Source organism: Mus musculus, chromosome 15 (assembly GCF_000001635.26).
Source record: "Mus musculus strain C57BL/6J chromosome 15, GRCm38.p6 C57BL/6J".
Classification (NCBI taxonomy): Eukaryota; Metazoa; Chordata; class Mammalia; order Rodentia; family Muridae; genus Mus; species Mus musculus.
The window spans coordinates 88041850-88113938 of NC_000081.6; the positions used below are offsets into that span (position 1 = coordinate 88041850).

At 45.9% G+C, this 72089-nt stretch overlaps 1 long non-coding RNA gene across 1 annotated transcript; it reads left to right on the forward strand.

Annotated features, from left to right (window-relative positions):
- The first annotated feature begins 29283 nt into the window (after positions 1–29283).
- On the forward strand, positions 29284–33062 carry Gm35772. Its single transcript, XR_384326.1, has 3 exons — positions 29284–29320; positions 31890–32030; positions 32865–33062. It is a non-coding gene; the product is annotated as a predicted gene, 35772 (long non-coding RNA).
- The last annotated feature ends 39027 nt before the right edge of the window (positions 33063–72089 follow it).

Genomic DNA, 72089 nt, shown 5'->3' on the forward strand with positions numbered 1-72089 from the left:
TTATCAACTCTAAACTACAAAGCTGAAGAGGTAGAACTCACATGAAGCTGGCACCTAGTGTAAATAGATCTCTGTACTCTGGGCAGAATGTAAATAGATCTAACAGGTCCTTTATGCTCTGGTCAGAATAGCTGTAGGTGACAGACTGGAAGATGTGGCTCTCAGATTTCCACTATCCATGACGATGAATTCCTACAGAAATAACCATAGCAGGCACCTGGGACCAGAGTGATTTGTCCCTAAGGCAAGGACACTGGAGCCACCCGGAAGACTCCTCCAAGGATCCTGTCAGTCAGAAGAGGCAGTGAGAGCGTGGGACCTCGGGTTAGCGGTGATAAGAAAGGACGGAGTATGAGCAGTCTGTAGATTTTAAGGTTCATTGGTCATGAAGCTGAGCTCTAAGCAGAGGAAGGACAGTCACAGCCAGACCCTGCATACCTTTGTAGAGCATCTTTTGATGTGATCACAACAGAGGAATAATCACATACCTATTAACCTGCTGGTATCAGACCAGTCTGGGTGAGTGAGGGTTTAAGGTCACTGTCAGTGGGTCTGCTCAAGGCATGGCTGGGGTCTCAACCTGGACTTCCTGGTGTATAAAATAAGTGGGCAGCTATGAACTCCCAGACTGTGACTGGACCCAGCATGCCTTTGACTGTGGGAGACTGGTGGAGACCCAGGTCCATCTCTGTATGTTGGTAACCTCGACTTGTTAACTTCATTGGATTCAGCAACACCCAGAGAACACAACTGAGCACGACTCCAAGTGTAGTTCTAAGGATACTTACAGAAAAGGTTCTGTCATGAGAGCTCTCTGGCTAAGCACATGAGTTGATCCTTGATAGGACAGGTGGAATGCAAGAGGTAGGGCCTCGCTGGAGGAAGTAGGTCATTGAGGACTTTGTACTTCCCAGGATTCTTCCTGTGAGTGTACGTTCATGTCCTTCTGCTCCCATAAAGATTCTCTTCTAGGGTTCCATGTGCCTCTGTTGAAGTCAGGATAACAAGAACAGACTATGCTCACATGACAAAAAGAGAAGAAACCAATCAGGAACCACTAAGGAGGCAGTAGGTGGCTTAAACGCCTAGGGAAACAAAAGGGCCATAGTGCAAAAATAGAAGGGTACCTACAGATCCAGGCCTCACTCCCTGGGTCTGAAGAGAGCTGAATCACTACTAGAAAGCGATCTTGTTGGCAGTAGATTGGCAGCCCCCACCACAGGACAACCAACAGTTCTGGGAAGCCCTATATAGACAGTGGTTCTGGGTGATAAATCCAGGAACCATATTAAAGGTGAGAATATTCTTAGAGGCTGAACTAGTCTGAAGATCTCAAAACTATGAGATACTACAAATCAGAGAGACTAGGGACAGCCAGCTGCTATGTTGGGGTTGGATACACACCCAAGAAGCCACTGAGAGAAGGGGAAGGCAGACATAGTTCCACAAGGATGTTTAAACAGCAGAGAGCTCAGGTCTGAAGAGTGTAGCTTCCTTTCTGTGGGGAAGAACAAACCTGATCACTTAAAGATCACCATGAAAACCGAGAGTCTGGAGCTCACAGCCCACAGCTCACTTAGCTGCTGAAGTTGTCTCCCTGCTGCTAGAAGGGAGAATTCAGTCTCTTTATTCTTTCAGACTCCCAGTGCATTTGGTGGGCATGCCTTGGTTTAAGCATGTCTCTCCCCTGAATAAATAAACTGGGACCGTTTAGAGCAAGTGCCTACAGGCTACAAAGTTCAGTGCATGGTTAACAAAGACCAACCGGAAGAGTTCTAAAGTGAGCACAGCTTAAGCTGACAATGGACCTTTTCCCATCCTGGTCTCAGTCTAAGCACAGCAGCAGCCTGGCTGGTTTGTATGATGTCGTGCTAGAGTGGTTTGTTTCCCCTACATTGATTGGTACTGGGGAGTGAGGTCCCGAGAGAGGATGTTCACTAACAGAAGCTCAAATAAAAGTGTCAGAGCCACCCATCCTAAGTGCGAATCACAACTGAGAGACACGGAAAAGGTGACAATGTGAGAGAACCCACCCAACGTTCACAGCTCCTCAGTAGCCAAAGCTGAAGATTGAAGAATTGTGGAAAATAATTCAAAAGTTTGAGCCCTCAAAGACAAATCAAAAAAAAAAAAAAAAAAAAAGAACATGAATGGGGGAAAAAAAGGAACTAATTCAGGGCCCCGGCAAGCAATCTGAAGCATGGATGATAAATTCATGGAGGAATTAAACAAAAGCAAAGGAGGGCAGCAATGTTGGAAATAAGATGTAATAGATCAAATTTGAAGACAATCATTGCAAACCATCACCATTAGACTATATCAATTTAGAGCCACACATTTTTCTGCAAATTACAAAATTTTATTTTTCATTACAGATGAATAAAACTCCACTGTGTTTATATATCATATTTAAAAAAAAAAACCCAGCCAGTGATGTATCTGGGGTGGTCTTATATCTCAGCTGTTGTGACTAGTGGTACAAAACATGAATAGGAATGACTTAGATTCCTTCAGGTATACAGGTAGGACTAAGAGAAGAAAAAAAAATATCAGACATGGAAGATGAGGTAAAGGAAATCATTTCAGTAAAGTGGGAAAAGCAGGAGCACAAACTGCAGGAAATCTGGGAAAAGAGCAAGAGGCAAACCTAAGGATCTATGGGGTAAGAGGAGCTGGGGTATAAACTAAAAGCATAGAAAACCTGTTCAATAAAATGGTAACAGACCTGGGCGTGGTGGCACATGCCTTTAATCCCAGCATTTGGGAGGCCGAGGCAGGCAGATTTCTGAGTTCGAGGCCAGACTGGACTACAAAGTGAGTTCCAGGACAGCCAGGGCTACACAGAGAAACCCTGTCTTGAAAAGCCAAAAACCAAAACAAACCAAAACAAACAAACAAAAAAACGGTAACAGAAAATTTCCCATCTAGGGAACAATGCAAACATCAAAGCACAGAAAGAATTTATGATCCCAAATAGACCTGCCTGGCAAAGATGCTGCATGTGGTACATACTAGTCAAAAATCTAAGACCAAGGGAGGAAGAAAATACAAACTAAGTGGAAAAGGTGAAGACAGCAGATTATCCCTAACTAAAAAAGGGAAAGACAGCAGAATATTCTCAGACTACACAATAGAATCCTAAAATCCAGGGAAGCATGCAATCTGTCTTGTAGCAGCTTTCTCTGAATTGCCAGCAGTATCTCCCTGAAGAAGGAGGGAGGCTACTGGGACTCAAAAAGTAAACAACTCACAAGTCTTAGAAAATTTCTGAAACTGAGCAGATTCACAAATCACAATTATAAGAGCAATAAGGGCTGCTAGGCAACAGAGACTACTGACTTGCAGAACTGTCTGCAAGTGAGGCTGAGAGTGCCAGGGACATAGCCATTGTGCATTCCCACCCATGTTAGAGTAGCGTTGGTGATCTGCCTTTGAACCGTCTATGTTCCTGTGACTAACTCTTCACCCACACTCCTATAACTAACTGACGCCAACATACGCATTGGCTCACCCAGAACTTTGGTGGAATCATCACTTTGCTCTGCTGTTGATTTGCTCTTTGTGGGCCTTTGTTCACTTCTCTCAAAGAAAAGTCACACAGGAGAATGAGGTCTCATGTCTGGAAAGTGAGTGTCTGGCAACTGATGTTATCAGATTGCAAAGTTGCTTCTTAAATTGATGGATAAATGAAAGCCTAACAAGGTAAACACAAATTAAAGCAACTCAGGATCACTGAGATGACTAAGACATTTCCCCTAAATCTTAAATGAATCACACAGGAAGAAAGATAATCACAAAAAAAAAACTCTGGAAACAATGGATAAATAAGAACACGGAAAGAATAAAAAATGTTCAACTCTGTAAACCAACAAATAACTAAAATAATAAGGTATTAAGAAAAAAAAGCATTATTCAGACCAACCATGAGTGAGGCCAACAAAATTATAGGAATCAGTGAATACTTCTCAATAATAGCCTTAAACATTAGTAGCTGGAACTCTCCAATCAAAAGACACAGAATATCTGATGTTTCTTGAAGGACAAATAGCTCATTGACAAAAAAAAAAAAAATCGCACACTGACTGAAAGATTGGGTAGACAGCAATATACCAAGGAAGGCTAATCCAGAACCAAGCAGGAGTAGCTATACACCTGTCTGACAAAGCAGGCTTCAAGCCAATGTTTATCAGGAATGCAGAAATCACTGCATGTCAATAAAGGGACATTCCATCCAGAGGAGGCAGTGGTTATGAATATGCAGCAGTACACATACACACTGACAAGTCTAATGTTATAAAACAAGCATTTCCAGGTATGCTCAGACAGGTCCAGATACAAGGATAGTGATCGGTTTTAGTGCAATGTTCTCAACAACAGATCATCCAGACAAAAATTTAATACAGAAACTTCTGAGTGAAATTGTACTCTGGGCAATTGGATTTCAAAGACTTCTATTGAACATTTGATCCAATGGCACACATTTCTTAGAGACCCATACAACTTTATCCAAAATGGATTCCAAATTAAGTTAAGTCTTAATTATAAAAGAATTCAAAATAATTTCTCATATCTTGCCAGATCATAATTGCATAAAGCTCAAGATCAGTAGCAAGAATAGCTGCAGAAACTTTCAGACATGTGGAAATTAAATAATACACCCTTGAATGATCAGTGGGGAAAATAAAAAAAAATGGGGAGGAAATTGAAAATTCTTAGGATCAAATAAAAAATTAAAAAAAAAAGAAAACCTTCCCAGGACCTTTGGAATATGGAAAGTTATCAAGAGGGAAGCTTATAGATATGAGTGCTTATATTAAGATTTCAGAAAAGTCCAAACAAACCCAGCTGCACCTCAGACTCTCACAAAAATAAGAACAAGGCAAACCCAAAATTAGTAGAAATAAATAATAAAAACCACGGGGAAATTATCTAAGTGCAGACTAAACAAACAATACAAAGAATCTATCAAAAGGAGTGCTAACTCTTTGAAAAGATGAACAGATTGACAAATCCTTAGCCAAAGCTACCACCCATGCCCCCAACAAACATAGGAAAGAGCCAAATTAGTAAAATCAGAAATGAAAAGACTGGAGCCAAACAGATATCAATGAAATCCTGGGTATTATTCGGAAATCCTTTGAACCCTTATATCGTAATAAGCTATTGGATGTATTTTTAGATAGACGTGAACTGCTACGTTTAAATGAGAGTTCTGACTCCTCTATCCATCACAAGCAGTGTTATGGAAACAGTGAGAGTTTACAGATAAAGCAAAGCCCAGGACTGGGTAGATTCAACTGGCAAATTCTACCAGATTTCAACAGAGGTAACGGCAACGCTATGCAAACAATTCTACCAAAAAGAAATGGAAAGGGTGTCACCAAGCCAGCTAAAGGCACTACCAGGAAACTTCTGGACCTGATAACCACTCTCCTTGGATCCAGAACACAGAGGCAGCAGACAAAGGTCAGGAGGTTTTCTACAAAATAATAGTGAACATGTTGAGAAAGAAGCCAGAAGAACAAAGCTGAGTCCAACCGTGGAAGTAAAATACCTCTGCTAGGAAAACTTGAAAAGACAGAAGAAATTAAGGAAGACATTAGAAGATGAAAAGATGTCTCGGGCTTACCTATCAGGAGAGTAAGCTTGTGAAACTGGCTATATTACCCAAAGCAAGACAGATTGTCAGTGCGACAGCCACCCAATTCTAATGACATTCTTCACAGAAAAAGACAAATGCAGTGCTAAATGTCATAGAAAACACCAAAGGTCCACAAAGGCCAAGGCAATTCTCATCAGAAACAGTAATGCGGAAGGCATCATAATATCTGTCTTCGAATATACTACACAGGCATTGTAACAGAAGCAGCACGGCGGGAGGTAGGGGCAGGCAGGTCTATGAGTTTGGGGCCAGCCTGCTCTACATAGTGAGTTCCAGGCCAGTCAGAGCTACATGGTGAGCCTCTGCCTCAAAAACAAAATAAAAAACAACAGTATGGTACTAACCAATGGAAAAAATAGATGCTACAGAATGAGATCCACATAGCTGTGGGCATCTGGTATACTTTTAAAATTATTTTAATTTTATGGAAAAATATACAACTGGAAGCAATTTTCATAAAGTTGTTTTAAAATAATTTATAATTAATGCCCCGAGGCATCAGGCAATACTTTTTCTGACACTTAGATACTTACAGACATTAAACTTTCATATCCCAAGTCAAAAAGATGTGCTGTTCTAACAGTTACTAAAACAGTTTATCTCACTTAATATGAAAGCTGATTTATTCCTGAAAATGAGAGTAATAATGTACATTTTAAAGAACATGAATTGATAAAAAATTGTTATATCTACTAGCCAATTGTCTCAATACCTTTAAAAATGTACTTGAACAGGAAACGTAAAATTTAATGAGGTCTACCTATACAATTGTACCTATATTTCTATTATCTTACCAATAAGGTAACTACTACTACTAGTAATAATAATAATTATTATTATTATTATGTAGTTAAAACAGTTTACAATAAAAGAACTTCTGGAGAGATCACCACCTCTGATTTCAAGCTGTAATACAGAGCAATAATAATGGTAATAATAATAAAACTGCATGATATTGGCATAAAAACAGACAAGTTGATTAATTGAATCAAATCAAAGACCCAGAAGTAAATCCATACACCTATGGACTCATGAGTTTTAGCATGAGAACTCAAATTTATACAATTGAAAAAAGAAAGCATCGTCAACAAATGGTGCTAGTCTAACTGAATGTTGGCATGTAGAGGAAGATCCACATCTATAACCCTGTACAAAACTCAAGTCCGAGTGGATCAAAGACCTCAACATATAACCAGATATACTAAAGCCGGGAAATACTAAATACTGGGGCCAGAGAGATGGCTCAGCAGTTAAGAGCACTGACTACTCTTCCAAATGTCCTGGGTTCAAATCCTAGCAACCAAATGGTGACTCACAACCATCTGTAATAAGGCCTAATGCCCTCTTCTGGGGTGTCTGAAGACAGTGACAGTGTACTCACATATAATAAATAATAAATCTCTTTTTAAAAAGAAAAGAGAAGAAAAAAGAAAGCATCTTTAACAAATGGATGTTGGCATGTAGAAGAAGACAAATAGATCCACATCTATAACCCTGTACAAAACTCAAGTCCAAGTGGATCAAAGACCTCAACATATAACCAGATATATTTAAGATGATAGGAAAGAAAGTGGGGAATAGCCTTGAGCGCACTGGCACATTTCTGAAGTGAACCCCAATACCTTGGGCACAAGATCAACAATTAATAAATGGAACCTCGTGTAACTGAAAGCCTTCTGTAAGACAAAGGAAAACAACAAAAAGACAAAACAGTAGTCAACAGAATGAGAAAAGATCTTCACCATCCCCACATCTGACAGAAGCTGATATCCAAAATATATAAAGAAATCAAGGCACGGAACATCAACAAACCAAATAATCCAATTAAAAAAAACAGGTTACAGATCCAAACAGAGAATTGTTGGCAGAGGCATCTCTAATGGCCAAGGAGCACTTAAAGAAATGTTCAACATCCTTAGTCATCAGGGAAATGCAAATCAAAACAACTCTGAGATTTCATCTTATACCTGTCAGAATGGGTAACATCAAAAACTCAAGCAACAGCCCACGCTGGCAAGGATGTGAAGCAAGGGAACACTCCTCCATTGCTGGTGGGAGTGTAAAGTTGTACAACCACTTTTGTAATCTATTTAGCAGTTTCTCAGAAAACTGGCAATCATTCTGCCTCAAGACCCAGCTATTCTATTCTTGGGCATATACCCAAAAGAAGTTCCATCATACCACAAGGTCACTTGCTCAACTATGTTCATATCAGTTTTATTAATCATAGCCAGAAACTGGAAGCAACCTAGATAGCCCTCAACTGAAGTATGGATGGAGAAAATGTGGTACATTTACACAGTGGAGTACTACTCAGCCATTAAAGACAATGACATCATGAAATTTGCAGGTAAATGGATGGAACTAGAAAAGATCACCCTGAGTGAGGAAACCCAGACCCCAAAAGACAAACATGGTATGTAGTCACTTATAAATAGATATTAACAACAATTTACAGACCCAAAGAAGCTAAGTAACAAGGAGGGCTCAAGGGGGGATGTGTGAATCTCATTGAAAAGGGTAAAGAGAATAGATACCTGGGTGGACTGGGGGGAGGGGGGAATGAATAGGGAAGGGGTAGGAATGGGAACCAGAGGGATCAGGTGAAGGAGGAACAATGAGAGAATACTGGGAGCGACAACTGGAACTGGAGTGGGATCATCTCTGGAACCAGCTAGAAGCCCAGGACAATAGAAACTCCCAGGACTCTATGAGGGTGACCCTAGATAAGACTCATAGCGATGGGGGATATGGAACCTGAACCAGCCATCTGCTATAACCAGGCAAGACTTTCAGTGGAGGGACTAGGACACCAACCCAGCCATAAAACCTTTGTCCTGCCTACAAGATGTGCTGGGGTAAAGATGGAGCAGAAATTGAGAGAGTGGCCAACTAGAAACTGGTCCAATGCCAGACCTATGCCATGAAAGGAGCCCACTCCTGACACTGTTAATTATAGTCTGCTGTAGTTACAGACAGGAGCCTAGCATAAGGGTCATCAGAGAGGCTTCACCCAGCAACTGATAGAAACAGATGCAGAAACTCATTGGCAAACATTAGGCAGAGCTTGGGGAAATCCCATGGCAGGCAGGGGGAGGATTGTAGGAGCCGGACCTACAGACTTAACTAACCTGGGCTTAAGGAGACACAGAGACTGAACCACCAACTGGAGAGCATGCATGGGACTGACTTAGGCCCTCTGCATACATATTACAGTTGTGCCGCTGGGGCTTCATGTGGGACTCCTCACAGCAGGAGAAGGGGCTGTCTCTGACTCTTTTGCCTGTCCTTGGGACCTTCTCTCCTAACAGGGCTGCCTCATCCAGCCTTGGTAGGAGAAGAGGCAGCTTCAGATATGCCAAAGCTGGCTGATATCCATCTATGGGAGGCCTCCTTTTTTGTAAAGAGAAAGGAAGGATAGGAGGGTGAGGGCAGGGTTGGTGAGATGTATTGGGAGGAGAGGAGGAGGGGAAACCGCAGTCAGGATGTAAGTAGCTAATTAAAATAATAATAGTAGGAATAATAATAAAGTCTTCTATCGAATTATAAAAGTTCTCCCAACCTCTTAAGTGTCAACTGTAGCAGAACACAGTATGGACTGCTATTGCTGTTATCATACAAAGGTTGATCAGTATTTTGGAGCCCTTTGTACATCCTTTCATATGAACTCTAAGTGTATTTTCTCTATGCATTGATGTTAGTATTTCTCACCAATTCATATATAACACAGAGACGTGCAGTCTGCCTTTGTCTGATTTTTGGCAATGATATCAAAACAGAACACCCCGCAGAAGCAACTTGACACGAAAAGACAACCCAGCATGAACAGGAGAAAGTGGGTCTCCACACAGAAGGGCGAAGACTCTCCCACCCTGAACAACACTCAGGGCAAACGATCAGTGACTCAGGGTAAGGCCTGAAACCTTGACAGAGCTATAGGGAAACATAGGGGAAACATTTCAAGACAGAGGCAAAGGCCAGGCCTGTCTGGAAAGGCCTGTAACAGCATGAGTTCACAAGAAAGGATTGGATCAGATCTAAAGATTCTACAGAGGAAGGTAAACTATTGGCAGAATGGACAGACAGCTCCTAGAGGCAACAAAATGCATGCCGGCTGTACACCAGCAAGATGCTCACATCCAGTATCTCATAGCTCAGAAAAGTTAACAGTCCAAGAAAGCTCAGTCAACAAATGGAGAAATGAACCGAATACAGTGACTAATTAGTATGTGTGTATGCACACATACCACTCATACCACACACACACCACACATGCACACACACACACACACACACACACACACACACACACCCCACAGACACACACACACACACATACACACACCTTTCTTGATTACCTTGAGATTCTACATCAAATTGAATCAAAATGCCAGTAAAAGAATACAGAGCAAGAGAGACTCTTATCTACCACTGACATGAGCATCAATACGGAGCTTCCTTTAAAACTAAGAACAGAACTATTGAAAGAGCCAGCTATACTACTCCATGAAATATTCTCCCGAAGGAATGTAAGTCACCATACCATAGAGACCTGCACACCTGTGTTTAATAAGCACTGTCTGTGGCACCCAAATTATTGAACTACCCCAGGAATTTGTTAACAGAATGATGTTGGACATAGATGTAGCTGAATTTCATCCATACATTAAAAATATCAATCTATCTGTAATACAACCCTTATACCAAAGACTCAAGGAATATTACACAATAATGACTGGAGAAAGTCCAAGAGCCAGATGACCAGGACCTCTGCTGTGAGATAGTGCCATCTATGTAGGACAGGAGAGCTGCACCCATGAAATCTCAACAATGTGGCTGCTTAAATGACAACAGCAGTTGACATGCCAACATGGAGGGGGGGATCTCACAAGGTCCTACCTATAGATGAGAAACTACTGGCACTTACTGGTTGCTGAGAGAAGGAGAATCAGTTTCTTCCGGGATGAGCCCTCAGATAAGATAGGCAATTCCTATTTAGTCAGCAGTCCTAAATATATACATATAAGCTTAAAGAGAGAAGTTAAAGAAACTCAGTAGATTCTGTGCGTGCATATATATGTGTGTAACAGTAATAATTAAAGAAGAGTCATGAATTTGAGATGGAATGAAATGGAGGAGTCGCAGAGTGAAAGAGAGGGGTGGAAAAATACGTCAATGCAGTTCTCGTGATTGAAATTCTCAAAATTAAAAATAGTAATAATAATTTAATTTAAAAAGAATGAAATTATATCATTGTTCAGGCTAGTCTTATGTCAACTTGACACAAGCTAGTTATCTGAAAGAGGGAACTTTAATTGAGAAAATGCCTCCATAAGATCCTAGGGCAATTTTTTAAAATTAGTGATTGATGGGGGATGGTCTAGACCACTGTGGGTGGTACCTTCTCTGGGCTGATTGTCCTGGGTTCTATAAGAGAGCAAGCTGAACAAGCCATGTGGAGCAAGCCAGTAAGCAGCACCCTCCTTGGCCTCTGAATCAACTCCTGCCTCCAGATCCCTGCCCTGTTTGAATTCCTGTCTTGACTTCCTTCAATGATGAACTACAATACATAAAGTAAGCCAAGAAAACCTTTTCCTCCCCAACTTGCTTTTGGTCACGATGTCTCATCACAGCAACATAAAGTCCAACTAAGACAGTCATCCACAGGAAAATGGTTGGAACCAGAGTTCATCAGAAAGTTTAGTAAAATAAGCTGGACTCCGAAGGACAGGCATTATGTGTTCTCTCGTAGACAGGGCTTAGAGTTTCAAACACTCCACAAGACATGAAAGTAGAAAGGGAAGGAACTGTGGGGAGGAAAAGGACCAGTGATGGCAATATGGTTGGGGCAATATGGTTCATATTATCTGTGAATATAACTATCATGAGCCACGACTTTGTCTAGTAAACAATATGTGGTAATTACAACGTGGGACCTCATTCACAACAAACTCCCACCACATGTTCTGTCTTAGGAGATGGAAACAACTAAGTGACCATGAATCTATGGCCCCAAATAACTCATTTCCCCCTTAAGCTACTCCTGTGAGATATTTGATCATATGGAGGTTGTGTCCACTGAGGACCCCAAGCAGCCACACTCCTTGGCTTTTCCCTCTTTGCACTGTGTTCTGTTGCAGTGCTCAGGGATCATGTGATTTTAATTTCATGGTCATGGTGACAGGTGGAGGAAGACAAGTGCCTCCCATTGCTCCTGCTGGTGTGCTGGTCTGGGTAGAACCTCACTGGCCACTTGCTTCACCTTTCCATGGTAGCAGTGCCCCCGTCCCCTGGGGAGGGAGATGCAAAGTTGCAGTGTTTGGTTTATGAGTAGCTGTGTGGTTTGGAGGATAAGGGCTTACAGATGTACTCAGGCTATCTTACTTCTGATGATAATCAGCATTGGAGCATTCTAGGTAGAGAAGCCTGAAGAGCTAGCACCTGGAGCATATGGGGTCAGGACCCACTCATGATTCCATATGCTCAGAAAAGATCAAGTCAGAGTAATGGGTGTTGGGGGCCTAGGGGTTTCCAGATCAAGCCCTTAGTTCCTGCTGTAAAAGGAACCTATAGATCCCTGGAGCCTGTCTTTGGTCTGCCAGCTCTGCCTCACTTCCATCAGTCTTCCAACATCCTCTCCTCGTGCTGATAGATGCCTTGGTGTCTCAACAGAACTCCATCTCATCTCAAGACCTTTGCCTTTTCTGTTGAGGAAGAAGAAAAACTGGAATTCTCACTCCACAGAGTGAAAGGAATATTTTGAACCCCGTATTCCTGATGAGGTGGGATGACCCCAGGAGGTAAATTCAACACAAACCAAGTAAGAGAAAGAACGAAGGGATTAAGTAAAGGGGAAGGAGAAGGGAGAGAGGAGAGAGGACAGATAGAGGAAGGTTGGATACAGAAGATGAAGGGAAGAAAGAGAAAGAAAAAGTAAGAAAGGAAGTAGGGGAAGGGGCAGGGAATGGGTGAAGGATAAGAGAAGATATGGAGAGAGGGAAGAGGAAGGAAGAAGAAGGGAGGAGAGAGGGCTACTTGTGGGGTATTCCTGCCCCTCTGAGCCACAAGACACTCCAAGTACACTGGATTATGAAGCTTCTGACCATAGAATTGAAGGTCTTGGTCAAATGCTAGGCATTGAATATGGAGCTATGACCGGTAGCTGCTTCAGGATCCTTGCTGTAACTGTCCTGAGTCATTCCTCCCAGTCCTGGTGTACATTAATTGCAAATTTCAATATTTGTATGGGAGGGAATGTACAGGGACACACCTCAGTCGCTCCTGACTAAATTACTGAAAGAGGCTGTTCTGCGGTTGCTGCAAATGAATACATTTTCAATGTTTTTTTTTTTTTTTCTCTTGGAGGTAATTTTCATGGCTGGTTTAACTTATAAGGATGATACAAAATATTAATAAAACATTTGATGTCTAAGTTTGGGCAGAAGTTTAATAAATGAGATGGGCATATTTCACTTCTGATCACATGGCTGAAATTGTTTGGACAGGGATTGTTTGGAGGAGGGGAAATCTTCCAGGGAGGTCCCTGCTCTAGTGGTTCTCCCGTCCTTCAATATGTCAGCATCCACTAGGAGGATGAAGCCTCTCAGCCAGGCCCTTCCTATCTGAGTTTCATGTGGGGAGTGGAGGTGTCAGTCATGGAGGTGACCCAGATAAGAGGGGGCATCTGAGTATTGTCCTCACCAGAAGGGGTGACAGTAATTGGGTATAATACTATGCATGCTTGCCAGAGTGCACATAGCACACGCACACACTCACACAAACACACACACATACGCACATGCACACACATATATATACACATACATGTATGCACAGGCACATATGCATGCAGTTCCTTTGATGTTTCATCCATATGGCAATGTGAGGAGCGGGTGTGGCGGCACTCCCAAAGGCGCCAGGGACTGCAGCTAAGTTGTATGATTTGCATCTGACTTCCTCATATAAGTCACAAACATCTTGAGAGCTGCGCAGGTGTACCAGGATACTGGTGAATCCATTTTGATGGAGATATGCCCCTGCTGCCCTGATTAGCTGAAGCTGCGTGCCTGGTGAAGTGGCATGGCCTGCTGTGCGTGGATGGGAACTGAGAGTATAAAAGAGTGAGAGGCCCAGGGTTCGGGGGAGATATAAATAAGGGAGATATAAACAAGGGAGATATAAACAAGGGAGATATAAACAGGGGAGATATAAACAAGAAGAAATAGGACTGAATAAACGTGTGCAGAAGGATCCTGTTGCAGCGTCGTTCTTCCTGGCCAGTTGGGCGCGCGCAAGATGGCAACATGTCACTCAAGCTTTGATACAGTGAGCAAGTTGTGGTGCACTTGGCTAGACTTTCCTCAGCCTGGGGCAGTTCCAGTCTGGTCAAGGTGTTCTTCCTGACTGTAGAGCTATGCAGTACATAGCTGGCTGGAGCTCACACTCTCCCATCACTGATCTGGAGGGCTTATTGATTTTTTAAATAAGGCACCTTACAAAAATTCAGTTACCCATAAAGGTATGGATGCAAGCAGGAAGGTCCATTTTCATGCTGACACTTGGGAATCCCAGCACCTCCTCATCGGCTCTTGGAGCAGGTAGGTACCTGCAGGTGAAGAACAAATTGGGTGTGTCTAGCCCTCCAACTTCGAGGTAAGGAAGTGTTCTCTTTCCTCCACACAAATGATGGTGTTGTATCAGTGTTTAGCCTTCTGTAGCTCTGACACAATGAATTGATTTTTCCAGGGCAGTTTCTTTGGTTTGAAAAGTACCTGGCCATCCTCTAAACATGAATTGCAGTATACTTAGGTGCCACCCTATTTGAATAATCAGGCTTTGGAGTGCAATGTTGGAATGTCACGATTGATAAAGCGTTTTTAATTATTTGAAAAAAAATGACAAGTTGGTGTGTATGTTTTCATTGAAACCTATTCCCGTGTAGGACTACCTGGAAATGGTGTGGGGATCCTGACCTCACACTTTCTGCCTGTGTGAGATCCAGTCACGATGCTCTGAGGCAGCTACTGGGGCTGAGTGTCTGCCCTCATCCTCCCTTTAAAACAACCTGCTGCCTTTAGCAGAAATTCTCTCCTCTCCCTCTCCTGCTGAGGGTTGTGGGGGTACGCGGTATGGCAGGCTGCTCTGCAGGTGGATGAAGTCTGACAAAGTAAGCACCTGCCTGCGCTGAGGACACACCTGCAAGGTGCACCCCTGGTGGAAGGCTGAGTGGGCCATGCCCGGGATGCTGCAAGTCCAGAAAGAGCTTTCCACCCAAAACATTCTCATGACCATGAGACCCTAAAGCAGGGCCAGGGTGGGTTTGCTGGTATATCCCAACTGTAGGGAAATTCTCTTCCTCAGAGGCCTGTTTCCCACCTTCAGATCCTGGGTGACCCAATGTGCCCTGAGGTATTGGCAGAGGTGATAGAGGACAGCCACCAGTAGACTCCTGCTCTCAGGCCCCTCAAGGCTGTGTCCCTTCGAGGCTGCTCTCTCTTCCACTGGCAGATTGAGACTCTGATATTTAGTCCCTAGCATCAGCCTTTGAGTCCCTTACAATCAGTAACCATCATATTCACTGTTCCCACGTGCAAGGCACAAGGCAGGGATATGTGCTCTGATATCCCATAGTCAGTTTGAATACCAGGCTGAAGGCAAGGGGGAAGGAGGAAGGGAAGTTGGTGATGGTACTGATGGGGTAGTTAAGAGAGGCGTGTGAGTGTGCAGAGCAGACACAGCCATCTGAGCCTCCTCACACAGGGCTGGGTCCTCCAGGTTGTGTTGCTGGGTGTTGTGTTTATAAACATCGTGTGTCTGGAGCAGGCTGAGGTGTTTCCCTGTCAAGTAAGTAGCCAATCATGGGCTCCAAATAGGCAACAATTCAGGGCAAATAGTTAGAAAATAACTTCCTAATTACTTCAGTGTGTCACTTAGCTCCCTCCAGTGAAGCTTTGAGTGAGTGAATGGGGCACAGGTGAGTATACAGTAGGTGAATGTATGAATGAATGAATGAATGAATGAATAGATGGATTGATGAATGGATGAATGAATTAACTAATGAATAAATGAATGAATTAATGAACAAACAAGCAAATGGATGGATAGATGAATGAATGAATGAATGAATGAATGAATGAATGAACAAATGAATGGATGGATAAATGAATGAATGAGCGAATTAATGAATGAGCAGATGAATGAATGAATGAATGGATTGATACATTGGTGACTGCTAGGTGTTGTGCTAGGTGTGGTCATGCAGATCCAGGTTAGGAACAAAGAAATGAAGGATCCGAGGGATCATATGTCTTTGTACCCCATTGACTTTCTTGTGCACATCCAGAAAGTTCCCCACTGAGTTATTCCCACAAGGTACTACAGATATAAGAGGCTCATGTTGCCTAATGAGTCAGGGCTAGGGAGTTCTGAATCTTGAAGCACATAGGTTTGAGTGTCAGATGGACAGTATATGAATCCCCTGCTTCTAACATGTGGGGATTTGGAGATGTGTCTAAGGTTTGAAAATCCCAGGGTCTTCCCATACAAGAAGGCATATTTGGACCCAAACACTTGTCGCTGGGATGTGGAGTGAGTCCTGCCATGTCCTGTTGGAGGTGATGGGAATGGCTGCCAATGACATATCTGCATCCTGGAGGGCAGCATGGAAGTGCTCAGTTGCATTCTAGAGAGTTCCTGATGCTGGAGAATCCATACAACACATAGGGTGTGACTACCCAAGGTCACACATAGGGTGTGGCTACCCAGGGTCACACATAGGATGTGGCTACTCAGGGTCACACATAGGGTGTGGTTACCCAAGGTCACACATAGGGTGTGGCTACCCAGGGTCTTCTGCCGAGGTGAGAGAATCAGGAGCCAGAGGCAACCACAGCACACTGCAACCCGACTTCCTAGAAGATCTGAGCAAAGATGTAACGACTCCAGCTCCCCAAGTCCTCCTGTTACCATGGGGAGGCAGTGTCAAAGTGCAGCCTCTCCCCCAGGCAGAGCAGGGCTCTGTTTTTCTCCCTTTGAAAATAACCCCGCTTTGTTCAAAAATTGCCTGACTCGAGAAAGAGACTTAATTTGGCTTTCTTGTTTTGCTTTGTCAATTATTTTTGTATTTAATTCATACAGTTGTTTGGCTTAATGGTTGCAGAAAAGCTATAAACCCGGGGGATTTATACCTAATTAAGTAATATGATAATGAGAAATATTGAGGTCAACCACTATTTTCAGCAATGACTGCGTCCCAGGAGGGATCTGAGGCTGCGTGGGGCCAGAAGCCTGGGGTGGCCTGCTGAGTGGACAGCTCCCGGGGTGGGAGGCATAGAATTGCTTTGGGGATCATGGGAAGGTTAGAGGGAGCTATGCCCTCCTCTAGGGTCCAACTCCTAGAAATATTCTGTTCTTATTTACTGCTGTCTCCCTATTCCCCGGGTGACTGTTGCTGTGGGGGGGGGGGGGCTTTAAGGCAGGGGCACAGGGAAGTTCCCTAAAGCTTACACCCAGGGATCCGCAGCCTGCTTCCTGCTTCCTTCCTACCTCCCCCAAGAGCCTCAGGGAACTGAGCCCAGGCACTCTCCAAAAGCTTGGGGGGCATTCATTTAAATCAGCTGATTGCTGGTGAAAGGTCTCATCAAAGATTAAATAAGCATAATTTAACTGAGGGAATGATAATAGATTTAGTTAAGAAGAGGAAAAAAGGGAAAATTGAATTAGAATGCATATTTGAGGGAAAATTGGAGTTTAATATAATTACACTTAGAGATGAGACAGATCACAATTATGCTTCAGAGGTGGAATTTTTAATTGTATTATTTAAAACCAAGCCCGGGTTGCTGCCTTACATGGGGTCAGGAGAAGGGCTGGGACAGAGGAGATATAGTCAGCCCTCTCCTGCTTCCCTATGGGGAGCCATAGTAGCATCTTCTGTCTCCAGTTCACCCTCTGACCCTCGACAGCTCTCAGTCTGAGCACCTGAGCCCACAGGGAAATGGCTCAGGCCTTTTAGTGGTCGAGAACCGCAGCCTGGGCAGGAGGACGGAACGCTGGCTGACATACATTCTCCGAGATTAGATTACCTTCAGTCCTGATGTGATCACATGGGCAGAAATGAACTCACTGCCGCCCAAACCTCAATTCTCCCAAATCAAGTTTCCCAGATGGTGTGTCCACCTTCCAGACTGGCTGGCCTAGTTCAGGAATTAGCCACATGCTCTCTACAGGGCAGGGACAGGCCAAGGTGTCTGTGGACACAGGCACAGATTTCTGTGGACCCATTAAGGGGGCACCAGAAACGCCAAGGAAGAAGGTGAGAGGGTGTACAATGGAGCTCTTGGGTTGCACAGGCTCATCCTGGCTCTCCCTGCTGTATCACCACTTTGGGAGAAGTGGATAGAGTCTATGTACCCGGGCTGTGGACTTCTCCCACCCTAGATGCTCTTCTCCGTCATTGTTGAGTTGAACTTTTTGTTCCAACCCATGGAGCTGAGTGCCTCAACAGCGGATTTATCTCTCCAAAGAGACCACCAAATATAGCAGCCACCAGAGTGGCCCTGATACACTATTGACTCCTGTCCTTCTAGAGTAGACATCTAGATGCAGGGACACACTGGCGCCCAGGAGAGAGCAGACTTCAGGAGGCAGAGAATAGTGCAATACTGTCCCCCACAAAGCCCCAAGAAGGAGCATCCCTACCACCTTGCTGAGGTCTAGCTCAGATCTGCATTTCAAAGAGCAATGAAGAATGCAGTTTGTTCTAGCCAGCAGGGTAAAGGAGATTATGGCAGCCCAGCTATTACATTAGTTAATAGAGTCTCTGTCTTTGTCTCTGTCTCTGTCTCTGTCTCTGCCTCTACCTCTCTCTGTCCCTGTCTCTGCCTCTACCTCTCTCTATCTCTGTCTCTGTCTCTGTCTCTCCCTGTCTCTGTCTCTGTCTCTACCTCTCTCTGTCTCTGTCTCTGTTTGTGTGTGTGTGTGTCTGTGTGTGTGTGTGTGTGTGTGTGTGTGTGTGTATTGTCATGTATATATGCATACAGGTACAGACCAGGGGGTCTATCTTGGGTGGTGTTCCTCAGAAGTCTTGTTTATGTTTGAGTTTTTAGTTTTTTGAGACAGGGTCTCTAATTGGCTATGTGCTCCCTTATTAAGCTAGCAAGCCCCCCCCCCCCACCACACACACACACCCGTGGGTTCTCCTTGCTTTTCCAGACCTGAGACTACAAGCACGTGTTACGACGATGTCCAGTTTTCTGTGTGGGTAAGAAGATCAAACTCCGGTCCTTATGCTTTAAGACAAGCACTTCGCTACTTGCACTCTCTCCAATCCCCTAATCTTAGCTGTCTCTAAACTGTGTGACCTGTGAGGTCTTCAAAGCCATGGACCAGCTTCCCCAAAGATGACGTACATGCCATCTAGCTGAGACATATGTGAAAGGAGGCTCAACACAGTCATCCTGGGGCTGCGTGTGAGAATCAATGCAAAGTACCCTTAACTCTTAAAGACAGAGTGTGAAATCCAGAGCTCTCCCTGCACTGTGTAACTGGAACCACTGATGTTTATCCACGCCATATGGAAGTAAAACAGACTACTGCTAAACAAGCAGTCTAGAGGTGCCAGTTCATACATTGTCTACCCATGAGTCACGCAGACTCATGAGTCACACAGAGAGGAGCAAAGTTAGACACATTATATTAAGTGAGGATAATTGGAAGGGGTGTGATTTTCTTAAGGGCTCTGTGCTCTGGCTGTGAGAACCACCACCATTACACCAACCCCACCCCCATGAGAACACACGCACACACACACACACACACACACACACACACACACACACACACACGTTGATGTTTTCTGCTCCTTTCTTCTTGAAGAAACTTCTTTGTTCCACGCAGAAAACTAAGACATTACTTGTTCTCCAAAGAGCTTCTGAAAGAAAAAGGCCATGCCTTGATGCCTCCCTCGTGCCCTCCAGAATACAGAAATTCCATTCCTGAAGCAGATGTGGGAATAGGCGGGAGTTATCATCAGCACCACTAACACGGTTATCACCATCATTATCATCATCACTTCCACCAACACTGTCATTATGGTCACCACCATCATCACCACTATTATTATCACCCAAATCTTGATCACCATTACCATCACCAACACTATGGCTGGCATTGTCACCACCAACATCATCACCATCATCACCACCGTCATCAATACCATCACTGCCACCATTCTACCATTGACATTGTTGTCTTCCTCCTCCTCCTTCTCCTCCTCTTCCTCCTCCTCTTCTTCTTCTCCTCCTTTTCCTCTTCCCCCTCCTCTTCCTCCTCTTCTTCTCCTCCTCCTTCTTCTCCTTCTCCTCCTCTTCCCCCTCCTCTTCTTCCTTTTCCTATTCCTCCTCCTCATCCTCCTCCTCCTCATCATCATCACTATCACCATCACCATCATCACAGGGCTATCTCAGCAAGCTCAGAAACACCTTTCTGTTTTCTCATAGAGCTGCACCAACTCCCAGTCCAGCCCTGCCATAGCCTAAACGTGCTCAGGTGTCTCTCTGGATCTTGAAGACTAGGCTATGCAGAGTTTCTAGGGTTCCCAGGGAAGCAAGACCCCTGTCTGTTTCTTTTTTAGTTCTGCACTCCCTGGACCTAGTTATCGTGTTCTCTGAGCCATAGGGTTCTGTAGCTAGTTTCCTGGGTTCTACCCCATTGAAATGCCAGTCAAGTCACCCCAGTTGTCTGCACTGGAAAGCCCAGAAGACCACCTGGCTTGTCAGAGACACGGCCTCTGCCGAGACGACTAATTTTCCTGGCGTACTGTATCTCTGTACTGAGAGATTCGTATGTGGGCAGTGTTGGGAAAGGCACAGACATAGAATTAAATGGGACATACCTGATAGAATGCCCATGGGCATCACTTAATAATACAGTATTTTCTGGTCACTTCCTACCTCACTCTGTGATTCCTCACCTCCAGAGGCTTCAAGGTATCACCAGCCCCACCTCTGCGGTGGGAAGCTGGTTGGGATGGTCAAGGCAAGTGTCTGATTTGATGTGTCAAATGCAGAGTCAAGTTCTGCTTACAGAATATCCTATCTCCCCCACAGAGAAAGAGTTTGCTGGACTAAAACGCAGCCGTGTGCTGAGCTGGGTCATCCCTTGTCTAAGAGCAACTGGCTCTAGCCCTGGGGAAACAGCCAGGCCTGTGTCTAGGTACAGAGGATGGCAATGGTGCTAGGCTCTGCTTCCTGGGGGCGAGAGGACACTCTTCCCAAGCCGAACATCAGGTCAGACCAGCTGTCCACTTTATCCAGCTTCTCCCAGGTGAGTGTAAAGTGGTTAGGGACTGCAGGCCCGGGCCAATGAGTTTAGCTCTGGGCACAGGCTCTGTTTGGCTAATTAGTCTATGGTTTTTTAGAGTGCAGGCTGGAAGTTCCTGTCTCAGGAGAGCTGCCGAGGCTCCAGGCCCGCATGTCAGGGCACCGTAAATCTTCAGGGAAATTCTCCAAATGTAATTTTCTTCTCATGATTTTATTCCTGAGACTGACTTGGTGTATTAATAAGTTGGCTCTGAAGGAATTAACCATAAATAGCAGTTGGTCCTCATACCATGGGGACGTGTTCCAGCTCGGTACAGAAGGACACTGAGATGACAGAGAGACAGGCAGCAGACAGCCCCGGGAGCTGGACTCTCAACAGAAATGACTTCACTTCCCACCAAGAAGTGCAGACGATGACCAGAAAAAGCAGCTTGGAGACTGGGGTGGGGGAGGGGTAGTGGGTGCACAAGCTCATCTTTCTCAGAACTGGGGAACGTCAGCATGCTTACTTAAGAAAGGGCAGCACTCCTCTATAAAGTCAGCCAGGCCAGCATGTGTCCTCTGATTTCAGTCTGGTAGCCCAGACTGTAAGACTGGTTACTCTCTGAACTTCCATCCCACTGACCAGCCAAGGTGTCCAACCTTAGCCTCTATCCCAGTTTGCTTCCTATTGTGTTGATAAACACTATACCCAAGGGCAACTTATGGAAGGAAGGACTTATTTCTTATTACAACCCCTAAGTCACACATGCTCCGTCATTAAAGGAAGCCACAGCAAGAGCCCAGAGACAGTCACTAAAGCAGAGAGCATAGGGGACCACTGCTTTATTGGCTTGCTTCCTATGGCTTGCTCAGTTGCGTCCTTCTACAACCCAGGACAAGCTGACTAGGAGTGGCACCATTCCAAATGGGCTGGGTCCTCCCGTCTTAATCATTAATCAAGAAAAAGCACCCGGGAGCAAACTCGTGGGCCACTCTGAAGGAGGCATTTCTTCAGCTGAGGTTCCATCTTCCAAGATGATTTTTGCTTGTGTCAAGTTGATGAAATCCAACCAGCAAACCTTCAAACTCCACTTACCTTGGGTCATTGTGGCGACCCAAGACAAGCTGCCTTTTTCTCCTTTAGTGCCCAAACCTCTAGCAGCTCCCTACCCACTCTTTTCACACCGTTTCCCCAGACTCAGCCTTGGTCCAGCCAAACTGCTGAGTGTGCTTCCTTTGTCAGTGTTCTAAGCTACCTTGATCTCTTGGAGCCTTACTGGCTAGAGAGACACTGCTGTCCCACTGCTGAGTTCATTTCTGGAGAGAGTCACGATGTCTGTGCACATGGTGTTCTCACAGAAACAAGTCCAGTCCACCCCATTACCCCTCCCACTAACTCACTAGACAAGGTCTCCCACCATTGGTCACCGAGGCCAGAGATCCAACATTTGGCGATTAGCCTTGAGCTCAAAGACCCCATATCACTCCAATCATTCCACCCTAAGCTTGCTCAGCTTTTCCTTGTGCAGTTTCTCACAGTAAAGGCTATGTGTGGTTCTGACAACCAGTATGCTTATTTGAACAGAGATTTGAAGGAAGCCTTTCAGGAATGAGTACAGGAATGGTGTACACATACATCTCCATTACAGGACCACACCTGCACTGTTTTGTTTTGTTTTGTTTTGTTTTTTCCATTTCAGATTTCATTCTATTGCAAGCGGTGCTGAGGAATAACAAATGACTCTGTACATAGATTTTTGAAACCACACAGCTACTTTTGTTTCTAGTTGTAATTGTTTCTGGGTTTGACAGGGTGTTCTACTCCATCATTCCTGGTGGATTTAACAGTTTTGTCTAAACTTCACACCATTTATTTTTCTTGTCTTATTGCTGTAGCTGGGATCTCTTTCTCTCTACAAGGCCAAATTCAAGAGTCTCCTAAGCAACTCCAGGTTGTTCTCTGTAGAACGACAAATGCCCTCTACAGTCACATCCTTAGCTGCAATATCTGTAAGATGTCTTTGACTGACACAAAGTTTGCTAAGTGTTTTACCATTTCTGTGCTAAATTTTATTATAGGCTTAACCACACAAAGGAAGAAAACTTATACCTTTTGTAATTTAATCATCCCATGATGTCAAATAAAACATTTTGAATTAGTCAAACCATTCTCGGCAATTTTTGAGCTTTATTTATCTTGACTTTTTTCAAGTTGTATTTATTTCTTCTTTTTTTTCTGGATTTTAAATAGTTTAATAAGTTTTCTCATTTCATTTGGCCCTGTATATTAATTCTTTTTAAAATATGTTTTTAGTTGAGATAGAATTACAACACCTTTTCTCCTCTCATTCTTACTCCAGTCCCTCCGAGATATCCTCCCCAGAACCATCTCGTTTCCTTCCACTCTCAAGCTGATAGCTTCTTTTCCTTTGATTATCATTGATGTATGTATACATGTATGTATGTATGTATACATGTATACATACATATATGTATATGTATGTATACATGTATGTATGTATATATGTATGTATACATGTATGTATGTATGTATGCATGTATCTCTGTGCATACACAGATATACACACACACATACAACTTACTGAGTTCTTTTTGGTTGTCAGTTGTTGGTAAATGGTTCAAAGCTCATCGTCCTGTAATGGACAACCAGTAATGAGACTCGTCCCTGGGAGAGGCTAATTCTCCCTCTAGGCATTAGTTGCCTATAGTTCTTTGTCTGTGGGTGGGACGGCATGAGAATTTCTCTCTCCCATGTTAACATGCCCATTGATACTGCTGTTATTCCAAGAGTTGCTTATACAGCAATTTCTAGGAAAGACTGTTCCACAGTGAACTTCCTAATATTCTAGGTCTTGCATTCCTTCACCTTTCTTTTCTATGATGTTCCTTGAGCCGTAGGTAGGCACTGTGATAAAGATGTATCTATTCACTTCTTCTAATTAACTAGTTTAGCCCACTTATTTTCTTATTAGTCTTTTATTTTAATTAAAATATGCATATAATAAACCTCATATTGACTGAATGGACTTTGCTGGTTTACACTCTTTTCCTTTAAAAGTGGAGTTAATTTAACTATGTCTTAGAGTTCAGCACAAATAAGTTCCCACGAGCTGGTTTGTATATGAGCTTTGGAATGGTCAACTCCTCTTGTTGTGTCTCTCACTTGCAACTGTAGTCACATATCTCAACATCGTGACTTGTCCTGGAAACTGTCATTAGGTGAGTGTATCTTTGTAGGACTATCACAGCCTGTCCTTTCCTATACCTACCATATGTCCCTTTCTGTCCTTGTCTGTGAGGCTACGTTTGCTGACACTCCTCCCTTTCTTCACAAAGGTCTGTCTTTTTTCTTTCTCCCTGAAGCTTTTAAGCTTGTTTCTGTTTCTCCTGGCGTTGAAGATCGATGCTCACATTCTAGTTTTTATGTATTCTTCCAGTGTGTGCTTCAAGCTCTGTCCTGGGCACTGTCCATCTGTGCTTCTGCTCTGCTCTGTCACTGGTTCCACCCGCATCTCCTCCATCATCTGCCCAGTGTGGTCAGTCCTCCATCCATCTTTGCAAACAGATCCCAAAGATCTTATCTCAGAGACCTTCAACGAAAAGGTGACAGAGGTAGAGAATCACAGGCAGAGATGCTAAGCTGACACCTGGCCCAAGATGTACCTTGCAGTCGTGATGAATCCCTCAAGGACAGACAAGCAGGAGAGAGTCCAGAGCCTATTTAGTGTTTGGTATCATGCTGCTAGCAGGCAAAGCTAAAGACCTCAGCAAGGTCACACACAGCACTGTGGTCCATCTCTCCAGAATATGGGTCCTCTTTGGTCCCATCTCAGAAAGCTGCAAAGTGTCCTGTGGGGAAGGTTTAGTTATGGCTCTGGAGAGATGACTCATTTTCAGAAGACCTGGGCTAGGTTCCCAGCACCCCAGTTAGGTGGCTCATAATCAACTGTAACTACAGCTTCTAGTCTTTGCAGATCCTACACACACACACACACACACACACACACACACACACACAGAGAGAGAGAGAGAGAGAGAGAGAGAGAGAGAGAGAGAGAGAGAGAGAGAATGGTCAGTATCACTCCATGGCTTGAGTATACCTCTCTTGTTACATTCCTACCCATACTTAGGACAGTGGCATGCACTTAATGCCAGATTCTTGTGAGTGACAGTTGGCAATCCCTTTGCCAATGCACCACAACATCAATATTAACTTAAACCTGGGAGAGAGCCTGAGTTCTTCAGCATGTACAATACTGCATATGAAAACAAATTTGATTAAGTATTCCATAGTGACGTCATTGAATGTCTCAAAACCAGAGGCTTTTGTTGGGCTACCTTTGTGCAAAATCTAGCAGAAAAAACAAAACAAAACAAAAATGTGATATATATATATATATATATATATATATATATATATATACATACATATGTGTATATATATAATATGAATAGATAAGTATAATATATGTAATTCTTATGTATTCATGAACACATTGATATTACTTTTACCACTATGTCACAGGATATTTGTCATGGTATGGGCTCATTTGGGATTCTAAATAGGACTGTGAACATCAACATTTTAAAATTAAATGATTTATTTTAAGATAATTGTACATCTACTCACAGTTGAAAGCAAAAACATAGCCTTGGGTTTCTTACCAGTCTCCCTCTAACACCATCTCCTGTTATACAAACACAACCAGAGCTTCAATATTAGACTTATAATTTCATATCCATAAGCATTGAGTGTGAATACAAGAGTGCGAATGTGTGTGAGTACACAGAGTATGTAAGTGTGACTCTGTGTGTGTGTGTGTGTGTGAGTGTGTGTGTGTGTGTGTGTGTGTGTGTGTGTGTGCGCGCGCGCTCAGGGGTATGCAGCAGGTGAATGAGTGTGAATGTGGAAGAGTATGCATATAAGTGTAGTCCAGGAGTGTGTGTGTGTGTGTGTGTGTGTGTATGCATGTGTGTGTGTGTGCTTGAGTGTGTGTGTCGCATGTGGTCACACAGCTGTCAGCCCATGAATTGTTTAAAACTGAGACTGAGACCGCGCTAGAGTCGTGCTGAGCGTCTCAGGTGGCGTCTGAGGAAAGCCAGGTTGCCCTGCAGGGCTCCGCCCTGCATCACAGCACTGTTTTCCCCATGAACATAACTAGGACATGATTATGAAAGAAAGAGAAAAAACAAACTCGTTTAACCTGGGCTAATGACAGCAGGAAAATTGCTCTAAATCTGGATTAATGGAAGTGAAATGGTGGTGAGCGCCGTGGTAATTACTCGGGGGTTAAAAGCTTTTGAAGCAAGCCTTTCAATAACTGACTTTCTCAAAGACCTCGGGGACAGAAACAAACTCCCGATATTTATTCAGACAGAGATTCCGACTCTCATTTAGACTGCTAAATTAATAAGCTTGGAGACCTCTCCCCTTCCCCGGCTGCACTCTGCCTTCCATTTATCCCACAGAGGTGCGTTAACAGAACGTAATGCCATCCATTATTGGGGATTATTAATTCATCAGTTATCAGGTGAAGAATCTGATGAGTCAATACAGCGAGTCATTGGGAAAGCACAGGACCCCTGTGAAAAATTAGCAGATCACTCGGGATACCATGGTCAAGGAGCAGTGATTAACAAAGAAACTCTTTACAAAAATATTGAGCAGATAAAAATCTCTCTAAAATGCCCCAGGGTCCTTACTCAGCTCCCAGGAGGTTAATATGAGCTGTGGTGCCTCATGGTTTCTCTCCTGTATTCAGGCATATAGTCGCAGCATCCTGCGTGTCAGTATAGTCATGGGGGAGGGGCTGGAGGACACCAGGGAGAAGGTCAGAAGCCCAAGGGCAGGGCAGGTGAGCAGGCTGGCTACACATGTACTGGTACCAAGATCCATCTGACAGCTTCACTACTTCATGTATGGAGAAAGGCCAAGAGGGCCAGGTGGTGCCTGCCATGCCTCTCTACAAAAGACACAAGGGAACTGGACCCCAGTGTGCACCCTGTTTCTTCCCTAGAAACACAAATCATTCGCCCCTTGCGTTTAAGGAATGCTCGCTGCAGGAGGAGTTGAGCTCTGGCAGTCTCAGAGGCTGATGACTGATTGTGGTTGCCTTAATGGGGAGGCAGTGCCTTGGTCATCCTTTAACCCTGTGATTAGTTGGGTGTCTGCAGAGAGACACTTAATTAAGGCTTGTTAAGCCATACAAAGCGATATCTCTAATATTTATACACCACCACTTGGCACTTCCTTAACCCCGGTGTCTATGATCCAGTGATGAACCAACCTTCTGGAACCTTCTGTCCTTAGTGGGATTAGCCAATGCCCTCCTCTCTCCCAGTGCCTGCACACTTCCTGCTTTGTGCTCTTTCCTCATGACTCTGTACAAAGGCTCAAGTACAGGCCAGAGACCCTGGGAGGCTCCAAGCCTCTGTGCATCAAGCTGTCTGCACCCACATGCATCTGCTGCTGCTGAGAGGCCAGACACAGGCTATGCAGGGGAGAACCAGAGCTTGCTACTCACACTGCGCAAGGGGCCTGGATACCATTTCCACAGCCATTCCAGGAAGGCCTTCTTCTTGGAGTCAGGCTCAGTTCTCACCTGGAATAGTTAAAGGCTGAACTCACTAAATAAGAACCTTGCAGAGGGGACTTGGATATAAGCAGTGGAGGGGATCTGGCAGTACCATATCACCCAGGTCAAAGGTGAGCCCTGGAGCCAGCTGGGATCCACATGAAGAATGTGGGGCTGGAGTGGTGATGTCTGAGAAGGACAAGCAGCTACAGGATCCTGATGAGCTACAGAGCTCCCAAGCCCTGGACAGGCTATAGAAAGCCCTCCTGCTTACATCGCCTCCTGTCATCCACGCCACTGGGTACCAGAGTCTGGTCAAGATGTAGGTAGATCAAGCTGGGCAGTGGTGGCGCACGCCTTTAATTCCAACACTTGGGAGGCAGAGGCAGGCGGATTTCTGAGTCGAGGCCAGCCTGGTCTACAAAGTGAGTTCCAGGACAGCCAGGGCTATACAGAGAAACCCTGTCTTGAAAACAAAACAAACAAACAAACAAAACAAACAGACAAACAAACAAACAAACAAACAAAAAAGTAAAAGAAAAAGATGTAGGTAGATCCAGGGGCCACTTGGAGTAGCCTTCTCATTGAGACCCTCCATTTGCAGACCTGCCCTGACAAGGCTAACAGCTGTGGCAGGAGGAAGAAGCTGAGTGGGTTCACACCCTGTTGTTTCAGGCTACTCGGCTCTTTTGATTAGTGTGCACACATACTCACAATGTGGAGTGAAGCCTGCTAGTCACTTGGTGTTGGTGAACAGTGCAATCAGACAATGTAGCCCCTGCACTTGAGAGTCTAAAGTGATCCCTCTGAGTTGCTGCCTGCTTGGCAAGTCATGTGGACACCTACATTTGTGTATTCTTCTCATCCACGCCAGATGCTGCAACCACCAGACAAGAGCAGGTTAAAAAAACAAAACAACAACAAAAAGACAGGATGCACCAGGTGACCCTGAATGCTGCTGTACTGTGTACCATCCACACTGACTGCCTTGCTTGATGTGAGCATACACACAGGCCCAAGCACAGGAATGCACACTGTAAGCAATTACAGGAGTCTCAGACTGTTAGGGAATAGTGGCAATAGCAGCCTATTCTCAACCTGGGAAAAGGGCATACCAGAGCCCATGATGTTAGGGTTCTGTTGCCATCACCCCTGTTTGGCACCAGGTATTATCTAAAGCTGTTCCTGTGTCTGTGCCAATGACTCCATATACATGCCCGTCATGGTGTGACCTTTCTCTTTCCTTCTCATCCTAGAATAACACTTCTGTCAGAGTAGATGAGAATCCGTCACTTGGTCCCACAGACCCTCCAAGGTCCTGCAGTTGAGGTGTTGACTATGATGTTAAATCCATGGCAAGTTCTGGAGCTACAGCCATTCTGTCTTATGGTACAAGGTGGCTACAGCACCCAAAGGAAGCCTTCTGGGAATTAAAGTCCAGTACAGGGCACAGTGCTGGGGCTATGGGTCTCAGAATGGGAGCCTAGCTTCAGAAAAAAAACTTACATGTCAAGAACCAGTTATGCCCACCTTTTCAGCTATCCTTTGGGTGTGGATCAGCTACAACATCAGATAATCCCAAATGCCTTCCACACATCCTATTATCCTTACAGTGTAGCATCCCTGTGCTGGCACAGGCTGAGGCAACAGAGCTGTGGCAGGTCATAATCAAGCTAGTATCTGGGCTTGGGTCACATTTGGAAACCTGGTGGTTAATGTGTGGCTTGCCCTTTGGAGTATCTGTCATGCTTGGGAGTGAGGTATACATGATCTTGTAGCCCTATGATAAAAATGACAGGCTAGGAGGGATCAGGGACACCACAGGAAGACCTACAGGGTCAACTAACCTGGGTCTATGGGGACTAAACTGCCAATCAAAGAGCATGCAGGGGCTGGACGTAGCCATCTTCCCTCTCCCATATTTGAAGCATATGTGCACCTTGGTCTTCATGTGGGTCCTCAAAAATTGGGTTGTCTTCTGTTGCCTACCATTGGATCTCCTTCTCCTACTTGGACTGCCTGGTTGGGCCTCAGTGGGAGGTGATGAGCTTAGTCCTGCTGGGACTAGATGTCCCAGGGTGGGTGGTACCCAATGGGGGCTTCCCCTTGTCTGAGGAGAAGGGGATAGAATAACAGGGGAATGGATTTGTAAGGGAAGGACATGGAGGGAGGCTTCAATTGAGATATAAAGTGAACAAAAAATACATTATGGAAAGAAAAAAATGACAGACTAGAGAGCAGAGAAGATGGCAGTTTCTGTGGGTACATAGATACCCAAGGAGGTATGTTCAGAGTAGAGGAGAGCAGGGGTTTCAGAAGGTTCTAGAAAGAAAGGAGGCACAGGGTATATTGCTGTACCTAAAGTCAAATGTGGCAGATGTTAAGCATTTGCTAACTTATTGCTTCATTACTTTATCTTATGAACCTTTCTATAAATACACAGAAAACGAGAGAGAGAAAAAAGATGGAGTAGAGAAGGGAGAGAAGTGGGCTGGAGAGATGGCTCAGCCGTTAAAGGCTAGGCTCACAACCAAAAATATTAAGAGAAGGGAGAGAAATAGAGAGAAATAAGAGACAGAGAACGAAGCAGAGAGAGGGAGAGAGACTGGGAAAGTGCTCAACGGAGAGAAAGGGAGCCGGTGTCAAGAATCTGTAGCATATCCCCACATGGGGGGGAGTGGCTGGAGAAAGCCAACGGGGGCGAAGAGAGACCCACAAAGACAATGAGGCATGTAGAGAGAATTGTATAAGTACCTCCTGCTGTCCTACCTGGAGGATTGGGAAAGGGATCAGAAAGGGACTGCCATCCTTCCAGGACCCTTGCTGCAGACAGTTAGAAAGAGGAAGATGATGTGAACACTGCCTGGTCCACGAGCATCATACCTACTGATATCAGATGGAAATGCTAATGAGGAGAGGGGCTTACTGATGACTGTATAGGAAAAGGATTGACACTGGGCTTGTCACCGGGGCTAGGAAGGGTCCCTGGAGGCTCCATGTCCCCTTCTGTTCTTTCCCACCCAGCCTGTGCATGTGCCCACTGAGACTTCAGCTGGTTCATTGTCTGGCATGGGGAGCCAGGAGCTTTTGCAAAGTTTACCCCATACTCCAAGCAGGAGACTGGGCAACTCATTCACATGGTCTTGAGAGTAATGAGCTGTGTATGTACTGGGTGGCGGGGAGGTGCGGGCGGGCAGCTACTGACTTGCCACTGCTGAACATGATGGATGTGACCTTGGGCACACACAGTGGCCAGTTCGGAGATTGCTGGATGAGGAATGTGGATGACACAATCTTGGAGGAACAAATGTATCAGGAACCTGTAGTTGGGCAGAAAAGCCAAGGCTGTGATGATGGAGGTGTCTGTTACCACAGGCTACTGGGAGACAGCCCCACCCTTTGCATTTGATTTGCTCTGTGACCAGCCAGTGGGTGCAAAGTGCCTCTAGGAATTGATGTCTTTTGTGGTCTAGAATAGTGTGATTAGCAGGGAGGAGGGAGCCCTCTGGAACCAGACCCAGGCTTTGTTTTAGTCATCCCACTGGAAGTGACTGGGCCAATTGTGAGGCAGTCACTAGGATGCTGCATTACAAAGGCAGCTGAGAGAGAGAAGGAACAATCCAGGATGACAAAAGGCCTTGAGCACTGTGACAGGCGCTCCAATGTGCCACATGTGGTAAGAAGATAGGTGACACTTGTTGAATTGAGGTGCTGAGGCTGATAGAGGCTGGGCATAAGCTTCTGTGAGAAGCTATGTCACACCACAGTGGAACCAGCTCCCACAAAGATCATATACTAGCAGGGGGAGATCAAACAGTAGGAGGCCAGAGCTAAACAGAGGGGAAGTAAACAGAATCCAAAATAAATGGCCACAGGGCATCTTTAATGCCAAATCCAACAGATTATATAAAGGAACTGCCTTGGGACTGAGTATGAATGAGTAAGCTCTGGTCACAGCTGTCCTTGACTGTGAAGCCACCAAGATTGAGGGTCAGTCCTTCTATGTTTGCCGAGGATAGAATTCACAAGAGGACCTGTCACAATCCTCTCCCCCTACTCCTACCCCCCAATACCCTGGGATCAAGCTATTAGGGTAAGGTAGGGAGAAGGGCCAAGCAGCGGGGAAGAAGTAAGCCATGTCTGAGGCTCAGTAGCATGGAGAGGGGCAAGGTGGGTACTGATAGCTACATCTGCTGTAGGCTTTGCTGAGTTCCTCTAGGAGTGTAGTGTGAATGAGTCATTTATTTCCCTAGAGGGAAGCTTCAGGGTTTGGTCCAAGATAACTCACAGGACACAAGCCTTATACTCTGCTCCCACGTCCTGTCCTAGGGCCAGGCTGAGGCAGGATCCTGTGCAGCAGCCCTGGGTGTCGATGATGGTGGTGATCATGAACATCCCAGGAAGAGAAAATGACAAGAAGACAGGGTTTCCCCATGCAGAGGAGACCTTCCAGGAGCACTGGGAAATGGGGTAAGGATTGTCTCTGCTGAGTGGGCCTTGAGTTGGAGACCCGAATGTTTATCAGTCTTCAAAAGAAGCAGATGACTAAGAGGCCCTCTCGTTTGGTGTTACAGCAGACAGGGACGTTCCTTGGAACCCTTGACGTCACCTATGAACTGTATCAACTTTGTTTCCCAGTTCAGGACATGATCCTGAACGTTTGCATCTTGCAAAGCTCTCAAACACAATAGGATCTGGGCGCCTTCACACTGAGGACTCAATCCATTCCCTCAACCAAGAGCAAGAAAACCAGGAAGGGCCTGTGATTCTGGCTAAGAATGCCAGCCCTGATTCCCCAGCCCCTTGGTAAGGATGCCTTTGTTCCTCAAGGGTCCTACGCCCGTGATGAAAACTCTGAACTATATAGCTTTGTTTAAAAAACAAAACAACAAAAACAAAAAGCCAAAAAACAAATAAACAAAAACTTCTTCAGCCCCACCCCAACCCCCACCTCTACCCTTTGAGCAATCTCTAGTCTGACCACTATCAGAAGCCATGCAGAGAGTGCTCAGCTCTGTTCCTCCCACTAGGGGATCAAAAGTAACACATGGGCTTTATCCAGGCCTGGCTGGCTTTAACTTGCTCTACACATGGGAACAGCATCTCTCATCTGTATGGCCTCTGCTCTGGCTCCAGCTGACCAAAGATCCACCTCAGAGCCTTGTACCTTCCAATCTTACCCCTCAGCACAGCTTGGGGCTGTCTTGGTAGCCAGGACCACACTCTCTTCTGTTTGGTCCTTACTGCTGGAATGCAGTAGGACCTGAGCCTTGACTTCACATTCTGTTTCTGCCCAACACTTAGGGCCAAGATTGGTCCACACTGGCTTCAGCTGGTGTGATGAAGAAGGTACCTCAGTGCACCTGAATGGCCACACCAGAGGATTCTGTTTTTAAAGACCTCCCAGCCCCTGCCACAGAAGGAGAACATCATTTGCTTGGCTAATGAAAGTCCTCTTCACATCCAACAGTGAAGGAGAACGAGTCACTCAGGCAGGAGATGGATGTGGTGGATCTAGTATTACAAGCAGCTGCTGAGACTTCTAGGTTCTTAGGCCCTGTGACAAAAAAAAAATTGGACCATGGACATATGAATAGTGATAGAAATAAGAAAGAGAAAAGCTCCCAGGGAATTGGAGTTGTTCAGAGAGTTGAAAACAGTCAGACGCACGACCTCTTTTTTTCTCTAACATTTGGGGATCACGGGAAGATCCTGGGCAGAGGGGTTTCTAGTCTTCCTCAACCTTCCTCTTCATCCTTTTCTCTTGCCGACTGAGAAGGGGGTTTGTCTGGTGAGAGGTGGCTGCCTTCCCTGTTCTAGGAAGGCCAGGTCCTCTTGACTGACAGACCTCACTTACCCAGAGGCTCATCAAAGGTCTGACCTGCATCACTTCCTGCATCACGTCCAGCATCCCGTTTCTCCCTGGCCTAACGAGGATAGACACAGAATGTGTAGTCCAGTGTACACACTGACTGCCTCTTCTTGGGTGGTGAGATCACACTCACACCAGCTGGAACTCAGCAGCTTTGGCGTGTCCTACCCTTATTGGGTTGACAGATATGAGCGTTCACCTTTTGTTCTGCAACTGAGTCCCCAGAAGGCCTCCCTAGCTCCTGGATGATGGGCATACTAACTGCAGGCATACCTTCACTCTTCCGGTTGCCTTCTGCACCATTAAAGCCTCTGCAGGATTCCAGAGAGAGGCTGGTCCCTGCTTCCTAGTAGCCACAGCTTGGGTGATACTCAAGCAAGGTATCTGTGCATTCTCACAGGAGTGAGAGTCGCAAGGAAGAGGCTGGTCTCTGAGCTATGTGCCCTTAGGCCACCAGGATGGTCTGTTTAAAGACCCCCATGTCTAAGTCAAAAGGGTGACTGGGAACAAAACTCTCATTTCACCTCAGGGACGATCTAGGCCTCAGAGTTTCTTGCCACACAAGCTGCTGTGTGTTAAAGAAAAGAATGTCAAACCTTCTGCCCACCAGCATACGGGTCAGGGCTCAACATAAACACCCATCCCATGTCTCTCAGGACTCAGAGCCCTTGATAGTAAATGTGTGCCCAGCCATGAAGACGGAAGGCATCTGTGTATGAAGGTCACTGTGGAAGGATTAGACAGGCAGGTCACAAGCTGCGGAGAGGTTGTTTGTAAGATCTGCAATGAATAAGCAATCGATAGCCAGAGCAGTGAGAAGCCTTACCGAATTAGGAGCTCAAATAGAGAAGGGGACTAGAGGCAATGAGATAGCTTCAGGGAGAGGAGACCCCCAGTGGCAAGTTCATTGATTACTGGAGAAGAGGAGGTGACCGACCGGGTGAGCTTTACAATTCTAGTCCGGCAGCAGGTGCCTAGATGCTCTGTGATGCAGGGGTGGCCGGGGTCAAGGGTGGAGAACGTGGATTGCCAAGAGTTGTGATGCTCAAACCTGAGGTCCTGTGCCATCCCTCCAATCAGGGTGGGCAGTAGGGCACTGGGGACCAGTCACCTCCAAGAGGGTAGGAAAACTGAGAACATGTCTCTTCTGCCTAAAGGAGCCTCACACAGATCTCTCAAAGACAGTGTTGCAAGAAGACTTAAGTTACTGCACACAACATGCAAGCATGCAATACAAGTGGTGTGCACAGGAGAGATGGGAGGGGGGGAGGGAGAAAGAAAGGGGGAGAGAGAGGGCACTTCAGACTCACTGGCTTGGAGGTTTAAAGTAGGCTGGGCTACATGGTTGCCCAGCTTGAACGCTCTTCCTGTCTCTGCATCCCTGTTACAATGATAAGCATGTGCCTTATGCCACTATACCTGGAATTTTTTTTTTAAAATGTGGGCTCTGGGGGATTGAACTCATAGCCTTGCTTTGCAAAGTTAGCACGTCACAATCTGAGCCACATTTTAGCAAGAGCATTATAAAGACTCTAAGTGAGCTGAAAGGGGTTCACAGGGACTCACCTCTAAATGAATTCCTGTGGGCGGTTGATGGCTTCTGAGGAAAAGGAAACCCAAGCTCCTGAATGGTGTTGCTCCTGATGGGTTGGTCGGCTCCAGTAGATGGCTCCACACCCAGGTGTATATGGGAAGCACCAAGTGGTGTTATGGAGCGATTATCAATAAGAGGACAGGAAGTTGGATGGAAGAGACAGAGGCGAACCTAGGAGTTAAAGAGAAGAGGTGGGTGAATATGATCAAAATATACTATATAAAATTCTCAGAGAATTAATGCAATATTTAAAAAAATAAACTAGATGACTAGAAAGCCATGGAATTGAAATTGCAGAATGCTTGCTCTTTCAGGGACGAGAACACAAGGCTCAAAGATAAAATGGGCGGGTTAAGCAGTTACGGACAGCAGTGAGGAGTGGGTCCACCTGAGAATCAGGCCCTCATGCTAGGCCAATCGCAAACCCTTCAGCACCCGCTAGCAGTGCCAGAAAATACAACCAAGCCAATACAAACAAAGGCATACGAGTCAGGACAGCCTTGGAAGACATAAAGAGTGGATTCCTGGGGAAAGTGGGAAGCTATGAGTCCCAAAGCTGGCTCCATGTCCCAGAATACGGCCAGAGAAGTTCACACTGCCTTGTTACGGTAGGCTGCAGACTATGAAGGGATCAGCACAGTAGTGTGAGAGCCCTTGGCTTTTTAACTGGTGAAAAAAACTTTCATCACAAGTCTGGCAAAGTATTCAAGACCAAGCAAACTATTAAAGAAACGAGCAAAGTAAGAGAGTTCAACTTTAGTTTGATCTAGCAGCTCATTGTAAGGTGTCTGGTGTCTCTCCTTTCTCAGGACCATGGGATAGTCCTTTATCACACTCCGTGATAGTATGGCCTTGGGGACCAGATGCAGCCAAGTCCACTTACACAACTTGGCTGACCACTGTGGAGGTAGGGGCTGAATGCTAGGACTATCTGTGTGTCCACTGGCATTTGAGTCCAGGGTCTAGGAACTGTTACAATTCCTGGGTTTTGCATAAGGTTCTAAGACCTGCTTTTAGACTTGGCCAGAGCTAAGTTCCCTGTGGGCAGGTTTAGTCTCTCCTCTCTCCCTCCACACCCTTCAGCAGCAAACATGGGATCTGCAGCCATGCGGCCTGGCAGTTCAATGAAGTAGTGAGTAGAAGGCCTCTTGTTCTGGCCACTAGGCAATGCCAGGTACGCAGTGGAACTGAAGAACATACTTGAACACGGAGGGCAAGTGAACTGGAACACCCATGAATCTGCCTCTTCTCACCTCCTATCACCTCTTGGGAGAATAAAGGACACATGGCCTGGCCTTTGGGGTCCCCTGTGATTGCTGGTCAACAAAGCCAGTGTTTTGAAAGCTAGTGTGATGCTGGCCAGTCCTTCACAGCCTGTCCTTGAACGTGCCTGTGCAGTGTTCCTGACAAGGGACCAGAGTGGACTCAGAGCGACAGGCCAAACTCCCACACAATCATCCGTAGCTTTAAGCACAACTGACATCCGCTAATTTCACTCTTGTTTATCAGAGTCGGCTGTTGTCGAGGTTAACTGCTTTCAGAGACCGTGCTTAACATTTCCCACCAGTTCCATTTAGAAGCACACTAACGCTCCATAATTAAAACTTACTGTCCCAGCCAAGGGGATAAATGCCAGGCACCTCATCAGAGAGTCTCCCACCCTGGACAGTTCCGGTTTCCATGGTTTGAACAGCTCTGGGGAGAAACCAGCAACGGACTTGCTGGATGCTGTATTCAGCTTTATTTTAGAAATATGGAAGGTGCCGATGGTTTTAGAGGAAGGAAAGCATCCCTTGGGTCCTTGGAGCTGAACTACTGTTGGCAAGATGAAGGAGAGAGCAGACAACTCAGCACCCAGGATGATGGTGCATTGTATTTGGGAGCAAATCACTGATGATCTGGCAAGTGTAAGCTTTCAACCGTTCAGTGTCACACTGGTCAGCTGTGTGGAGCAGACCCCAGTCATCTCCCCATCTTTAAGAGCTGGCATCCTGGGAAACAGAGAGAATGCACCTCAAGTAGATGTCAAGTCCAGGGCCAGCCTCAAAGTGATGTCAGGTCCAGGGCTTTCCAGTGTTTCACAAGAAAGACAGCAGATGAGGTTTGCCATTGTCGGTGGAGTGAGGGGAGAGAGAGTGTGGCTTCTAGGACCTGAGGAGGACAGGGAGGGAGGCAGCCAAAGATTCAACAAATGTGGGAACCAAGAAAGAGAGATGCTCAATGGAGACAGGGTCTCTAAGGAGCTGACTGGGGAGGACCAAAGGGAGTGGAGGAGAAAGGGAAGGAAAGAGGTGGGGAGGAGGAGAGGAGGAGGAAGATGAGAAGAAATGGGAGAAGGAGAGGAAGAAGGAGAGGGAGAAGAGGAAGAAAAAGAAGAGGAAGAAGAAGAGAAAGGAAAGAAAGAAGAGGAAGAAGGAAAGGAAGAAGGGGAGAAGGAGGAAGGTTTCAGTATACAGAGCTCCAAACTGCATGGCTGAGTATGACTGAAGGCGAGTCTGACCTCACTGTGCCTGGTGATGGGTGAGCAAGAAAGCTCAGGACTCTGCAAAGCAAAGAAGGGGTCAGCGGAGCTGATGAAGGGGCTGCAGAGGGAAACCCTTTATCACCAAGAGAAGGAGGCAGGCTGCCTGGAAGTTAAGCATCGGAGAAGCTATTGTGAGGGTGAGAATTTGAGGATGAGCTGGGGAGAGGCTCAGCTGGCAAAGTGCCTGCCTTACAAGCACAGAGATCTAGATTTAATCCCTAGACGCCATTTACAAAACACAATGCATGGTGGTACCTCCTTGTGATCCCAGCACTGGGGAGGTGGAGACAGATGGATCCCTGGGACTGTGCGGTCAGCCAGCCTAACCTACTGTGTGATTTCTAGGCCAGTAGGTCAGTGAAGATCCTGCCTCACCGAAAAGGAGTGGTGTGATAGGGTAGTGCTGGAGGAGTGATACCCAAGGTTGTCCTCTGGCCTCTATGCACACATACACCCATGCATGCATACGCCATTGTTAATGAAAGGTCTCCACTGTGGGCTCCCTTTAAGGTTTATATGTCCTTCAAATAACCAAAGCTGTCAGAAAGCTTGGCCTTTGGATTGACTGGTGTCCACCAAGCCTGCCTCTTTTGATGGCTGCCTGGGTTGTCATTATCCACAGATGCTTAAAGGAAGCTGTACTCTGTCTGCATTGAGCTCTGCCCACACAGCAACCACAGGTGCCACACAGGAATCGGGGGTCCAGTTCCAGTGATTGGTGTAAATGAATTGATTCGTGGGATAGCATCCAGGCAGAGGTACATCCCTGTTTTTCTTTAGCTATGAACATCCCTGTTTTTCTTTAGCTATGTCTTAGTGTTATCAGAGGACTCCGGGAGATGTCTCTCACTCCCTCTTTGGCATTGAAATACTGGTCCTAATAATGACCCTTCCTGAATATTCTCTTTGCCACTGTGGTCTTTTTCAAAGATGCTTCAGTCTTAGCTTGCTGCAAGAAGACAAGACAAGACCCTGAGGCGTCTAAGCCTTAGCACCGGAGGCAAAAGCAAAGACAGAACATCCAGGAGGCAGCCAAGGATGACGTGGGGAGGAAGGGCGCTGAGGGAGGTCTAGAAGACCTTACAAAGAAGATGCAGAAGGAGCAAGAAAACGGAGAGACCTGTAGACAAAGAAAGCTCGGAATGACCTTACACCTTCTGACATGTAGCAGATAGAGCATGTGCAAGAAACCTGTGCTGCACAAAGGAAGCAGACAAGAACCAGCTTTGGGTGCAGGATTTGAGCTTCTAGACTCTCCCTTTTCTTTTCTCTGGAAGTGAATTCTTTCTTAAAAGTCTCCTGTTTTGCTTGCTGTTGTTGAGAAGTCTCCACCAAACTCTGGTTCCAGTACCCAAGAACTTGGAAGTTCTTGTGGGTACCCTTTAAACCCCCCCAAATCTACTGATAGCAAAGAATTCTGGAGACTCGATGAAAAGCAAGAACCTTGATATGCAAAGCTGAGTGGTCACACAAGAAAAGGGCTGCAGCATTCCAGGATGGCCAAGAGCAGAACCCAAGACTAAGAACAGAAGAAGGATGGAGGAGTGGGAAGGCTGGAAGAGCTGGAGATGGAGCCCAGACTACAAAGATTGCAGTCCTAAGTCACAAGATGGTTCCAGAAAGCTGTCAGGGATTAAGGAGCCAAGGGTCCCAGCATCTAGAGCTCAGGGCCTGTAGTTTCAGCTGCTGGAAATTGGCTCTCTAAGCTCTAAGCAATAAGCTTCCGCATTCGAAAGCTTGAAGCCCTAAGCCTTAAGTTCTTAAGGCTTTTGGAGCTAGAAGATTCAGCTTGGAAGTCCTACTTGTGAGAGTTGGGAATTCATGGCCACCAACACTGAGGTGGCAGTACTCTGGCTGTGTGAAGTATCTATGCAGAGAGGACAAATGATCCAGTGTTTGTAAAGACACCGTCCAGAGAAGAGACAGGAGGCAGGGAAAATAGCTGGATCCTTGGTGCTCCCCAGGGATGCCTTAAGCTCAGTGGTTGCTGCTAACTATGGAGTCAGGGGTGGGAGGTGGGGTGAGATAGGATGAGGTGCCAGAAATTTTAAATCTCAGATCTGGGGTCAGGACACAGGTCCTCTTTTGGAGCAAGTCACAGCTACCCTGTTTTGCTCTTGGCGTCAGGTCTTAGACATACCAAGATCAAGCCTCCTAGGTATGCCCACGCATGGGGCAGGGAGGCATAATCTTAACAGAAGTAATTTCTGTGGAAAGTGCTCAGATAACCTGTAAACTGCGTCAGAAGGGGCTAGAGATGACGTCAGAAGAGAAGAGATCCAAGTGTGTGCAGACTCGTTCTCATGTTCGACAACGTCACATTGCATGTCTGGTGCATCTCTGTACTGACAGAATTGAAACACGCTGATGTCTGGGTATAAGCGCGTTGTCTTGCAGGGGCAAGCCAGCAAGTGGAGGGTGACAAGTGAGGCTGCTGCCTGCCTCTGAGAAGCTGACCATCCTCTGCCCAGCTGAGTCTTCGCACGATGGACAGGCAGCCTTGTTCCGTTCGGATGGAGCCATCCCAGTCATTTCTAAGTCATAAACTCCTGGGAAAGGCCGGGGCGAGTCTATTAATTTGCCAGTCAAGGGCTAGAATGAGCTCCATTGATTGAAGGCTCGGGAGCGAGCAAGCACTGTGGAGCTAAAAATGTTTCATTAGCTGCAGGATCACTGGGTGCAGTTGGGGGCTCAGACGGAGCGAAGTCTTCTCTCCGTTTGGAAATTGCTTCAGTTTCAGAACCATGGGTAACTGGACACTGTGACCTTTCTGGGGATGGGGGTGGGGGGGTGCTCAAATCAGCAGCTTGGTGAAGGGTGATACCGCTGTGTGGTGTTGGTAGGGATAGAACCCTCCTTCACAGGAAACCTGTAGGCAAGGCAGGTGGGACCTCACAGCCTAGATGCTACTCCTGGGGTCACTCACATTTATTTGGGTCTCAGAAGAGCAGCTGCAGGTGGCAGGGCTCTGTGCATAAGCACACAGAGGACTTCCCAGCTACCAGAGCTTACCCAGGGAAGGTACGGTGGGAAGTGTTTCCTAACCTGTCTCCAGGAAGAGGAGGGTGCTACCCAAGCCTCCCTTCTTCCGAATCTATAATTCAAAAAGGCTTAAAGTTTTTCTCATAACATGCCTGCTTGGTACAGTGTCACTCCCTCATGGCCTTCTCATTCCCACGGCTACATGGTAACTCAGAAAGGACAAGGAAATAGACCTGGTTCCCATCAGTGCAAGAACCCCAAACTCCTAGGGGAGAGGAATGTGGTCATCTGACCTGCAGCGTACCCTGCAACCTGGCCCTTTGACCAGAACTGATCTGGAGACACTAGACTGCCCTTATTTGCATAGCTCTGATTTAACATGGCCCCTAGTTAAAGTGCAGTGATTTGAACTGTAGAGATCACAGGATTGGCAATTGTACCATACTCACTTCCAGGAGCCGAAGCATTCTCCTTCATTTGGTGTGAATGATATGGCAGGAGATGCACTCCAAAACCCACCTGACTGCGCACACGTTGTTTCTCCCAGATGGAGCTCCTGCAGCCTGCTCCCTCTTCCCAGAACTGCTCTAGTTACTGCCCAGCTTGTTGCCCTATTGCTGCTTGCTCAGTAAATCATTCTTCTATTCTGCCCTAAAGCATAGATTCATTTGCCACCTGCCAGTCCCTTCTCTGCTACTGCAGCGCAGCCAGTGAGCCGCACTGTAGGCTGTAGCTGGCACCTGCACCCGAAGAGCAGCGTCACCTTGACTGGCTTCAAGCTGCAGGAGCCCTACGTGGCTTGTAGTCTCGGTGTTATATCTGGGGACATGTTTTGACTCCTGTAGAAAATAGAAAACCTGAAAAGCTCCAAGAATGTTCTTATGTGCCAACCTCAACCACCCCGAACTCTCTGACAGCCTCCTGGCCCCAGACCAAGAGCTGTTATTCTGATTCTCTATAACAGCAGGCATGTTTAAGTCTTCTACTGACCAGATAGTTAAAAAGAAACTGCCAGGATTTGGAGCACTGTGCTCACCATTGTGGAAAACGGCCAGGCCATGAGCAGTGTCTACCTCTGGAAACATGGTGGATGTTACTCTCATGGATGCTGTGGCCCTGAGCTTAGAGCCTCCATAGCAGCGAGTGGATGTGGTGGATGTTGGCCTTCCTGGTTCCGTCATCCACACGGAGACAGCTCCTTCTCTCTGGCCCAGGCCAGCTAAGATCATTGTTGGTCACTTGAGGAAGAGCCTTCATCCGTGCTCTCAATACTGGCAGCTCTTGGGGTCTGTGCTAAAGAATATGCCTGCCAGACATATATAGGCACTTCCTCCGAAAGAAGCCTTTCCTGCTGACTCCATGGCAACTGTCTACCCCCAAGACCCGCTCCCACTGGGATATCCTCATGTCCTCTCTCATTTTAAACTCCCCCCCCCTTCTAAGCAAGAGCCAGATACTTTGACTATCTCCCCGGGGCTGCATTCCAACGCACTTGTAGCCCAAGGGCCCTGCCTGGCCACTGTTCCCAGGATCTACCATGCTCAGGGCTTCTCAGTAAGTACCCACAGAATTCTCCCACCCTGTTTCCTGTGGGTTGTGCCAGACCCCAGATGGACTTCATACCTTAGAGACACAGTCACAAAAGGCAAGTTCCTAGAACTCTGTCTTGAGGCATTGGTTAGTAAATGAGGGACCCACAGATGAAGGGGTGCTCTTTGTGGCCCTGCCATTCTGACCCTATCTGTCAACTCCATCTGTCCCACAAACGCCGGTCTGGCATTTTGCCCATAGGACAAGGAGGGGCCTCTGGGTAATCATTCTAAATGACAAAAATGTGCTTGTGGAGACGAGCCTGAGCAGTCAGACCTGGTCCTCACAGGCACTTGATCTCCTAATCAGGTCTTCGGAGCGTCCCACATGGCTCTCTCTGCTTTTCATAATACAATTTAATTTTTATGTACAGATTTTCCTGAAGGGCATAAATGCATTTTCACTTTATGCCCCAGTAATTCAGTTTTAAGCCAAGCATAAAAACTCAATAAACAGCAAAGAGCTAACTGCGTGTGCTGGGCCCGTGACCTTTCACTGTTATTTTTGAATAAATAAGAAAAGTGGGTAGGAGTCACACACCAAGTCCACAGAAGATTTTCCATTGTCTGTTAGAAAATCAGCCGGAATTGACAATAATTTGATAGTTCATGCTTGAGAGAGCACCCGATTGGGATGGTGAGGCCTGGAGATTGGCTTGCGGGGTGAGCACTGAGAGATAGGCAGCTGTCCTGACCTTGAAAGTGAGCCCCACCAGAAAGACATAATGAGCGAAGCGCCTGGGGCACAGAACCCCTCAACTCCACCAAGCGCATGCAAAAATGAGGAGTTGTGGAGACCCTGCATACATAAGAGTTTTCAATTGCTTTCTCAAATACAACTTAAGTGGAGGAAAGCTATGGGCGGGGTGGGGGTGGGGGTCTGCAAGCAATGCACAGTAAGGGAGGCTGGTCACTGAGAACAAAGAGTTGTGAATAGGAACTCTCTCTCTGGAGCCTGCGGTATAGTTTTGTGGGGTGAGAAGAGAGCTCTCATCCCCAACTCAGAGCGGACTCCAGAATCTGGGAGCCTCTTTTATTGTGAGAGGTGGCACCCAGCCCCTTGGAACAGGCAGTATGGACAAGAAGCACTGACTGTTGGAAAATTCTTCTGAGGATGGGTTTGTAAGACTGAGGCAGGGAAATTGGAGGTTTAGTTGAGTTCTAGGACAGTATTGACTACTGACCCAGGGGGGAGGGGGAGGGTGGGAGAGAGGGAGCAAAGGAGGGAGAGAAGAGAAGGGGGCTCACAACTCACTTGGCCTCCCACTAGTAAGGCGCTAGAAGCTAATATCTGTACCCTATGACCCTACCCCTACCCCAGCTGGTCTGCCTTGCTGATCCACTCTAAAGCCTCTATTTTTACAACTCATGGCCTGAAGAACTCCTGCCCAGCTCAGAATCTTCCTTCCACTGTAAAGGGTCAGAGACAAGTGGGCATGTGTGTTTGTGCCTGGTATCTACATACATGTGTTTGTGCATGTGTGCCTTCCTGCTATGTAGGTATATGCACCTATAAGGGAAGGGTCGGGACTCAGGCATCAGACAAGTGCAACACCTGTGGCAGGTAGCTTATTTTCTGTGGCCAGGGGTAGGATTTTTTTTCGAGAACCAGCCTCCTGGACACCACTGCACATTCCGCCCAAGCCAGCCAGACTATTATCAGAAACAGGCAACCTGTTTTGCTTGGCACTTTGGACGCCTTCAGCAGCATGTAGGTGAAACCCAGTTGAGGGCACATCTGCTCATCTCAGCCAAACGGCCCTTCCTATTAAACCCAGAAGTGACTGCACATGCTTCTCCCATTCCCAGGGTAGGACAGGAAACATGAGTTCCTGACCAAGAGGACCTATGCCAAACAATGCAGGACACACCCTGGAGGTTCCTGGCTGGGCTGGAGGATAAACAGAGCCCCTGTCCAGCTGGTTGCCCGGTAGTCAGAGGAATAAATATTGCAGGCAGCTGGTCTTCAAGGCAGCAGTAGGGATGAGAGTGAAAGGCTTCTGTGGTGGGTGGAAGTGTGGGGATGAATGGAGACCCAGGTAAGTGAAAACAACAGAGGCCAGGGTGACAAAGCGATCATAGATTGATAGATATGGAGGTTCAGGAAGGAACTCTGCAGGTGTGAGTCCCAAGTGAGGAAGCCCCATCATCTGGATCCTGCTCCCAGAGATGGGCAGGATATATGGATGGCCCAAGGGTAGAATTTGCGCCATAAATGCTCTTGAGTTGATGGGGCCAAGGGGGAACTGATAGCACCCTATGTGTATCTTGGTTGGGCCATTGCTCCATTGATACTGTAGTATCAATTATACTCCGGGATTCCCTTCCCTCACAGGCCAAGTTCTATAGAATCAGGGAGCTCACTTGAGTGTCCGATGCTTACCTCCCATGGGGAGAGCACAGGCAGACATTTCTACAGTAGGCTGGGTTTCCCTGGGGCTCAGTAGGGATGTCTGGAGCTATGAGTATGTTTGCCTTCTCCTGTGTCTCCATTAAGTGCAGCTTTCTCTAGGGCATTTGGCCTCATGGCCAGTTTAGGAATGGATAAGCAACAGGCATCAGTAGAGAGGAAAACAAAAGTTGTGCTGCCCTCACACATAGCGGGCTTGGTGTGTGTGTCCCGGGCTGGGAGCTGTGCATTAGAACTCATGCTCATTCTGAAAGCCCTGGGGTGCCAGCTAGGCTCTGTCCCGGGCTGTGAGGCAGAGCAGCAGACATGCCGAGCCTTTCACTCTAAGAGAAGATGGACAAGAAAGCACTGAGAGTGGGAGCTTCGTGTGTCTGATGGTGGCTGACATCACAGGGCAAGCAGGGAGGTGGTCCAGATTCCAGTGAACCTGTGGGGAGTAGGTCTGTGCTTTCAGGAGGACAGATGACCTCAGTGAGATGAGACTGAGAGATCAGAGTGAACTGAGGTAGGGCCTGGACACTATTGGGGGCTAGTTGGTGGTCCCTAATCAGGAAGATGTCAATGAGCACTCACTTGACCTGTGGCAACATCGGGGATACTGGGTTGTCAGTGACCTGGGGCAATGAGGCTGGTAGCATGAGAACATGGGGACCTGCCCAATGGTAGCATTGGAAGTTCTTCCTAGTGAAGTCAAAGCATGTTCTGGGGCAGACCAGTGCTTATGAGGATTCTAGGAAGAGGAGTGGCTTCCCAAATGAGGGATGGGCAGGAAGTGTTTGGGGCACAGCGAGGAACCAGTGGAAAGTGGTCCACACGTCCAGTTGCTCAGAAGGCCAGAAGACATCGAGGGGTATGCCTGCCTGGTGCCTACAGAGAAGAAATGTTGTGTCCCTGGAAACTGAAGTTATAGGCAGTTATAAACCACTGTGTGGGTGTTGGGAACCAACCCTGGTCCTGTGCAACGGGAGCTCTTAACTGCTGTGCCATTTACCAAACCCCACACCCCCACAAACCCTTAATATTTTATAGCAGCCTAGACTCATAGCAAAATTTCCCACATGCTTCTCTCTCTCACAGGATCAGCCTTCACCATTATCAAAACCTTTAAGAGAGTGGTTTGCTAGTCACAATGGATGGACTTCCTCCCTCCCCCCTCCGCCCCCCCCCCATCACTGTCACTCAGAGCCTGTGACTTGAACCATTCACTTGCAAACACATTGTGACTACACATCCATGCAACGTACTGGGACAAGACAGCCTTTAGGATCAGGTAACAGCGTATACCACCACTGAAGAGCCATGGTGATTGGTCCGCTCCCCAACCCAAGAGCCCTCAGTATACTAATTATCCCTGTTTGTCCCCAGCCCCTGAAGTCACTGATCTTTCTCCTGTCTCCATAGCTGTACCTTTTCCAGAATGTCTCAGAGATGGGGTTGTACATCACACAGCCTGTTCAGAGTGGTTCCTTTCACTCCATAAAAATGCATCCAAGTCCCTTCTGTGTCTTTTCTTAGCTTGATAGCTCATTTTGCTTTCAAACTGAACAATATTCCAGTGTTTGGATGGGCCTTGGTTTATTTATCCCTTCACCGACTAAAGGACATCTTGGCTGTTTCCGAGTTTGGCAATTATGAATAAAGCTGCTATAAACACCCATGTGCAGGTTTTTGTGGACATACGTTTTTCAGTTCCTTTGGGTAAATACCAGAGTCTTGTTGCTGGATGGCGTGGCAGAAGTGTGTTTTATTTTATTTTGGAAGCGTTTAGGCAGCAGCTAGGTCACTCTGCATTTATTCCTTGGCCATGTGAGGCTTCCAACTCTCTTAGCCCTGTGCATAGTATGGTCAGTCTTCCAGGGTTCAGCCATTCCAATCATCCATGACACTATGTCAAAATTTACTGCTTGATTTTGTATTTTGCTAATGCGTGTTCATGTGTGTCTTCTGTGCATTTTCTTCAGTAAGATGTCTGTGGAGATCAGTGTATGTATGTTGTGGGGGAACCCCGGGCTCTTTGTATATTGTGTATGGTGGATGTCCAGCTGGTCACTGAGCAAGTGGAGGGCCGGGGGGTGGGGGTGGCTGAGCACCTTGTTGTGGTCCTGAGTGGTAGATGCTGAAATTCTTTGCAGGACTGAGGGTGTAGAGTTTTGGGCTTTGCTCTATTTTACTTTCATGTGGGGTCTGCTATTCAAATGTTCTGCTCTGTGTGGCTACCTTTTCCAGGGTTCCCTGCCACCAAGGTAGCTCCTACCAGTGGGTCACCAGCTGCACTTGGCATTTCTGCTGTTGTGGCTTCTTTGGCAGAATGTTCACCAACACATGATTCCTGGCTCCAGAGGCTCCCAGCACCTCCGCCTTCATCTGCTACTTTTTTTTTAAGGTGATGTGAAATGGTTTCAAGTTGTTCTGAGCAGGAGGAAGCAGAGGGATTCTCTCTCTGCCCTTGCTGACAGATCTCAGCAACTGGCTTGATGAGAAACAGTCCACACCCTGAACTCCACGCCACAGAGTCCACGTTGTGAATCTGCTCCACAAACTCGTGGGGGCAATCTGGGGTCCTCCATCAACCCTGGGTTTCTCTCTGCAGATATCTTTCATGTAGCTGTACTCACCCTTATAAAGGAAGCAAAAAGTATGGGAGAGAGAGAGAGAGAGAGAGAGAGAGAGAGCGCCTAGTGACTATAGGCATGGGGCCTAGGGTCAGTATCTGAAGTGGGAGACCATTAGAAGACAGAATATAAGACCACTGGTTGTATGTGGGGCCTTTCACAGAGAGAGGAGAATCTTTCCCTTCAAAACTTTCAGAGAAGAGAGACAACTGCTATAAATAGCCTGTCAATCCCCAAAGGGCACTTCTCATTCTTACAGGTTTCCAGAGGGTTGAGTGGGCTGCATACCGCGTGATCCAAGAGATGCAGACGTGGGCACTAGATGGAATCATAAACTTATCTTGATGCTTGGGGCAGACAGGTGCAAAGCCCTGCCCCGGAGAGAAAGCTGCAGGAAGGATGCTGGATTTGAGCACCTGCCCCAAGATCTGTGTTCTAATGTCACAGCAGGAGCCTATCCCTTCTCTACCCTGAGGGACAGATTGCAGAGGGAGATGTGGCCCGATTTCTGAGAGAGATGTAGAGACATCTGGATTGTCTGTGAACACTCATGGCAGAGGCTTGGCAGCACCAACGCTGCCCTCCACACACAGAGTCTCACTGTGCCCTGGTGCCAGGACTGGACTGAGGCTCCCATGTTTAGAGTGAGGCAGTTTTGCAAGGTGAGGAGGGTGCCATCTGTGCATGACTGAAGTGCCCCCAGAGCAGCTGGTAGGCGCTGCTGCTCACAGTTTGCACCACACAAAGATTGTTTCCAGATCTGTGAAGACATCACTGTGCCCCGGAGCTGCTCTGCCCATTAGAAAGATTGATATGCATTTGAAAGGACAGAGAGAAAGGGAGAGAGAGAAGGGGAGAGAGAGGGGGGGAAAGAGAGAGGGACAGAGGGAGGGAGAGAGGGAGAGAGGGAGAGATTTCCTCATTTATTTTGAGCGAGTTAACATCTTTATAATAATAATTTATCTGTGTCTATGGCACTGATCTCAGAAATTTTAGGTCTTATTAAATCTTTTCAGGGGCTTCATAATGACTTTAAAAATGTCATTTGTATCTTTCTTGGATTTATTATTATTCCAGATTTGGGGAACGCCATGTTCTTCACTGTTCAAATGCTTAGCTTCATCAATTTACCTGAGGTAACTGCAGAAAGCTTATGGTCTTTTGTTTGTTAATGTGGAAAACACAGACACTGACCCCATCTTTCAATCAACGATCACTCCTAAAGTGAGCCTGCCTGTTCATGGTTGCTGCTGGTGTCAGGACCCTGTGCCACTGTCTCTTCCTGTAAGTGTGTGGATTGGCATCCGTGTTCTTCTGGGGCAACACTTAGCGTGGCTCGAGGATGCTCTTCTGTACAGGAGGGTAGGGACACATTTTATTCCATAAATGCTTGGTGGGATTTACATTCTCCGAAGTCAGGGCTGTGCTTTCTGGGAAGAAAGCCATCTCTGAACTTCCTAAGTGGCTAACACAGTCAAGGTGCTTATCTGTGTTCTGACTTTCACGTCTATTCCACACAGTTTAAGGCTGATCGGCATTCAATTGTCCGCGTTACTGTCTGTGTAGGATGTTTGTGTTCCTGAAGTGCACATTGTTCTAGCCTTGTTTCTTTGTCATCCTTCATAGGGATTCGAACACCTCCTTTCAGCCTCAAAGGTCACAGGTGGAATGGAGGCCTCTGTAGCAAAGCCTTTCCTAATGTTTCCACCCTCTGCTCCTACCCCCTCTCACCCCTTTTGTCTCTCCTTCCCCTCCTGACCCTCTGCTCTCTCTGACCATCCTTCCCCTCCTACCCCTTTACCCCTTTGCCAGGGGTGGGGTATAGAAACTAGAAGCCCTTTCTCTAGGGTGAGTCAGAGAAGACAGACTGCCCCACAGCATTCAGGCACATGGAACTTGGATGGGACATTTCCACATGCTCCCTATTCTCCATCTTCCAGAGAGAAACACCGCTCACCCCAGAGGAGGGATGTCCAGAAGGCCAGGGATAATCTGGGAGGCAGGTGGACTCCATCAGGCACTTCCTCAGTCCACTGTGTTTTGAGTTCCTACATAGAAATGGACGTCTTTCTCTAGGACTTTGGGTGCGTGTTGCTGAAAGATCCCAGGTCACAGATTTGATTTGGCCTACTTCCATTCCTAGCTAGAGAAGATGACCTTCACCCCTTAGTGAATGGGGGTGGCCTCACACCTCAACCTGATGCCCTCCCACCACCCCATGAGCATCAAGCTGTGATTTAATGGTCAGTTCCTCTGCTGAGGGGTGTGTGGACTTCTTCCACTCTGGAGCCATGAATAGGGCCACTGCCACCGTGAGCATTTAGTTACTTTGACACAGATAGGAGTTCCATCTTTTTGTTAAGTACCCCGAAAGGTATCTGTTAAAGGTTCATGAGAAACTGTTAACCTGAGCTTCCATATGCACGACTCTGGGTTTAGCCTTGGGCCCCAGAGCAAAAGAATAATAAACGATAATTTACTCTAAAAGAGACCACACCATACCACTCTGCCATTCCTCTGGGAAGCCATGGCTGTAATCAGTGCCCTTATGAGCACTCATGAATCAGCATTTCGTCTGCACCATGTATATGCAGTACCCATAGAGTCCACAAGAGGGCACCAGATCCCTTGAAACTGAAGTTACAGGCTGTTGTAAATCAACATCTGGGTGCTGAGAACTGAACCCAGGGCTCCTGAGAGAGCAGCCAGTACTGTTTGAGCGCTTGCCATTTCCCCAGCCCTCTTCAGCAGCTCTAATCCAGCCATCATGCAAAGAGCCGTGGAAGACTTCAGTATGACCGTAACTGACCTTAGCCTCCTGGCTAGTGATCCAGCTATAACTGCTGCCTTGTTAAGGGTTTAAGTCTTTCAGTCCTTCTGGAGTTGGGCCATTTTGTTTTGACTGTTAGATTTGCAGAGATCTTTGCATTTTCTAGAAGTGAGAACCCGTCACATCTGCGGTCTGCAGGCCCCTTTCTTACACTCAGCAATGTGTGATTTAATTGATGCAATGGGATCTTCCACTGGACAATACTGGCTGGTTCTTGTATTGCCTACTTTTTAAAGTTTTACTTCTTCATATTGTGCTCTGGCTGTCATGCCCAAGACCTTTTGGGTAATCTAACCCAAGTCACAGTGTGTCCTAGTAAGCTTTAACTGTCATCTTTTCAGAGTCTAGAGTCACCTGAAAACAGTCTCAGTTGAGGGATTATCCTCACCAGATTGCCCTGAAGTCATATTTATAGGGGGTTGTCTTAATTCCTACACAGGCATATCTATAAGGGGTTGTCTTAATTCCTACACAGGCATGTCTATAAGGGGTTGTCTTAATTCCTACACAGGCGTGTTTATAGGGGGTTGTCTTAATTCCTACACAGGCAGGCCTATAGGGGGTGGTCTTAATTGCTACACAGGCAGGCCTATAGGGGGTGGTCTTAATTGCTAGTTGATACAGAAGGGCTCAGTCCACCATGGGTGGCACCATTCTCTTTGTGGCTGTATTAGAGAGCTGGCCAAGCATGAGTCTACAAGAAAGGCAGCCAGCAAGCAGCGTCTTCCATGGTTTCTTCTTCAAGTTTCAGCTTGGATTCCTCCCACAACTTTCCTTGATGATGGACTGCAACCTGCAAGCTGAAAACAAAGCAAAACTAAACTAAACTAAACTAAACTAAAAAACCCTTCCCTCTCCTAGGCTGTTTCTCATCTCATTGTTTGGCCATGCAACAGAATAAAACCAGAACAGAAAGCTTTCTTTGAATACTGCTTCCTAAATGTTTTTGTGTGTTATAATAATTGTGAACGATAAAGGGTGCCGTTATGACGTTTCTACATGTGCACTTAGGATGACTTACTTGTTTGTATTTGCCCTGCGTAATCCCCAAGTTTTCGGGGTTATGCTTCTCATATTTAGATATACGGTTCACTCAGGGTTAACCTTGTCCAAGGCTTCAGGTTTGCATCCAGGTCTACCTCCTTGTCAAGAGTCAGCCCGACTGCTTCATCTTTTGTTGAAGACCGTTCTTTTGCATTGAATTGCTGCTGAGCCACTGCGTGCATGACATCAATTGGTCCCACCTTTGCTGTCTGTTCCTGGTGCTTCCCCCTGTCCATCAATCCCTGGGCTGGCAGTGGATGCAGACACACAGGGCAAGCTGATCTTGGAGGGAAGAAAAAAAAGTCTAATTCCCCCAGATTTACATTCTAAAGATTGCTTAGCCAGCGCTGCTGCTTTCCCTGTGTACATTTTAGAAACAGCCTCTCTCCATGTCTCAAAAGTACCGTTGCTAAGTTTTAAGCAGGATTTCATTTAAATCTGTGGATAAACTTGCAGGAAATTAACATTTCTCTTCTGCTGACTCTTCCAGCCCATTAGCGCAGTGTGTCCCTCGATTAGCGCTCCTTTGATTACTTCAATCAGCGTTGGGGTAATTTTTAGCCCAGAGGGTTTATAGATGTTTTGTTAGATTTATCCTTAAGTAACTCATTTTATAAATGACATTGCATTATTAATTTCATATTTAACTGTTCATCACCAGTATGAAGGGATGTGATTTATTCTGTTTTTGTGACTTTCTTCCCACTCGCCTTAAGTTATTAATGTTTCCCCAATTTCTTACTGAAGTTTGTGTTATCGACTTTAGAAATGTTTTTTGAAAACTTTCTTTACATTTGCTTGTTTATCTGTAGGTATCTGTCCGTGGAGGTGGGTGTGGTGAGTTTCACAAGTGCCAAGATCAGAGGACAGTTTGCAGGAGTTGGCTCTCTCTCGGGGATTGAACTCATGTCACCAGGTTTGGTAGCAAGTACTGTTATCCGAATGAGCCATCTCTCTGGACTGACATGGTCTGTTCTTTATAAAGGTGATTGAATCCATAAAGTTCATTCCTAGCCCTTCTTTAGCTGTGTTCGATAAACCATGACATATTTTATTTGTGTTCACTTCTAGTATTTTGGGGGGGATGCAGGGGGCAACTCCACTCGTGCTGTTATTTGGCCCATGACTCATTTAAAGTGGGTTGCTCATTTAAAGGGTCTGATGTTTTCTTCTTGGTCTGTTAATTAAAGCCTAATTCTGTCCTTTCATTATCAAACTCTACATCACTTGCTTCCTTTCTCTTTCAAATCTATGAAGTTTGGCTTTGTGATATAATCAGAACGTGATCTGTCTTAGCATGCATTGCAAGTAATCTTGAAAGGAGCCCTGTTGGTTGATACCTACTTGGGATCACATACGTGGTAATGTCTTCAGCCTTCACTCATCCATTGATGGTGTTATCTCCTAGTTCTGCCCACTACTGAGAGGCAGTTGCTGGCATTTTTGGGCGCACTTTCCTGTATTCCCTCTCAGTTGTTATTTGTTTTGAAACTGTTATTAAGCACACGCCTGTCTGCCCAGCCTTGTTCTGTGTGCTTAAAGAACTACTCCTTTAATCACGTCAAAATGTCCATCTTTATCTAGTCCTAGACATTCTTCTGAATGGCATAAACGCTATATTTGATGACTTTTTATCTAGATCACGTATGGTCGGATTAATCTCTTTTATTGATTTTGACAATGTCACTTTATTGATCTGTCTAAACAGCTTATAGCCATGTTTGATCTGAATTCTACATCTTCATATTAATGTAGCTCCCCTCATGGCCTTCTGATTTTTATTGGCGCGCCATGTGCTATTTGTCTGTACTAGACACTTTTCCGTTGCTGTAACATGTATATGAGATAAATCAGCTTTCACAGAGGAAAGATCTACCCTGGCTTATGATTCAGGGGTTTCCATCCACGGCCACTTGGACCATTCATTGTTTTCAGGACAGGGATAAAACACACAAGAGTGTGGCAAAGGAAGCTACTTACCACACAGCAGGCAGGAAACTGAGGGGGGGGGGGGGCTAAGTCCCCACATCACATTAAGAGCATCTTAACGGGGATTCCTCTCTGATCCTCTGAGAGCCAACTTCATCTTAGAAGACAAGATAGAGCCCAAGCCTTCTTGGTGCGTGTGAGGAACACTAAGCCAAACTTCATCGCTTCCTTTCACCTTGAAACAATGTATCCGCTTTGTTTGAGGAGTTTTATCCCGACCAAGGGTGGCTAGAATAAGTTCTTGTATTGATTCTGGCAATGCTTATTGATCTCTTTAAACACTTCTCAGGGTATGTAGCCATTTGGTGTCTCCCATTCATTATTTCTTTTTGTTCAACTACTTTCCTCCTCTGCCCCTACTTACCTTTCTTGTTTTAGATTATCTCAACAATTTAACGGTTTTTTTTATCTTTCTTTTTTTTCCATTTTTTATTAGGTATTTAGCTCATTTACATTTCCAATGCTATACCAAAAGTCCCCCATACCCACCCACCCCCACTCCCCTACCCACCCACTCCCTCTTTTTGGCCCTGGCGTTCCCCTGTACTGGGGCATATAAAGTTTGCAAGTCCAATGGGCCTCTTTTTCCAGTGATGGCCGACTAGGCCATCTTTTGATACATGTGCAGCTAGAGACAAGAGCTCCGGGGTACTGGTTAGTTCATAATGTTGTTCCACCTATAGGGTTGCAGTTCCCTTTAGTTCCTTGGGTGCTTTCTCTAGTTCTTCCATTGGGGGCCCTGTGGTCCATTCAATAGCTGACTGTGAGCATCCACTTCTGTGTTTGCTAGGCCCTGGCATAGTCTCACAAGAGACAGCTATATCTGGGTCCTTTCAGCAAAATCTTGCTAGTGTATGCAATGGTGTCAACGTTTTTAAAGGTTTGTTTATGTATGAGTGTTTTGCCTGCATGCCTGCCTGTGCACCATGTGCATGCAGTGCCCACAGAGGCTGTGTGCCAGCTACTTTTATGTCAGCTTAACACAACCTAACGTCACCTGAAAGGAGGAAGCCTCAGTTGAGAAAATTCCTCTGAAAGTAAGATCCAGTTGAGCGGCCATTTCTTAATTAGTGATTGGTGGTGCGGGGGTGGGGTGGGGGTGGGCATCGAAGCATCCAAACACTAGAGCGTGGCAAAGAAAGCTATTCACTATGTGGCAGGCAGGCAACTCACCAGCCCATTGCGGATGGTTCTTGGTTCTATCACTGGGCTGGTGGTCCTGGGATCTGTAAGAAAGCAGGCTGAGCCAGCCATGTGGACCAAATCAGTAAGTAGCAACCTTCCATTTCTTCTGTATCAGCTCTGGCCTCCAGGTTCCTGCTAGATTGTGTTCCTGTCCTGACTTTGATGTTGGACAACAATGTAGAAGCATGAGTCAAACTCTTTCCTCCCTATCTTGCTTTTGGCCATGGTGTTTCATAGCAATAGCGACCCTAAGTGAAACAGGCCAGAAGAGGTTAGTGAGTCCCCCCGGGGATTGGGTTTACAGATGATTGGAAGCTGCTGTGTGGGTACTGGCAAAGAAAGTGCGGGTCCTCTAGAAAAACACCCGTATTCTTAAACTCTGAGCCACTTCCTCAGAGCCAACAATTTTATTCCCCTTCCTAACAATTAGTTCCATTTAATTTGTGGATCTTCAGAATGTTTCAATTTTCTTGGGCTCCACTTATTCATCCTGCAGCTAGAAGTCAGATTTTAAATGCTTTGCACACTCCACGAGCTCCACACAATTCCACAGCTCCAGCCAGAAAGGGACAGAGAAAGGCAGAGTTAGTGGGTCTTGGCAATTCAGCTCCCTTCTAATGAACTGAGAAATGAACTCTCCCGTAACTCCGTGGATCCCAGCTCTGAGAACAGAGCTTGGGAAACGTAGGGGGCAGGGAACATCAGCATGTTTGTTAACTTCTTAACTGTGACAAACAAGGACTCAAGAGAGGGGACATTTTGTGAGGCTCCCAGTTTGAGCATTCCAGTCCACTACTATGTGGAAGGTATGACTTTCTATTCACGGCAGTGAGACCACATGGCAGAGCCTGTTCATGTCACAGGAGCACAGGAGACAGAGAAAACAGAGCCTCTAAGACTCTCTCTCCCAGTAACTTCTTCTTGTTGGACCCTACCTCTCAATATTTTGAGAACCTCTCCAAACCACCAGGTGGTGACCAAGCATCCAAACTATGGGTTTCTAGGGGCACGTTTCAAATTGGAAACCCTAAGAACTCCCCTTGTCCAGCACGCAGACATCCACCCCCAAAGCCTTTCCCTCTTGCTGCAGCAATCCATGACAAGCGACCTCGGTGCTTCAGCTTCACTGGACTTGAGTCCAAGGTGGAGGGAGGTGCCATCATTTAGGGGCTGTCAGTGCCTCAACATGCCCACCGCCACAAACTCATCTCGCACGGCTGCCTTGGGTACTCTGGGATTTGCATTGCATCTGTAGACAGGTGGCCACTTTGTGCTCACTCCATCCCACTCAGAGAGCTGTCACTTGGCCTCGGAGAATGCTCCTGAGAATGTCTGACTTTCTTCCCAAATAGACTTCTTAGAGATTCTTGGTGTGTCTTGCAATTTTGACTAGAAAAGACGTTTCTCCCCACTGATACAAGTGTATAGTCTAATCGTGTCATTAATTTATCTTAATTGTACTAGACTTTTTAAAATTCTATCTCTTTTTTCTATTGTTCATTTAAAAATGACTTTATATCACATTGGTTATTCACTTCTTTTGTTTGTCTTATTGGAGATGGAAGCCTGGTCATCGGGCGTGCAAAGCAGCCATTCCTCTACTGAGCTGCATCCTAGCTTCACTCAGTTCTCTCAGGGTGGCAGACACCTTTTAAAGACTTCAACCAGCTCTCAAGGGATGTGGCTTGCAGGATTAATAACCAGTTCCTTGCTTTTTATTGAAATGCCTTTCATGTTTTTCTGTTAGAATTATATTTGCCTTTGCTTAATTGCATTAAGGATCTTTCCTTGTCTTCTTCTATTACATGACATATGTCTGACTGCTTGCTGGATTACAATGTCTTTCCAGGATCCCTCGACACCGCTTTCCTTTTCTTGTTCCCTCTGATTTATCCACAGAATGATGTAAGCTGTTAACCATCTTGATACTGAACGGCACTCACAGTTCTGAAGAAACACCACTCTGTCATATCAGTCTATACTTTTGATAGATTTCCATATTCTATCAGCTAAGGCATTATTTGGGCTTTTGACATGTCAAAATTAGGAGTGGCCTATAAGTTACGGTTTCTTCTCTTTGAGGGGAAGGGGTTGCCGTAGTGTATGCCACGAGAGAGAAGCCTGGCTTTTCTTCCTCAGCGTTCTGTGTGTCACTGAACATCATAGCGTCCCAGGCTCTAACCTTTATCCCTGAAGCTGTGGGGGATGGGTTTTATGAACCTGGCCTTGCGGTTCACACAGAAGCAAGTGTTCCCACTGTGGTCCAATCAACATTTTCACAAACTTGCTGTCAACCCCTGCTCTAGTCTACTATGAGGCAGGGGGCTCCCCAGGTACACATAGAGCTTCCCCAGAGTTGAGGATTCCTGACTTCCAGCTGGTCTTCAGGAACCCAGGGTTCCCCATACAGCATATACTTCTGCAGCTTCCTTGGGCCTAGGCAGAGCCCTGCCTCTTTTAGTCACTGATTCGGTCAGAGGGATGTGGGCGCAGCTTTCTATAGGTAATGAGAAAAAAGGGCAGTTTATTCACATGTGTGACAATGAAGCTGAAGGTTGAGAAAGAAGGTTAAAAGTTAAAGAAGGAGGCTCTGAAACACCCAGGATGGTAAGGAAAAGGTTTTGTAGCTGGGGATGAATTAGACAAAGCAAGTGAGATAAGAAGCAAGCTGTTACTCTAGGCTGGTAACCACAAGCAAGCTAATTGCCACAAGCCCTTGAGGTACATATAAGACATCACTGTCTTTCTCTATATATTCTTAATTCTAATGTGGCTAATTGTAATAGACTCGATTCTTAGCGAGGACAGCTTTGAACAAGGAGCTTCCAGCCCAGACCCACAGACAAGGGACTAAGTGTGGAGTATCCAGGACTTCAGCTACATCGTGGTGGCTGGGATAGGGTTAAGTCCTTCCCTGGTGAAACTACAAGCTGGTCATGTAAATGTGAGAACAAAGGGAGCTTGGGCTAATTAACTGGCAGCACAGAACATCTGCAGAGTAGATGTTAACAACACTAAACAGGGCTAACAGCTAGCAGCCAGGGTCAACAGCTACCAAAGCACAAGTCAGAGGTTGAGAGGGGGGCTTCAGATGATCTTAATTGGGTGGGCAGCTTAGGAATAGAGCATGACCATTTTTTGTGGCAGGCCACTGGGACGTGTGTAGAGCCATTGGGTTCTCCACTGGCTTGGCCCATGATAGCCCAGAGAACTAGCCCATCTCATAGTGGTTACCTCTGCCTTTGTCCAGTTTCTGCTGTGGCCCTATGAACACTCTAGATGAGGAAATTTGATGGCCTTTCCATCTTCAAACCCCCCTGATCTCGGGAGTTTCCTTCACTTCCCCTCCGTTTCTCACTTGCCTGTATAATAAAGCTTGCTTTCAATTTGTGTGTGTGTGTGTGTGTGTGTGTGTGTGTGTGTTCCCCCAAGTGCCACACCTTTATTTAATCTTCGTTGGCACAGGATAGTGAACTAGAGAGCCACTAGTTGGTCATTGGTGACTGGGTCTGGCACCCTCCATTCTTGGGTCAAGCACACCAAGGCTGAGAAACCTTTTATCATACTAAAAAGTTTTATATCAAGGGGGGTAGATATTTATTTCACTCTGGCCAGGAGTGCTGGGAAGTCTGAAGAATCTTGCATCATTTTCTTAATCTCTCTCTTTTTAATTGCTCTTCACTATCTGTATTAGGCTCTTTTTGTGGCTATGACAAAAACCGCATAAGGAAGGCATTGTTTGCCTGGCTCCCAGTCTGTCTGAGAATAGCAGGGAAATAACAGCAGCAGGAGTGTGACGTGGATGGTAACCTCTCTCTCTCTCTCTCTCTCTCTCTCTCTCTCTCTCTCTCTCTCTCTCTCCCCCTCTCCCTCTCCCTCTCCCCCTCCCCCTCTCCCTCGTCCTCCCCCTCTTGCCCTCGCCCTCCCTCCCCCCCCACAGAGAGAGAGAGAGAGAGAGAGAGAGAGAGAGAGAGAGAGAGAGAGAGAGAAAGTCAGGAAGCAGAGAAGGGACATGGGACATGAAGTGGGGCCAGACTTCAAGCCTCAAGGCCCACCTCTTCCTCCAGTGAGGCCTGCATCTTAGCTAGAGAAAGTACCCAAGGAGCTAAAAGGATCTGCAACCCTATAGGTGGAACAACATTATGAACTAACCAGTACCCCGGAGCTCTTGACTCTAGCTGCATATGTATCAAAAGATGGCCTAGTCGGCCATCACTGGAAAGAGAGGCCCATTGGACTTGCAAACTTTATATGCCCCAGTACAGGGGAATGCCAGGGCCAAAAAGTGGGAGTGTGTGGGTAGGGGAGTGGGGGGGAGGGTATGTGGGACTTTTGGGATAGCATTGGAAATGTAAATGAGGAAAATACCTAATAAAAATATTTAAAAAAAAAAAAGACTCTACAACCTGAGTTTACAGCACCAGCAGCTTCTCCCGTATGTTCAAACACGTGAGCCTGTGCGGGACCTTCCGCATTCAAAACACAACAGTATCTTTCCTTTGTATTAAATGCCTGGTTCTGTGTTTTCTATTTCACTCTGCTGGGCTCTGTGTTTTCCTCCAGCATGGGAGGACTTTCTTCCACTCTCTGAGACATGTCTGGGAGCTTAGCCTGGATGGGAAAGTCTCTGTCATTACTGCTCTCTACTCGATGTAAAACTGCAAGTGTGGCTTCCATTCTCAACTGCTTCACATCTGCAGACTGATTCTCTATCTCTCAGGGCTCAAGATTAACTCAATATTTTATCTTTTTGTTTGTCTTAGAACATGTCAATAAGACCACAGCCCCCTTTATGCTCATTAACATCTGTTATCAGGTTTGCAATTGACATTAAAGATAGTCCAGGAACAAACACACAAAAAAAGAGCCCAGGCTCTGGTTGAAGATTCTATGCTCAGAGACTGAAGAGATGGCTCAGTGGTTAAAAGCTGCATAAGGCCCTTGCAGAAGACCTGGGCTCTAGAAAGTTTCTAGAAGTTTCCCATCACCACACAGCCGAAGCTCACAACCGAAGTATCACAGATTCAATACCTCTGATTCCTGTACTCAGGTGAGCATACATTCAGACATACACACTCACATACACACACACACACACAGAGAGAGAGAGAGAGAGAGAGAGAGAGAGAGAGAGAGAGAGAGAGGAAGGAGAGAGAGTGAGGGAGGGAGGGAGAGAGAGAGAGAGGGAAAGAGAAAGAGAAAGAAAGAGAAAGAGAAAGAGAAAGAGAAAGAGAAAGAGAAAGAGAAAGAGAAAGAGAAAGAGAAAGAGAAAGAGAAAGAGAGAAAATAATAAAAAAATTAATTAAACATTTGTTATATTCAATTAATTCAGTGTAGAATTCAAACCCTTTGTTTTAGCGTCTGGTGTATCTGTCTGACTATCAAACAGCTGTGCTTTCTCACTATTATGCTGACTTGGGTCTTGTGATTTGTGACTTAGCTTTATGTGGGGTTGTTGTTTGCTTGTTTGCTTTTGCTTGTTTATTATAAAAGTTCATGACTTTACGATTTATTCAGGAATTGTTCAGCTCATTTTTGTGTAACATAGTGGTATTTTTGTTTCTTTTCCCTCAAATGCTAAATCTTCACGTGTGTGGTAGCCTATTTTAAAAAATTTCCATTTGCCTGAATTTTCTGTTTATTTCAGCATTTATTTTTGCTAAGGGTGTCTCAGAGAAATGGGTATCTGTGTTGCTACATTTCCTCTTTCCCCTCCCCTCCCCTTTCCAACTCCATATGCACACACTCTCCTTCTCCCTTCCTCTTTCTTTCCTCCCTCCCTCTTTCCTACCTCTTTCACTGGTTTTGCAATACCCACTGATGACATTTTGCACACTTGTATGTTTATGGGTTTGGGACCTACTAATGGCTCTTGGATAGCCTCTCGGGACCTGCCTCTCTGAAGAAAACCGACTGCCCCTTCCTCGGCAGCCATCCGTTGCCAATAGTTCCCCAGTGGGGAACTCCTTAAGTCCTTCCCTCGTCCATATTAGAGATTTGGGCTGGCTTGATCTTGTGCAGGTGCTGTGCGTGCATCACAAGGACAGTGTGCAGCTGTGATCTCATGAACGTAACTCAGTTGTCATGTGTGACAAATACCTGCAGATGTTCAAAACCTTTCAGCCCTCATCAGAAAAGGCTTCTTTTTGCCGTTCATGGTGATTAATACAGAGACCCACAGCCGGTCAATGTGCAGAGGATAACGCAATGTGAGTGCTCAGCTTTAGTGAGACATCTGTATCGCATGTATCCCTTCCAAGGCTCAGGGGTCATCGTGAAAGAGGGAACAGAAAGATTGTCATCTTATGCAAAGATTAACTTCTGAAGAATGCCCACGCTGGGGTGGTGCTAGCTTACATTCCTGGCAGCAGTGTTCAGGACCCTTCCCTCCATGTCCTAGCAAGATCTATATCTTATCGGGAGTTGACAGGTAGGAATCCCATTGAACTGTGTTTTCCTCATGGGAGTGGTGGTGATACTGAGTGTGTTTGTATGGTCATGGTTCCCTGTATCTGGACTCAAGCGCTAGTGTCAGAGATTTTTTTTCTATCTCCTATAAGGATCACTTTCCACCCCTGCATCTTCATCAGCCACCAGAAAGGCGGGTGTTCCCTGGGAAGTATGAGGTGAGGCATGAAACCTTTAGTTTTCCATCTTTTGTTCCCCTCAGCCACTTCCGGCCAACTGCCGCTTTTACAAATCCTGGATCTTTATGAAGGAGCTTTCAGAGATATTTTCTTTATCTTTGGATTTGCTGTATTTTTCTCAAGTATGCACCAGTATTTAGCAGTATTAGCATCCTGAGATGGCTACCTGAGCATCAGTGGGAAGCAGCTATCCCAAGTCCTTTGTCCACTTAGGGATCATTTTCTTCAGCTATTTAATTATTGATGTTCTTTATTTCTTCCTATCAGAACTTCTATCATTTATGTACCAGTTCTGAGGACAGCCCATCACCAATCCCGAGGCTTTAAGACTTCTGTCTCATGCTTCTCCCTGAAGACATGAATTATTAAATAAAAATCTTAGTGCCAGACATGGATTACCTCCATGTGAGTTATGGGTTAGAGAAGCCTCAGCAAATTTGGGTTATTATTATTGAACTTGGTTAGTCACCATAGGTAAGCAGTGAGACTCTACTGATGAAGACACAAAACATTTTGGTTGCAGGACTTAGAGGAATCAAGTAGACTTGAAAACTTTCTCCTTGCTGAAGAGCATCCACAGTACAGGAAGGTGTTCCACAGGCTGCTGGGGAAAGAAAAGTTAAGTCTCCCAGCCAAGATGTACCCACTGGGACAATAGTGGCACAAAGGTTAAGGGAGTAATAATTATTGCTTTTGGATTGGATTTGATGCCTGTTCCACAGAAACATTTCAGGCCTGCATACCTGGAAAGTCTATGGCTTGGGGTGTGGTGTGGTCATTGGTCCTGAGAGTGGGTAAACCTGATGCACCTACTACTATTGTTGTGCTAAGTAGATCTGTTGCCAACCTATCTTCAACATAGCACTGTTTATACACACAGCTTAGCATTGGGCTCATCCTTGGCCCAAGAAGATTCCTTCTACCGTGGTCAGCAATGCAGAGACTCACAGTAGATGAAAGGTTTGAGAATAAGTTACTGTTGAGTCCTCATCCCTAAGTGAGACATTTATATCCACCACAGCAAGGCTCGGGAAACATTGCGGCACAGTGGGCAGAAGGAATGCAAGAGCCAGAGGGTGAAGAGGCAAGTTGCCCTTGGATGTGACGTGACTAATGCATTCATGAACTCACTGTAGCCATCAAGATCTGCATGTGATCAAGCCAATGAGATCAGGCAACATTACAGCAGACAGCGCTAACTAGATTCAGTGGTGAGATAAAAGATAGATAGATAGATAGATAGATAGATAGATAGATAGATAGATAGACAGACAGACAGATGGTGGTGGGAGGGGATTTATTGGGGCTGTCTGGGGTGCTGGGAGGGAGTGGATAGGATCTAGATACATTGAACACGTATGAAATTGTCAAAGAATAAACAGAAGATGTTTTTACAAAAGACTTCTATCCCTTTTACAAAAGACTTCTGTCTCTTTTGCTCAGCTGTTTACGTCCTTCTTTCTCTGTCTTTTCAGGGCACATGCTCTGACTGGTTCTCACTCAGAAAGCCATACCGTGTTCCAAGAATTCTCTTTCTCAGCACACTTGACCCCAATAAGCATTCTGACTGTGCTTCTGTCAAAGGTCTGCTCGTCTCTCTCCGCCCCTCTTTACTGGAGTTTATGCTAGGGTTTCTGCTTGTCTTGCTCTGGCTGCCCAAGTGTTAGGCTGGGCTGTCTGCTGGAATAGGCAAGAAAGGAGGGGACACAGGTTCTTGCCACGGAGAGCTGTACTGTGGTCCTCAGAGTGGCAGAGGGAGGTTTGATGGCCAGGCCAGTGGCCTCTCAGGTCTATGAGGAAGCTGCCTAGCTGTGAGGGATTGCTGGGAAGTTCCTGATGTCTCTGATCATTATTTCTGGGACTCTTCTCGTGTTTGTTAGGGATCAGTCATAGCTCATTTTAAAATTCTGTAAGAAATCCCACATTTAGCAAATGGCACTTGGCCTTCCTACACTATGGACTGGGGATTGCATATAAAAGTTAGCTACCATTCTTGTCCCCAGAACCATCCTGGCTGTATCCAGGAGCCATCTGTACAGGGCCTCCACCCCCAGAGCATCACAGGACCAGTCTACCACCAGGTAAAGTGGTGAGCCACAGGGGAGGGTCCTGGGGTACACAGCCCTGGAGACCAGCCTCTCTATAACAACTTCCCACCTGAACTTTCCTCCCCAAAGACCCTTTGCTTCTGAATCCCTTGAATCCCATGAATGTAGAGGAATGTGAGGCCTCTCAGGATGCGGTGTGAACCTTCCTGGTCCATGGTCACTACCAGTGTTCTTGACATGGGGATGTTTACTGCTAACACAGAGGTGTCCCTACATGGTATTGGAGCTGCTGTGAGCTTTCCCTAGCAGAGACCCTGGCTCCTGCTAGCCATCTGAATGTAGAGTGACCACATGAGGAAGGAAGGTGTGTTGGCTTTCTAGCTCAGCCGTGTGTTCCTCCAGGGAAAGGGACCAACAGAACCACAGTTCATTTGCTGCAGCAAAAGAGCAGGTAAATGTTGAGCAAGGGAATGAACAAATGAATGAGTAGATGACCGAGTGAGTGGATGACCGAGTGAGTGGATGACTGATGACCGAGTGAGTGGATAACCGATTGAATGGATGACCGATTGAATGGATGACCGAGTGAATAGATGACTGAGTGAGTGGAAGACCAAGTGAGTGGAAGACCGAGTCAGTGGATGACTGAGTGAGTGGATGACCGAGTGAGTAGATGACCGAGTGAGTGGATGACTTCATAAATCAGGAGTGTAAATGGATGAATCAGTGGATGGATGAGGGAATGGATGAGGGAGCTGGTGATGCCCCCCCAACCTCAACAGGCTGTCCCTTACCTGTAAAATAAGGACTTAAGCAACTAATTCCCAGCCCGTCCTAGCTCTGAGAGCTTCGATTCTGAGCTTTAGTCACAGAAAACAAATATGCTTACACTCACAGTATTTTAGCCAATTCTTTCCAGAGTAACTTTTATTTTACTGGCAACTGCAACTCACTGTGTCTCCATGTACATGATGAGCATCTGTCTCTCAGCCACTGACACAGCTGCAGGGTCCTTTTACAGAGAGAAATACTGGCCTATCCAGGAATCAGGATCGGAAAGCATGGGAGAAACTGCTTCCAGCCCCACCCAGTCTCTGAAGGAGACTGGATCCTTGCCTGCCAACAAAGTGTGCTGAGGCTGTCTGCCTGGTGACTGCTGCTTTTGGCTTCAAGGACACCCTGCTCTTCCTTGCAAATCCCAGGTGCTCTATCATAAGCCTCCTGGTATAAAGAGGGAGGGAACTTGAAGGCTGGAGATCCATGGAGCGTCCTCCAGCCTCATAAAAACTCCGACTCTGGCCCTGACTCCTGTGCAAAACCTATTTGGATGCTGATCTCTGAAGACAGGTTCAGTTCCATTCACCTTGGATTTCAGGTACCAAGACACTGTCTGTACAGAGCAGAGCCTTGATACAGTTTTTGTTTAACTTGCCCGATTTCGTCAATAGAAAAAGAACTATTATTCTGTGCAGAAATTCCCGGTTGAATTTGCTGCCCGAGATCCAGGCTGGAAGAAAACATAGGCTCCAAGACTTCAGTCTCTGCAGAGTGCACAGCACTGAGATGACATAATTAACTTCTCAGTTCCAAGGTGGTTTGATCTAAGTCCAGTTTTATTATAGTTCAGAATCCCTTCTCAGGCTTCCCTTTAGTTCCCCTGCCTCTTTCTAACACATGCATGTGCTATTTTGATACAGAGGCTCCAACCATACTTCTACTCTGTCCGACAATGGCCTTACACAGCTCAGACTGCTGGCAATGGTGAGGGCTCAGTGGCACTTCTAGAAGGTAAGTGTTTTGTCCTCAGGGGCATCTCTGAGTTCAGTCCATCCTGAGAGAGGGGTGACCTGGAGTAGTAGTCATTGAAAGCATTTAGTACATCTTTCTAGAAAACGTGTTTGAAGAAACACTGTGGGAAGAAATCTGGTCCTGTTGCTGATGGAGGAAGCAGGTGAGCATCCACGTCAGGAAGGAGTTTCTTAGATTGTTCAGGAGACTTGAATACTTCCTTGGCCTAACAAACAGCACATGGAGGGGACCTCAGTACCTGTAGGACCAGGTGCTTCTGCCCATGGCTCAGAAACCCCTGGCATGAGCTCACAGCACTGCAGTTGCCCTGCTGGAATCAGAGATGGCTGGATGGTGTGATCTCTTCTGTAAGTGTTCTGGAAAGGTCAGGCTACTGGACTCTTCCCGGGGGACTCTCTGCTGTCAAGAACTAAGACCTAAGGGGATTCTGAAGCCAGAGAAGAGTCCACACGGGGGACCAAGAATAGGTGAAGGAAACAAAGCTTGCGCTTGTGAGATTTAAAAGGGGGGTTGTTACTGGAGATGGGGCCCATAGGGAGAGGAGAGGGGCATGGTGGAGAAGGGGAAGGAATGTAAACAACACATCAAAATCTGTTTGAAAAATTCCTTAATGAAGCCTAATTCTTTATAAACCGATTAATATTAAAATGAGAGGACATGGGAAACCAGCTCAGCTCTGCGGCTGTTCTGTGATGTCATCATTGGCCTCCAAGTTGGGCAGCAATGTTGACTCTCTAGGGAGCTCTTCTTGTCTGCACTAGCACACAGGTGAGTCTTGTCTATTTTAGTTTCTGATGATGCTCCACTGACATCTCTCCCCATCCTGCCCCACAGAGAGTGAGACTCCTGACCACGGACTGGACCCTAACACAGTAACCCAAAACAAATCTTTCCTGGAATGGAAAGTCTAATCTAAGAAGACGGTGCCGAGAATGGGGTTGTTTCTGTGGCTGTGTGGTGATGTAGTTAGAAACCTTTGGAAGTCGTTTGTAAGAGGAGTTTAGAAATCACTAGTCAACTAGAGAAGCTGGAGGATGCCATTGGGTTTGAGTGTTTTATTGAAAAATTTTGCAGCTATGTTCATCATAGAGATTGCAATTTTTCTTTCTCTTTCTTTTTTTGAGATGATTTAATTTGATTTTGATATTAGAGTAATACTAGACTCATAAAGCTAGTTTTGAAGCCTTCCTTCCTTTCCTACTTCATAACTGGTGTTAGTTCTCATCCATCTATAGATAGTCCCATACCCTTAGACATATGGCAATACTAATTGAATTTAGTGGATTATTTTAAAAAAATGACATGAAGCTGAGAGAGGGGTGTGTTGTAGGGAATAGTTGGGAAGATGGAGGAGGGAGAGAAGGGATAGAAATCATCACACTCTATTATATACATGTATGAAATTCTCAGATGATAGAGTAATAATAAAATTTCAGACTGTCCATGAAATGAAGATAGCCACTATTAAAAGGACCACATAAGCTGTTGTTATGTTAATATGGCAAAGAGTTCATCATTACCATGGGAGAAAACACACACCCACACCCATAAACACACATACACACACACACACACACACACACACACACACACCCATACACACACACACACACACACACACACTCCAGGTGGCAGCTGAGGCCAATGAGCAAACCTTCAGGATAGGCTGTAAACACAGTGAGAGTGTCAGCTCCACACAACTGGGAGGAGGAGCAGAGGACCTCAGGGGCATGGGTGTCCTGCTCACTACTTTGCCTGAGGGTTCCAGAAAACATACAGACTGAGACTTTCCCAGCTCCAGACAGGTCCTTCTCTGCCACCTGAGGGCAGGATAGAGATGCTGTCCCTGTCCCCAGCGTCCTTTCATTCTGCTTCCATCATTTCATGCTGATCCCATGACAGACATGAATGTCATGATTCTAAGGAGAATTAAACCTACCTGAAGGTCTACGACAAACTAAACACTGAAACCATCCTGGGCGGAGAGGATGGCTCAGCAGATAAGTACTTGATGTCAGTATTGGCAAGCTGGGTTTGATCCCTAGGAGCCAGTGGTGGAAGGTGAGAGCTGATTTCGATAAGTTATGATCTGACCTCCGCACGCATCTGACTCCATATGTAAACAATAAATAAATAAATGCAATTTAAAAATTACAGGTTGAAATAATCTAAATGTCACAGATGTGTGGAGACTGTGTAACTGGTGGAGCATGATACCCTAGCTTGGTTTCCAGTTTTTGGAATAAACACTATGATCAAATAGGGAAGGAATGATTTCTTTCAGCTTACAAGTTGCTATCCATCACTGAGGGACGACAGGGCAGGAATTCAAGCAGGAGCTAAAACAAGAAACACAGGAGGACACTGCTTGCTGTCTCTCTGAACCTCTGCTCAACGAGCTTTTAATGTAATCCAGGCCCACTTGCCAGGGATGACACCGCCCACAGGGGGCTGAGACTTCCCATATCAATCATGAATCAAGAGAATTCCTCACAGAGGAATCTCTCAGCTGAGATTTTGTTGGATGACTCAGGGCTGTGTCAGGTTGACAGCTGTAGCTGACTAGGACACATAACCTTTTGTTTGCTATTTTCTGAAGTACTAAATATACACATTCATGTTGAGCAATGCCTCAGAATCCACTGGACCCTAAAAACCCCAAAATCTATCCATGTCTGTGCATATAGTTATATATAAATCCATAGTTTCTGCGTGTAACCTATGCACGTCCTCTTAAAACCCTTAATCATTCTAGGTTACTTATACCTAATACAGAATAAATGCTGAGCAAATATGTACTCTGGGTGGCCAATTGCAAGAAGAAAATCTGCGTAGGTTAAATACAGGTGAGGTCTTGCTCCTTAATATTCCAGATCCTTGATTTGACCAATTCTGTGGGTTTATATGGAGACATAGAGACTGGCTGTGTGTGTGTGTGTGTGTGTGTGTGTGTGTGTGTGTGTGTGTGTGTGTGTGCTCATGTCCTCACATGTAAGTATGTGTAAGTGTATATTTGGTTTTAGCCTGGCTCCCCTGAATGCACTAGAGGACTGTGTTATTTGCGATTCCTGAATCGAATTCAAAGGCCTCCTCTCTACAGACATGAGCGTTCCAACCCCTCAGTTCTCTATGCATCTGGAAAATGACCCAGGTCCTAACAGCTAAAAGCTCCCTGCAGATCTGAGGACACAGGACTCAGTGGGAACTCTAGGGCTGGATCTGCTGTGTGTGGTTACAGCAACAACCAGGAGACTGTCCACTGTGCAGAAACTACAGTGTCCAGCATGGATGAAACTGGCTTCTGAAGACAGCTTGGCCCTGTGCTGGGGTGGGCATGAGCTGTCTCAGGAGCCCAGACCATGCTATCCCTGAGTCTGGAATGCGTGGCTTCTCCGACCTTTCGAGGGTAGTGAGCTGTTGACATCCTATGCAGAGGTTTCTTGGCAGTAGAGAATAGGCTTGCTTTCTGTTGCTTGAGCATAGGAATGCTGACTGGCCAGTAAAATTGGCCTAGGGAACTGTTGGTTAAATGAATGGAGCACTTTGAATGTCTGCTCGGTGGGGACCACTATCAGCAAAAGCCAACTGACCACAAACGCAAGAGAAAAACCGCCCAAGACACTGTAGAGGCAAATAAAAAGATAAAATGCCTTGGCCAAGTGGAGTGTATTCCAGAAAGGCAAAATTGCTTTAACATTTAAAAACAGAAAACTATCAATGTACTTTACCTCCTTAATAGAGTAAAAAAGAAACTAATTATCATCTCAATAGCTCAGGAAAATGTGCAAGGAGATTCAAAGTCCATTTATAATGCAAGCGTGCAGCATGCAGGGAGCAGGAGGGTTTCTCTAATGCTGTAAACCGCATCTAAAGCAAACCCTCCTCAAATGCACACTGCAATGCGAGAAGCAGGGAGCTGCTCTGCTGCAATGGGGCATGCTATGTGCCAGGGTGGTCCCCAGCCACTCGGTGGTTCATAGAGGAAGCAGGTGATGGTTTGGTATAAGTGGGCCTTGTCCAAGCCATAGAAAATTTAGCAACTAAAACCAACGTGTCCCAAAGAAGAGACGATCTCCAAGCTGTGGTGCAGAAGCCATGAGTTCCCACCTGCCCAGCTGCCTGCCTAGTGTCAGACACCAAGGGTGTGAGCTGCTTCCTCAGGATCTGTCTGTCTGTCTGTCTTACTGGTGTCTGACTGACTGGCATCCTATCATCCATCTATTCATTCAAATACGTATCACTTTTTTATAACATCACTTCTCTATTAAGATCTATCTTGGTGTACTTTGTATCATCTTTCTATAATCATCTACCTATATATCTATCTTTTATATGATTCCAACATCTATCTTTATCTATCTATCTATCTATCTATCTATCTTTCTTTCTTTCTTTCTTTCTTTCTTTCTTTCTATCTATCTATCTACCTACCTACCTACCATCTGTCTGTCTATCTATCGTCTATCTATCTACCATCCATCTATGTACCATCCGTCTATCTACCTACCATCCATCTGCCTATCTATCTACCTACCTACCTACTTACCTACCATCTGTCTATCTACCATCTATCTATCTATCATCCATCTATGCACCATCTGTCTATCTATCTACCATCCATCTGCCTATCTATCTATCTATCTATCTATCTATCTATCTATCTACCTACCATCTGTCTGTCTATCTATCGTCTATCTATCTACCATCCATCTATGTACCATCCGTCTATCTACCTACCATCCATCTGCCTATCTACCTACCTACCTACTTACCTACCATCTGTCTATCTATCATCTATCTATCTAGCTAGCTATCTATCTATCTATCTATCATCCATCTATGCACCATCCGTCTATCTATCTATCTACCATCCATCTGCCTATCTATCTATCTATCTATCTATCTATCTATCTATCATCACTTCTCTCTTCATTATCCATCATCTATATATTCCCTATTTATAATATCTATTACCTATATGCCTCTCTATCAATCATCTATCATTCATCTATTTATCATATTTACCCATCACCTATCTATTCATCCATTATACTCCTTTGTGTGTATTATCGATCCTTTATGAACTCATCATTTATCTATAATCTACATATCTATGCAAACCTCTATCTTCTTAGCTGTCTATCATATATCTATCTACCCATCCACCTATCTCTATCCACGAAGCATCCACCTGTCTCCTTTCTGCCTACACATCAGAGCTGCCTAGGTGCAAGACTCTAGCACAGGTTTGGGATAGCATGAAGAGGAGAGTCTAAGTGGTCCATTTTCTACATAGTGCTGTGGTTTCTGCATCGTTCTTCATTATGACTGAACACCAAGCTCTAAAAACAGCTTCCAGTTCAGAGGGTATTCTGATGTCTATAGTGATAGAATAATAATGAAGACTTCAGTGAAGTCTACTATGATGGCAGAAATGAAAACTTCCACTTCAACAAGACTGGGTTTTACTATAAGCACAGTACAGGAACCAGCAACAGATACTCCAAGAGGGACTTGCAGAGACGCCAATGTGAGAAGGCCCAAGTTGAACTCTGTAGCCCTCTCACTATGGCAATGTGTAGGCCTTTAGGGTCCTGAGGAGCTTTTGGCTGGGGACAAAGCCATGTGCACAAGGTCTCACACAGAGCCTGGGATTTCTTAAGTTATGGAAGAAATCCCAGTGAGCAGGACAAAATGGGGACAAGAAAGTTATTGCCATAGTAACAGGCAGCTAGAAGCTAAGCTGGGGAAAGGGACCAGAAGGCCACAGCCAGATTCTCCTCCCCTGGCACCAGAGCATCTTCCATGGCTATTCCTTTGCAGGTCCATCATGACTGGCACTTTGTGGAAGCTAGAGACTGTGGCCAGGCCCTGAGGGAGAGTTCCTCAACCCATCACTTCTGTCCTGTCCCCAATGTCCCTATTGTCCCCAATGTCCCCAGTGTCACCTTAGAATGCCAATACCTCCTATCATTCCCTATCACCTGTCCCAGAGACAGCTTCTACACCTCTCTAGGGGACCAACTTGCCAATTCCAGCATGAGAGGAATTAGCTATGAGTCAGGTCACTGGGCCTGGGAGGCACAGCTCTGTCCAAATTGTAGTTCAGGTGTAGGACAGTAAGAGACTGGAAGAGTGACCCAATGTGGGGAATGGCTTCTCAACCTGTTTGGAGAGATTGAGTGGCATCAGGAAGAATGTCCCCCTAAACCAAATCCAGTAAACAGATGCCACTAGAGTGCTCTGAACAAGTGGGGCTCACCCTGACAGGCACCAGGGAAAGCCACAGAGATTCCCACAGTGGCTCCTACAGCAGAGAAGACAAAGCAGCCACCACAGGTGCTGTGAGGGTTAGGAGACCCCGAGCTCCTGGCCCTGCCAGCTGAAGCCTGACTTTGGATAGCATACTGGAAAAAAGCCCCTGTGTCATTGGCTTCCTCTGACGTCATAGCACCCCCAGGGCCCCAGAATATTCTTCTGTGAACACCCAGTAAACAGGCACAGAGTTGTACCCTGAAAGGCCCCAGCAGTCCAGCACCCTCCAAGAAAAACATTTCCCTTCTGTCTTAGTCAGGGTTTCTATTGCTACAGTGAAAACACCATGACCTAAAAGCAAGTTGGAGAGGAAAGGGTTTATTCAGTTTACACTTCCACATTGCTGTTCATCACAAAAGGAAGCCATGGCAAGAACTCAAAGCAGGGCAGGATCCTGGAGCCAGGAGCTGATGCAGATATCATGGAGGGGTGTTGCTTACTGGCTTGCTCACCATGGCTTGCTCAACCTGCTTTCTTATAGAACCCAGGACTGTGGTGGCCCCATCTATAATGGGTTGGACCCTCTCCTATTGAGTGCTAATTGAGAAAATGCTTTGTAGCTGGATCTCATGGAGGTATTTCCTCAATTGAGGCTCCTTTCTCTGGGATGACTCCAGTTTGTGTCAAGTTGACATACAAAGCCAGCCAGTACACCTTCTCGTATGCAGATCCAGGGAAGTAGCGAGAATGGCAAAGAGTTTGTTCACTGTCCCCCACCGACACTCACACCAGTGGTCCCCAGGAGTAAACATAAGCTCAGAGGAAGGAAATGGTCTCTTTGCTTGAAGCCCTTCCACGGAGCCTGACTCTGGGAGCTATGCAGGGGTAGGCCTAAGGACGCAGTGTCTCCCTGGAGCCTTGGACACTGCTGGGGTTATAGACGTGCAAGAAATGATCCTGAAAACTAAGCTCTAGCACTTCTCACTCAAGGCACCTCTGCTTTGCTTGTGACTGTGGCTGGGACCTCGGGGAGAGCTCCTCATCCTGTCTCCAAAGGGGCCTCCCTAACTTCTGCCTGTCTTTGAAAGAAAAGGATGTTGTATCCAGGGGTCTCCTAGTCTTAGGGCGGTGCCACCTGA